The sequence below is a fragment of the Pteropus alecto genome, unplaced genomic scaffold (genome assembly GCF_000325575.1).
Source record: "Pteropus alecto unplaced genomic scaffold, ASM32557v1 scaffold22, whole genome shotgun sequence".
Taxonomy (NCBI): domain Eukaryota; kingdom Metazoa; phylum Chordata; class Mammalia; order Chiroptera; family Pteropodidae; genus Pteropus; species Pteropus alecto.
In genome coordinates, this window is record NW_006434839.1 from 18,499,312 (window position 1) to 18,571,400 (window position 72,089).

The following is a 72,089-nucleotide window of genomic DNA, read 5'->3' on the forward strand; positions in this document are numbered from 1 at the left end:
TCCATGCCTAGAAAATATAGTAGGAACACAGTATTTGTAGAATCAATTAATGCTATACAATAAAAAATTGCTTGTCTCTCCCATTGACTGTCTTGTGCATATGAATTTTAATTACTGAAAAAAAATCTACTTACTATTTTTATGCTTCCAAAATTATCTTGAAAGAGGCAGCTAACCCAATTGCGTCCCAGACAGAATTAAGAATTAAGGATCCCAACAGAATTTTTTCAAGTTATTGAAAGTACCACCATACATATTACTACAAAAAATAAGCAAGAATTTAAAAATCTGATAACATTAAATTTAAAACAAGTTCCCAAGAAAATATAGCATCACCATGTATAATGCTAAAATGAACTGTATTAGCTAATCATCACTACTGTCTGAGTCGAAGCTTAAAGGTTTAAAAAAAAAAAAACCCCAGGAACTAGAAACTGCCTAAATTTGAATAATATTTATTTGTCATATCCAACTGGTTTCTTGCTCTCTGTTTTACCACTATCCTGTCATCAGTGAACCAAGCAGAACACCACAGTCATTAACAAAGTGGGTAGGTAGCTTTCTGACCTGATCCAGGAAGTCACTCTGGGGGAATTCCCAAATCTCTTCAGAGGAACCCAAATTACCGATTTCTAATCCGGCCAGGAATGAAGTTTGTGATTAATCTGTAAATAAATCAAGGTTTCTTCTGAGTCTGGTTTACTAGTCAGAAGATGAAATCTGGGTTGGAAAGGAGTGTTTCAGAGACAGTGCTACAGTGAATTAAACACACAGGAAAACAAGTATCTTTTTAAGAGAGAGAGTGCTTTTGTGGGCATCGTACTTTCTGTGTTAAACCTGAGCTCCGGAGCTAGAGAGCCAATAAGTGAATTCTGACCATCCCACCTAGCAGCTGTATTATCTTGAGTGGTTTACATAACCTTTCTGTACTTCAGTTTTCTCATTTGTAAAATGGAGATAATAATTTTAGCACTTACCTCAAAAAGTAATAGTGAATATGATGTGACTTAATGGATATAAGGGCTTAGAAAAGTATCAGGGCACAGGGAAGCACCACATAAATATTAGCTAATAATGACTAAGAGCATGGACTGTAGTGCTGTTTCCTGCCTTTGAATTCTAGCCCTGCCAGGTAGGTGGCCTTGGGCAGGTAACTTTATCTTTCTGTGTCTCCATTTCTCCTTCTGTAAAATTGAGAGAGAATTTACCTCAATAGGGTTGTGTGAGTATTAAATGACTTAATATAGGTATAGGCCTTAGAATAGTAACTAGTATATAGGAAGTACTGTAAGATAAATTTACTATCATTGTTATTGTTATTATTATCATCTTAGGCTATAATTCAGTGCAAGATTTTTGAGACGTTAATCTCTTTATGTCTCCTCTTACTCTAATCACTATTTCTCAGGCCCAAAGGGGTTGCTTTCTTACCTTTGCTGGTTTCCTCATCTTATCCCTCCCCCTTGGCAATATCATCACTTTAATAGGTCCACTATTACCTCATAGGAAAATGATTGCTAAAGTTGAACCAACAGCCCAGGTCTCTCTGGGGAGCTCCAGACCTTATCTGGACATAGATGTTCCTCAGGCATTTCAGAAATCTCTGTGCAGAACAAAACATCTCTCCATTCCCTCAAAACATTTTTCTTTTCTTGTGTTCTTGTCACATGAGCTTTGACTCCTCTCTCTCCCTCACCCTTCATACAGAGTCACCAAATCCTACTGATTCTAGTTTACAATAAATTTTGAATACACCCTCTCCTCTCCATTTTCCCTGCCACTTCTCCAGTTCACAATTACATTTGCCTTTTACTAGGTCTTACCACCTCCTGAAATTGCCTTCTAAAATCAATACTGCACATTAGTCAGCATAAAAAGGAATAAAGTACAGATATATGTTGGAACATGGATCTTGAAAACTTACTGACATACACTGTGCACGGAGCTGAATAGTGTCCCCACGAAATTGTTTTCCACTCAGACTCTGTGAATGTGACCTTGTTTGAAAATAAAGTATTTGCAGACGTAATCAAGTTAAGATGAGGTCATACTGAATTAGGGTCAGCCCTAAATACAGAGGCAAAGATTCAAGTGATGCATCTATGAGCCAAGGAATGCCAAGGATTGCTAGCAACCACTAAAAGTTAGGAAGAGGCAAGGAAGGATCCTCTCCTACAATTTTCAGAGAGAGCATGGAGCTATTGACACCTTTATTTCAGACTTCTATCCTCCAGAATGCTGAGAGAATAAATTTCTATGGTTATAAGCCATCAGTTTGTGGCAATTTGTTATGCTAGTCTTAGAAAACTAATATAGATGGTATGAGTATATCACATTTTGTTTATCCATTCATCAATTAATGGACTTGTTGATTCTTCTTTTTGGCTAGTAGACTTAATGCTGTTATGAATATTTGTCTGTAATCCATTCTGAGTTATTTTTTGAAAAGACATGAGGGTTAAATAGGTTCCTTTTTTTAACGTATTTGATCCTTCCACCATTGAATTGCTCTTGCATCTTTGTCAGCAATCATTTGGCCTTACTCGTGTGGGTCTATTTCTAGGTTCTCTGTTCTGTTCCATTGATCTATGTATCTACCCCTTCTCCAATACAACCCAATTCTGATTACTATAGCTACACAATAAGTCTTAAAATCAAACAGATTTTCTCCTACTTGATTCTTCTTTCTCAGAATCATTTTAGCTATTAGGTCCCTTTGTCTTTCCACATAAATTTTAGAATAATCTTATCTATTGTCATAGTCTGTTCAAGCTGCTAGAATAGCATACAATAGACTGGGTGGTTTGTAAATAACAGGAATTTATTTCTCACAGTTTTGGAGGCTGGGAAGTCCATGATTGAGGTGCTGGTGATTCAGCGTCTGGTAAGAGTTCACTTCCCAGTTCATAGGGCATCTTCTTGTTGTGTCCTAACATGGTGGAAAGGGTAAGGGAGCTCTCTGGGGTCCTTTTCATAAGGGCACTAATCCCGTTCATAAGGGCTCTGCCCTCATGACTTAATCTGCTCCCAAAGGCTCCACCTCCAAATACCATCATTTTTGCAATTCTATTTCAACATAAGAATTTGGGCGGGGGCGGGGGGGAGAGTGGCGTTGGTGGGACACAAATATTCAGACTGTATTTACAAAAATATCTTGGCAGGTAAATCCCAAAGTTTTAAAAATCAATTATGTATGGATAATTCCCATATTTATGTCCCCAGGATCATCCTTTCTCCTGAGCTTCGTACTTGAATATCCAACTAACCACTTGACAGCTACACTTGAGTATTCTGTTTCGAATATGTTAATTTGGAGAGTCTCACTTTATCTTCAAGTTTGTCCTCTAGTATTTTCCCACCTTATTAAAAGGCATCACTACTTAGCCAGATGCTCAAACCAAAATCATTCTTCAAAAGAGTTTGAGTGTTTATACACACACACACACACACACAGAGAGAGAGAGAGAGAGGGAGAGAGAGAGAGAGTCAGAGACAGAGAGAGACAGAGAGAGACAGAGAGAGAGAGAACATATCTTTCACCACTTTGAAAACATTTCAATGTTCAGTTGCTCTTAAAGTAAAATCCTTACTTCAGGTTTGCAAGGTCCTCTCCTCACATACCTATTCCTTCATGAAGCTCCAGTCTCAGGCCTCCTTTCTGGTCCAAGCAGGGCAAGGACAAAGGTGGAGTAAGTAAAGTACACATGATGCAAAATGTAAGAACTTATAGAACCCTAAGAGTGAGTGCCTCTTAAATTTTGCTCCCAAAGGCCTCACCTGCCCCACTCTAGCCCGAGGCCTGGCTCCATGCTTTTTCCTGCCTTAGTTCCTTGGTACTAGCCATCTCCTCTACCAGGAAAGCTCTGCTCTCCCACTTTTTAATGGCTGGCTGCTTCTTGTTATTTTTGACTCTACTCATATCTAACTAACCTATCTAACATAATAATAATAGTAGCTAAGATCTATTTACATCTTACATTGAGACCGGTCCTATTCCAAGCCCATTACTTTATTCAGTCCTTGCAACAACCCTTTATGTTGGGTCCTATGATTATCTCCATTTTACAGATAAGGGAACTGATGCAAAAGAACCTAAGTGAATTGCCCGAGGGCACACAACTACTGGTAGTAGTGATTTGGCCTGGAAACAGCTTAAATGGTTTGATCCCAGAATCTGAGCACTTGTTTATTTCCTTTGGGTCATCAGTAATCTACAGTAGTTTTACTTGTTTACTTGCTTATTGACTTTCTTTATTAAAATGTGAGCTCCACAAGGCAGCTTCGTTTGTCTTTGATGTTGTCTCTCCAAACCTAGTTGTGCCTTGCTATGCTCAATGATCTGTAACATTTACTGAATGAATGCATTTAGAAAACCAGGCATGGTCCTAAAATAACCCAACTACTTAAAAATACTTATCTGTGAAAGTCTCTGAAGTAAATAACTTCAAAATCTTACATCAAAGATTCCTTAAGAAAAAAATATATTGCAAAACTTTCAAAGAATGATACATGGCTACATTCCTTTCAAATCATCTTGTTGTATATAAATGTGTGCTTTCCCTTAATGGATCTACTTTTCTGTGGTGGCAAAAATCATCACTAGAAGTTAGATGCAGAAAAGAGATTTTAGGCCCCTTTCACCTGGAGTTGTTTGTAGTATTTATTTGCTCTCTGAAAATTTAAATCATTTCTTCTTCCCAGTTCTTTTGACAAACAATCTCTCTTTTCTTGGCTGAATTTTTGCTTTAGTGCCTCTACACTACTTAGGTAGGCAAATGTTTTGATCATCTGAAGTTTCTGAGTCTACAATGAAATTTGAGATGACATGAAATTTAAAGGAAAAATTCTCCTTGCTTCTCTGGGCTCTCATTTGACCAATGGCTTCTTGAATGTATGGGTAATGTTCCTTGGGGATGTATTCTGACCCATAGCAGTCCTTCTCCTGTGGGACACATGTTTGACAGTGGATATGGCAGGGGGCGGCTGAACGGTTTGAGAGTGAAAGCATAGTCTTACATGGCATAAAATCCCCATTCTGTTCCTGCTACAGGGAGCAGTCCTCAAAAGCAAGAACTTCATCAAACGAATACCCTTAAAATTTCCGGAAAAAACTTGGAAGCACCGGTTAGGACCTTAACTAAACCCTGTCAGCCCCACCGACGCCGCCAGATACATGGATTTTCAACTCCCCAGTCCATAGGTTTAGAAGGAGGGATGAGAGGTGCTGTGCGAGGCCATGCGCCTGCGCCTAAGGGCCCAAGGCTCCAGCTCGCACGTCGCTTCTGCTCGCACGTCGCTTCTTCCCGCGCACCCCTCCCCTCAGTGCGCAGGCGCAGAGGGCGGGCGGGCGCACGGGCGCGCGGAGCCGTGCGGGTAGTGAGCAGCGGGAGGGCATGGCGGCGGGCATGGCGGCCGGCACGCTCCGCGGCCTGGCTGTAGCCGGTGGAGGCGAGAGTAGCGAGAGCGAGGACGACGGCTGGGAGATTGGGTATCTCGATCGGGCAGCCCAGGTAGCAGAGGCGCCCTTGTCTTCACCGCGCCTGGATCGGCCTTCCATGGCCCTCTGAGGCCGGGCCTCGTGAAACCTCTTACTTCTTCGCCTGTTTCCCTAATTTGATTTTCCAGTGGATAAACAGTCTTTTGGACTTCAAACCAACCCGTAAAGTTTTCCTCCTGTTTCCGTAATGTGCTTTCCATCAACTGTGCTTCCTTAGGTTGTCGATGTTGCTCTTCACTTGGGTTTGGACCTGTATTACCTGGTCCCTTTAAACATAATTTTAGACATGAATTCTCTGTAAACTTTTTATGTCGCCCCCATTAGAAAAACAAAACAAACAAACAAAAAACCTAAAACCAAAAGTTATTTCCTGTTGCAGTGGAAATTAAAATATGTATAACAAGATTTTTTTTTTTAACTTTCTTTGTTTAGAAATTAAAAGGACCGTTACCCACTGAAGACAAGAATGAAACGTTTAAGAAGGCGTTGACCACAGGAGATATTTCACTGGTCGAGGAGCTCCTAAATTCTGGTGAGAGATGAGATAGTTTCAACCCAACGCAGTTGTCTAAGCTCACCACTGTTTCTTATTTTTAAAGGATTGAGTTGCTCTTCTAATGGTATCACAGTGAATGTTAATATATTGTGTCTTACATATCTTTCTTGACTCCGAGTTCTCTTTGCCTTTTCTTCTTCTATTCACAAATTTAGTATGTCACCCTGTTATATTCCATTGGTTCTTCCACTTCTTCAAGAGGCTTACTCAGACTAACCCTCCCCCATTCATAATTCTTACTTTCTTCAACATTTCCTTGATATTTTGTTATATCTTTTTCAAGAATTGATTCTAGTTATGTACATTTTAGTTATGTTCTTTCCTCGTGCTGCTTGTGTGTGCATGTATAAAAAGAGGCCTGAGGTAGAAATCAGAATATCTGGGTATCTGTTCCAGCTTTATTGCCTATTCAGTGTGCTTTCTTGGGAAAGTCATTTAAGTTTCCAGAGCGTCAATTTCTTTAGGCAAAACATAATTCTGGCCTGGGTCCCACAACCTTTTTTTCTGTGGATCAAATTATATATTATATATTTTTTAATTACCTTGACCGAGAAATGTGAGTTGTTGATAATAATGATTGAAATTATCCAAAAGAGTAACAGGCATTTACGATCTACTTGTAGATACAAAACATTCACACATGAAATAGTTAAATGAGATTGTATATAGAAAAATGTTTTTTTCTGCTAAACTAGAGATGCTTCATAGTTTAGTGGAAAATAAATCATTTTAGAAACAGTACAGTTCTGGGTTTGATTACTAGCCCTGTCACTTGATGGCTCTGTAATCTTGACCAATTTACCAAACCTTCCAGAGCTTCAATCCCCGCCCCCACTCCTCTTTAAATCAACATGCATTATATCAAAGGGATTTTTTTTTTGGAGAGGAAAAATTAAAGTGAGAGAATACATTAATAAAGGTCTTCGAACGTGTAGGCATTTTGTAAATATTAGCTGCTACAACAAAAGAAGAATCCGTGTGACTTTGTGGACAGTGGAACTTGAGTTTGTAATTGAAGAATGAAATTGGATAAGATTTGAATAATCGAAAGAGGCCTATTGCTGAATTTAAACACATGCAGAAGTGTGCATAGTGTTGGATGTGATGGAATAGGAAGAAATTTGTTTTTGAAAAGAGAACTTGCCTTAGGAGCAGTGGGACAAAGTGCAACAATGTGATGGGGGCTCCTGAAGGATTAGGACTTGAAAAGAGCCTACTGGTAAAGCAGAAGTTTAGTCAACCTTTTAAAATTGTTTAATTACAAAAATTTTAAAAGTTCATTTAAAAAAGACTAATAAATATATAGATATAAGTAGAAAGATACCTTTGTCCCCACTTTCACCCCCATTACCCCTGATGTCTTTTTTTCACAGGTAACTCCTGTTTTAGTGTTTTTGGTTTCCTTCCAGATGTCATTATTTAACACTTTTAAAAATATTTTTAATTTTTTGTTTCTCAAAATCATTATTGTGTTTGACACATATTTCTCTACCAGTTTAAAAGTTTAATAAATAACGAAAGCTCCCTTTGAGTCAGTCACTTTTGACAGTTCAAAGATGTCTCAGTTTTTGTTACTCTGTTATGTGTTAATATTTTTAGTTCTCTTTAAAGTATTAAATACAAATTGTTGTCTTTCAGATATTCTGAAAGGTATGGAGATGTCTCTCTCTTCCCCTGGAGAGTACCACTCTCCTGTAGTTGGTATTTATCTTTCCTATGCATATCTTTAGACTTTTACTCTCTATATACCCCAAAACAATATAGTGTTATTTTGAATTTTTTTGAGTTACATAAATATATTGTGTCAGTTCTCTTAAACTTACTGTTTTTACACTATGCCTAGATGTTTTTTTGAGTATGAGAGGTGATTTTTAAGAATTTTTATACTAACATGTCACATTTGCTTATCTTTTTCTTGACATTGTTTCCTTTTTACCTGTACTGTCATGGTTTGAACAGTAATGTCAGTAAGGAAACAATAATGAGAAAAAAGTCTTTTCTCTGATCTTATTCATATGCTTTCAGTTGCAGCAGCTTAAAGCGGAAAATTTGTTACACAGGTTGAGCCAGCAGTGTATCTATGTACTAAGATGATTTTATGTTGTTTTCTCTCAGTAATTATCATGCACCTTTATATCAATTAAAATTAGACAGTTAGGAATTGACATACATAATCTTTCAGCAGCTTAATGTCCCTGCAGAAAAAAGTGTGTTCTCCCCCAACCCAAGTTTGTGTTGCTTCAGTGATATGACCTTTATCTTTGTGAATTGGAACCCTTTATAGACTATAAAACACTGAATTAAAAGGAGTTAAAGGCAGGCCTATCTTAAGTGATTTTCACATACAGGTTCTCCTTCTTGGAAACAAAAGCCGTCTATTTTCTTAACATTAGCAATTATTAGGTCGAAGAGAGAGATTACCATTTAAATCTTGATCTCTTTATAGAAAAGGCTTTATATGAATTTAATAGGTTGTGTTCACTGCCTCATTTTATCCTTGCTCTCGTGTCACATCTATGCTCTTCCACAGCCCTCGATCCAAACCTAGATCAATTCAACCGTTTTTCTTTTTTATATGACCAAAGCTGTCGATGCTGTTGGAGAAAATTAGATGACTCCAAGGATTTGTACCATTAATGATTTGAGGATTTTAAGGTCAGCTGGTTCTCATCTGTCCTTAACTGTTAGCCCTTCCTGTCCCATTCTGAACAGTGGCTTTAAAACTATCCTCCTCAGGTCTGATATCTCATCTATGCCTCTCCTTATTTTACTACACTGCTTGCCATTCTTTTGTCTTAGGCAGAACCTGATGGTCCTTTTTGACTTGTTCTTTTCTTCCACTTTTCCTCCTCAAAGTACTTTTAAATTCTGATGATTCTGCCTTTGAAATGTTTTTATGTTCTATCCTTTTTCTCTCCACTGCCCTTGCTCTGATTTTTGCATAGGCTTCTAATCTCATAACTGGTCTCCCAGTCTCCTGTCCCACTCTCAACGGTGGTACCTTTGTTGTCTTTATAATACAAGTATAATGATATTGATGCCTGAATCACAAAGTACACTCTACATTTCTTAACACTGCTTTTATAATCTAACCCTAATCTATCTTTTTAGCCTTATGTTTGACCAGTCACCGATGGATAAGATTTGCATTGGGAAGGAAGTTAAGGGACTCTTAAGAATATATATACTGTTTGCCACCATAGAAATATATAATATTCTAATTAAACAGACATTTTATCTCTGTAATACCTTTTCCAACTCCCCTAGAGAGAAAACAGTAGCATGTAAAACCCGTTACAGAAATTTTATATATGAAAAACATTTATCAGATCAGGTCTCTTGGAACATAGTGCCTGCAGTAAAAATGAAGTCAGTTAATTTTCTTAAGTCTCGATGTAACAATTTGCTACTTTTCTGAAGCCATTATTACCAAGAAATTTTTTCCTGTTTTAAAGAACATGGTGATATCACAGTGCCCAGTACTTTTAAGTATATTAAGGTGACAATGATCTTTCTTTTTTATGTTTTGGTAGTGGAGACTTTTAAAAGCTTGTTTTTATTTTGACAGGCATTAGTGTAGATTCCAGCTTTCGGTATGGATGGACTCCCCTTATGTATGCTGCTAGCGTTTCCAATGTAGAACTGGTTCGGGTCCTTTTGGACAGAGGTGCTAATGCAAGCTTTGATAAAGGTAAGATGTTTTAAATATTTAACATATTGGAAAATTTACTTTGTATATTTCTCTGTTTAGAAGCCTAATTATATTCTGTTTAAAGTCAGTGGTATATACTTTCCATGCTATGTTTTCATATATTCACTTTAAAATCTTTGTCCTTGAAAGAAATGAGTAAGGATAAGATGTTTGATAATGTAACTGATTATGTTTACCGTGATTTTCTTGATTCCCAAGCAGCTATTATGCAAAGTGAAATAAAGCAGTTTTAAAAAATTCTTCCTATAGTTATATTAAGTAAATAACAGACAAAATCAAATTAGAAACCATAGAAATTTTGAAAAGCTCTTTCTAAAGAGGTAGATTCCATTCATATTATCTTTGTAACTGGTTGTGTTATTATGTATCTTAAGCTTCTATACTAGAGGATTTGGGTTATTTTTATAAAGGAAATATGCATTGAAAGAAAACATCAAAAAACTGACAGTTTTGTGGAAAATTATTTGAAAATCAGTCTTTGGAATTTAAAACTTAACTCTGAACTATATTACTTAAATTTGTTTCAAATATACTTTGTTAAATTTATATTTTTCTGTTATTAAATAATTTCTACTTAGTAGTGCTTTGAGTGCTTTTGAAAAATAAAGTATATGTGCACATCCAGCTTTATTATATTGAATTACTGATTACTTTTAACATGTTTCCAACAGGCAATTAAATTTATTTCATAATTCAGGTATAGATTTTATTTTAGAATTAATTTTCACATTAAGTTTATGCCTATATTAGATGTTTGTAAAACTATTTGTTTTTTCTCATTTAAATTCTCATGTTATCGACAGTTTTATGTTTAATCAGCTGCTGTTACAAATATTTTTGTTATGTCATTTTAAAATACCACCCAATGAAAGCTAAATTTAGTAATGAATTTTTTGAAAGTATATAAAATATTCTCAAACAACTAAGTTTCCTTTCTCTGCTTCTTGTAATCAGGGGACTATCTTAGAGTTAAAACATTTTATATTTTTCATAGACTGTTTACATAAATTCTTCTGTGCATCTAACAACAGCCTCATTGGGCAAAGAGGGCAGATATTAGCTTTCTATCTACAAATTAGGTCTCCTGAGATATTAAGATAGCACTGTAATCACAGTTTATTAGTGGCAAAACTGAGTCTAGACTCTGTATCTTGTCAGTATTGAACCACTAATGTAAACCATGGCTGCCTCTACCTATTTTGAATTTCCCAGTTCTTATTTAAGAAGTGTTTTTGTTTTTAATTTACCCTAATCTTTGCTAATGCTGTAGGAGCCAAGGGAAGAAGAGATTTTTAGTAAACTGGGTGAGCTCAGATAGGTAAGTAGAAAAGGACTGAAAAAAAAACCAATAGATGTAGCAGTTAAGTCATTTTCAGTAGGGTAGTTTGGGCATAAGCCAGGTTTCAGTGAATCGTCAAATGAATAAGGGGTAAAGAAGTGAAATCAAAGTATATCAATCATTGTTTTTCAGTCATGAGTTCAGCAAGGCAAATTTTAATCAACCAAAAAAGTGTTCAACTCTGGGCAGTATCTCTACACAGTGTCCATGCTCTTAACTATTTTCCTATTCTCTTGAAGAAATAAGAATAGGGAAAGGATATTAATAAACGAATTATAGATATAATTTGAAGATTAAGGCAGTTCATCTCTAATCTCATTTTTTGATGAAGGAAGACATTGTTATCTAGTAAGAGCAAGAGATTAGGGAATAGAATTTTAAGTGTACAGTAAATATGTAGAATCTTTTGAATGGTAAAAGGAGTCAGTTAGATGCACTTATTGATGTGGCAGGGGTTGGTTCTCATTTTTCTATTCACTCTAGATAAGCAAACTATTTTGATAACCGCATGTTCTGCTCGTGGCTCAGAAGAACAGATATTGAAGTGTGTAGAGCTACTGCTATCAAGAAATGCTGATCCAAATGTTGGTTGTAGGTAAGAGCTGTTTAGTAATGATGGATACTTTTATTTGATTATCAGACTGTTAAAATTTTGATAGCATGATTTTGAAAAATCATAAACAATGTGTATTTATTTACATGGCCATGTACTTGAAGGTCGTCCTAAGTTATGGTCCCAATTGTATATGATTATCAAAGCAGGGGCATACGATGAAGATCGTCTTTCAACTTCTGATTTTTAGAACAGTGGCTAAGAATTTGAAATGAAAAGGAAAGGAGGACAGTAAACTGTATCATTTCCTATAAAAAATATACTCAAAAGAATATGATTAAGCTATAATGGTAAAGCATCTTAAATTAGTGTTCTTAGTAAATAGTAAAAAAAAAAAAAAGTAAAAGTAAAATTTTTTTTTACTATTTCTACAAGGTGTTATAGATAACCAAGCCTTTACTCTCCCAATTGCTTACTGTCTTGTGAAAACACTGGAGAAATCAAGCAAGCCTGTGTCATAGGTTCTTGAATATTCTGCCTCACTAAACAATTTTACACAAATACTAAGATGTATATCCTAAGTAATATATCAAAATGTTTTCATTTTCCAAAGACTTTTCTGGTTAATTACATTATATCATATATGTAACAGTGCCTAGATGCATAGAAAATAAGTAGTAAATGTATCTTGCATCTTTTGAAATGTCAGTAATTTTTTTTCAATGAATCAGACTGCTTAAAATTTCTATCATTGACTTCCTTCTTTGGCTCCATTTTCCTGTTAAATCTCTTTCTGTTTCATTTATTCTTAAAATAGGAAGTAACCCATCCAACAGAAATATTCTAGCATGAATAGAATAATTATTCATAATTCATTAATTCAGATAATAATGATTTGGTGCCTACTGGATAGAAATAACTATGCTTGACTCTGTTTTTTTTTTCTGATTTAGTTTAGTTTATGTAACACCTGGAGAGCAGCTTTGGAAGGTACCGAACAGCTTTACATAATTCCCAGATCTTTCCTGAGATGGAAAAATTTTGATTTAGTACTGTGGTTCTGAAGCATGATCTGTTGTGTCTTCCAGTGAACATTTGGCAATGTCTGGAGACATTTTTGATTGTGACACCTGGGAGAAGCCACTAGCGTTCAGTGGGTAGAGGCTGGGCATGCTGCTCAACATCCTGTAGTACCTAGAACAGTCTCTCAAAACAGAATTACCCATCCCAGAATATCAGTCAGTAGTGTCAAGGTTGAGAAATTTTATGTGAGAAAAGTCAAGGCTTACTGAGTAGGTAATCAGTATTTAACAAAGAAAATTTATTGCAGGAAAAGAACTTTCTACAAATTTTTAGCAGATCAAATTCATAGGAACTTTTATTCTGCCATATATACTTTTGATTTGATTGTACCTTGGAATTGGGAGGTCCAGGACACCTAGCTGAAGTAAACTTCGATGGGTGCTATAATTTTCATTAGTATCTTTAGAAGTGGTTTATGATAAGATGTGCCCCTCTGGGTTCAATGGAAAGTTGGTTTTTGCTGGTGCTCTTCAAAAAAATTTTTTTTTACTATTTCTACAAGGTGTTATAGATAACCAAGCCTTTACTCTCCCAATTGCTTACTGTCTTGTAAAAACACTGGAGAAATCAAGCAAGCCTGTCATAGGTTCTAGAATATTCTGCCTCATTAAGAACTAGAAGGCATCGTAGATCCATAGGATAGATCTGAAAGAAACATCCCATTTGAACTAAAATGACAAGGTTAACATCTCAAACCAAAACTGTAAGGTAACCACACAATTTTAAGACAAATCCCTAAAGAAGCTGTTGAATTTGAAAGATCACAAAATTGCTCTGTGCTGAGCTAAAATAAATAAGAGAATTTTACAGCATAGTTGAAGGGCAATTTGCATCTAATTAACACGTAAGAAATACCTGAAAAACTGTTCAACTGCTTTTATGTTAATGCTCAAAGCATAAAGCTGTAAAATGATCGAATTGTGTTTTTTTGTAGAAAATGAGGATATTGGTAGACCTAAAAAGAGAAAAGGTCATGATGAATAGTACTTTCAGGCTGCAAATTTTATAAAATGGATGGCATTAGTGTGCATTTGGGGATAGCATGCTGGCAATGTAAAAGAAAAAATTTCAAGACACATGGAGTGTGTAATGAGATTGGACAGAATTTTATAGATAATTCATTAGCAGTGACAAAAAATTGTAACCTGTTAAAAGATTGGAAGTTTTAGTTTCTTTTACAAAGTGTCAGAAGATGCCAGGGATACATGAGAAAGCTGCTATTCAGATGTAAAGGAGAAAGCCGTATTTAGATGAATTTATTTTTAAGCTGTTGACATAGTCTCCTGCTGAGAAAAATTACCTCTCAAGAAAAAGAGCACAGGGAAAGACTTGGCCATAAAACTTATAAATGGCTAGTTTTTTGAAAGCTAGATGGTTGTATACTTGTCAGTTGCAAAGACAGTTGACCTGTAACTTTTTTTTTTAACTAAAATAATACCAGTAGTCTTATTTCAAGAAGTTAAAGTAATAGAAAAATCTTAGAGATCAACCTCTAAGGTAGAGACTGAAATCTCAGTTCCAATATATCAAATAATATGGAAGCTCTTCTATATTTTATGGACATAATTCAAAAGACATAGTCTTATTTTATATATAAAATGGAAAAAAGAAAAGGAGGGTTTTACTTTTATCAGAAGCAAGATTATTGTAGATTTTATAATGGAAGTGAATCACTTAAATGTACTACTTGGTTTTGTTTGCACTAAAAGTGAATAGGAGAATAAAAATTCAGAGGAAACTTGAATTTTATATACTTAGAGATTTGCTGAATGGTACTGAGGAAATTGTAGTTTAAATTTTTTTGTGTATAATTTACATACAGTGAAATATTCAGATATTCAGTTTACAGTTAGATAAGTTTTGACAGGTGCATACTTTTGTGTAACTTGTACCCAAGACAGAATATTTCCATCTTCCTGGAATGTTCCCTCATGCCCCTTCGCAGTGTTTTGGATCATATTTCTACTACTATAAATTAGCTTTTGCTATTTTAAAATGTTACATAAATAGAATTATATAATATTTTGTGTTGTCTCACTTCTTTTACTGAGGACAGTGTTTTAAAGATCTTATCCATGTTGTGTGTGTATCAGCAGTTTGTTACTTATATTGGTACTGTTCCATTGTATGTATATTACATAATACATTTAAGAGATACGAGGAAGTCTTATGGCCTCACAAAAAGAGCTGACCCACTAAAGCAGAAAGTTGATTGCCTTGGGAATTAAAAGATAAAACAGAATAATATGTGAAAGGCTATAAGATTGTTAGATTATTTCAGTATGCAAAATTGAAAGTACGTTAAAGCTCTATGCTAAGTCCGTGTGAGTGCTGACAACATAGTGCATGGTTCTCTGTCCCTAGCAGCTCCTGATATTAGGGCCAAGCACCTGTAGTCACTTCCTTGGCTTGGCTTCTTCAGTGATTTCATCTCCTTTCTTACACCTTCCCTAGATTCCTTATGTCTTTTCCTCCAAAGTTTTAATAGAACTATTACGTTCTGCTCATTCCTTTCTCTCCCTCTCCAAACCTCTTTTTTTTTTTCCTGTGTGCATGAAATGTTTTTATTGTAAAACAAATATGTAACATAAATTTGCCATTTTAACCATTATTAAGTGTACAATTTAGTGTATTCATGGACTGCCAACTTTTGTCCCAGGCGTCTGAGGCCTGCAGTCTTTGAGCAATGCCCACTTTTCTAGCTTGAGTTCCTAGTTAGGCTAAATAGAGATGAGCGCCTTGTGTCCTTCAGATAGCTATCACTATACGCTTCTTTGTTTTTATCTACTGAATTGTTTTTTGGGAAATCACATTTGGTGTTTATTGTTTGTTTTGCTTCATCAAGCCTTTTGTGTATGTGCGTTGAACATCAGTTTGCTCTTATATTATTTTCAGCTTTTAATTCTTTTGTCATTCTAGTTCATTATTATGATGAACATTTAATTATATTCAAATTTATTAGATGAAGATTATTTAAAAGAGCAACTCTCATCTGCTTTGAAGTTTTATGTTGCTCCTAAATTTTGTATGTCAGTAGACTTTCAAATCTGCTAATACCATTTGATCCCTAGGTGTCAGTGTTTTTTTGTAAAATTTTCTTAGTTTTTTCCAACATTTCTTTTTCATCTTGAAATGGCTTTTGGAAAAAAAATCAATTTAATGTGGCATCATTAACGTGGTATCCTGTATTGTCTCTCTCTGCCATGTCAAGCATCATTATGACAAGCATCTTCTAAATTTTGGATTAGTGCCTCAGTTCTGGAGGAGTCTCATTATTTTCTCTTCAAATATTATCTCTGTCCTTTCCTCTCTTTCTGGGTCTCTGATCCTTCTCACTATATTTTCAATGTTTTTCTTCTTTATTTTACATTTCTTTGTTTCACTGTTCCACATTCTGGGTAATAGTTTCTAATCTGCCTTTTAAGTCATTGAATCTCACTTTACTCACTTCTGATTTATTGTTAAACTCATCAGTTGAGTTCATAATTTCTGTTACTTTTTTCTAAAAATTCTGTTTGATTCTTTTTTAAATTGGCAGTGTTACTATTTATAGATCTTGTTCCCTGAAAATATTTTCAAGCTCTAAATTAAAACTTCTTTAATATGGTAAACATAAGTCTAGATATAACAGTTACAATATCTGAAATCTTCATGGTAAACATAAGTCTAGATATAACAGTTACAATATCTGAAATCTTCATGAGTTTGTTTCTGTTAACAGTAGTTTCTCATGTTTCTCATTCATGACTACGTGCTAGTTATTAAATTTTAAAATTTGTGGGAGTAGTCTACGGCCATGCCACCCTGAACGTGCCCGATCTCGTCTGATCTTGGAAACTAAGCAGGGTTGGGCCTGGTTAGTACTTGGATGGGAGACCACCTAGAAATACCAGGTGTTGTAAGTGTTTAAAAAAAAATGTAGGTATAATGTGAGGCCTAGGTTGATCCATCAGAAAGGATTTTGTGTATTTCTAAAAGGTGCCTAGTTCTCAACATAATCTAAGTTCGGAAATCAAAATTCCCCTGACCATCCTGGTGATACAAACCTAAAGAGCTAGTTTATTTCTGGTTCATCCTTACCCTGATGGTGTAGCCCTTAGAGTCCCAACTTAATGTGTTTTGAATATGGTTTAGTAAACTCTCCACTTTGTATAGGCCCAGAACTTTGAATTTTGTTCCTCTCAATGTTCAGTGCCATGAGAGCCACAGCTCCTTTTTCCCACTGATTTCCTCAGGACTGGCACATACCCTCAAGGCAAAAGCTACTGAGAATGCTGAGTTTTTTTAGCCGTTTGAGTTTTTGCATCTAGATTTTGGTACATTAGTTCCCCAAAATCTTAAGAGTTCTTCAGTTTTTAAGAAATAAGAAAAAAAATTTTTCATCTAGCTGTTTTAGATGCCTTCACAGTTTTAATGCAAATTATCTAGCTTGCCATTACTGGAAGTAGAAATCAGCATCGTCTAATTTTTTAAATTGTTTTTTACTTATATATATTGTTAGCTTTTAATTTTTTGTATTCCATGCAGCCTTTTTTCCATCTTATTGAAAAGAACATTGATTTAATATTAATGATCAGCTTTCTATATTAGTACATATAGATCTATCTTGTTCTTTTATTATTTTTTCTTAATTTTAAAAATTCTCTTTAACTTCCTGTGGGACTAATGATAAAAAACTGACAACTTGAAAGCCATTTTGAAATGAACACAAATCACATCTTTGTTTCTCTTGCTACTGGCAGTACTTAGCACAGTGTACTCTGTCTAGCAAATGCGGGAATTTCATACTGATTTATTTATTTAGGCCTTAGAATTTGTTTCCGGGGTGAGGTTTTTTATTTTGTTTTTAAATGAAACATTTATTGAATGTTTCCTGTGTACTGGTCACTGTGTTGTTAATTGCTCTTAAATGTGTTATCTAATAAAATCCTTACAACTCAGAAGTAGATGCTGTTATTTGTCCAGAACAGAAAATTGGCACTAATGTATTTAAGCCTTTGAATGTAGCAGAAGTTTGATAAGAGAATTTACAATAATTTAACCCAAATAGGATCTACCATTGGAATGTATTTATATTCCCCATCTTGTCTATATTTAGAATTATTCAACATAATCTGTTTAAACAGCATGTCTTTTCTAATTATTGCAAAACATGTTTGTGTTAAATCACCTTTTTATCTTTTTTTCCTCTTTAATATTTTGATTTCAAAAGTCCAGATTGCAAAGGGTAGTAGGTGAACAGAAAAATATTATCACTTTAATTCATCTTAATCATAATTAGCCTTGAAAACAAGACTTAATTGGAACTTAATTGGAACTTATCAGTCCTTTATTTCCTTTTGTATAATAATGCAGTAACAAATGATATTATAAATTGTTGAAGTCTAAAAGGTTGATATTAGATTATTAGATACATGATAGAATTTGAAACTCTCTTCAACCTAGCCTTAAATTTGGAGTTGACATTTTTATTGTTAGATTAATAACAAGCCTTTAAAAAGTACATATAATAAACATTTCTGTTTTTAGAGTTTTTTCCCCCAGTTTGCTGAAACATTTTCTTTCTATTTAGAAGACGGTTTTTCTGGCAGAAGAGTTTGTTATGTTCAGATTGCTCAGTCATGAGATAAAGATTTCGTAAAATGTTTCAGCATTTTAATTTCAATAGATGTTTTATTACCATTGATAAAACAGCACACATTAACTAATGTCCAAGCTTTTGACGTTAATCATTGTGTAATTGTTAACTTGTTGAATGTTATTGCCTGTTTTAATAAATAGAAAATACTCTGGGAAAAATGTGGCTTTCTTTCTCAGAATATAAATTTAGTTGTAAATGTCACTGAGGCATTTTGGTAGCTTAAAGTGTAATTTTGAATTACAGTGTTAACTTATTTTTTAGTTATAAGGAAATAAGTAACATCATTGCTGAAGTCACAAAAATATTTTCAGGAAGAGTTTTTTTAAGTAGCTAATTAAGAAAACATTACTAGAAATTATTATTTTGTGATTGTTTTCTTACTGTATTTTTTAAATAAATTGCTTGTCCATAGTCAATGCCTGTCTTTATCTATACATAGGAGCTGATCTTGGTAGCAGTTTTACATGTATGCAGATAATTCCAAATATCTTAGTGTTACCTTGCATATTTTGGACATAGCATTAATATTGCTATTCATATACCCGGAAATCTACTTGGTCCTTTTGAAAGCACAGAATAGAGAGGATACAGATGAAAAAAGCTAGTTGATGAAAGCCTGTAACACCAGTCTCTCAAAACACATGCAAGAAACCATGACTTAAAATTAAAAAAAAAAACAAAAAACAAAAAATCTACAGTCTGTATTCTGCCTTGACTTTGGTAAGTTCTATGCTGACTAAAGCTTCCACGAGAAAGAGACCCGTGCCATTTCTTCTATTTAATTGTGATCACATGGTCATATCTAACTTCAAGGGAGTGAGGAGGCGTAATCTTACTGTGTTCACAGAATGAGAATCAGCAACATTGGGTGGACATCCCTGATGATTTGCCACCTAAATGTATTTTCTTCATGGCCACGATTATTATATTTTCTTTTTACTGTATGCTTAAGGCAATAATTAATTTTGAATTTTGAACATAAATTTATACCAAGAAAAATTGGTATTTATATCAAACTTTTTCATTCACTTTTATGAATACTTTGTCCCTAATTTGTTCTTTCTTTGTAATGTCTCTTAGATTGACTGCAGTTTTGATGCTTATAATCCCACTTTAAGGGCTATTTCTATAGCCTCCTGATTGATATTTTAGACTGCAGTATGCATTTTAGTCAGCCCTGTATGCTGTTGCCTGTAGAATACACTTCTTTTTGTCTATTAGGAGAAATCCAAAACTCTCCAGAATTTGATCCCACCTTATTAACTAATCTCTTTTATTTCATTTATACAATTTCAGCACTGTTGCTCAGATACATGGTCATTCCTGCCTCTGTGTTTATGCTTTTGCTTTTCTTTGGTTTGGATTATCCTTTCTTTCCCTCAGTGTGTATTCAAATTATGCTTTTCAGGGCCAGATTAATACTCTGTTAAGCTTTCCCATGCAGTTACAGCCCATAAGAATGCTGTTGGTTTATAAGCTATTTGGGGTGGGGAATGAGGTTAGTTAGAACATTTTTAGCCATCTCATGTGTCGTTCTCTCATTGGTTTCATGTATGGAAGTCTTCATTTCACTCTGAGCTACTTGACTACGGTAGTAACATACATATTTTTTTATTCCTTCGTAATTCTTTTATATGATATTTATCAAGTTCTTATTAAATTTAATAGATTTGAAGTAGAATGATCATTTGTCTTTTATTTGCAAAACTTAAACATATAGTTTGTGAAGTAATTAATATCATAATCCATTTATGCCACAAAGTTTGAAGCATTACTTGGAGCCAAAAGATCTAGGTCCAAATACTATCTTGAGAACTTGTCCAAGTTAATAAAGCTATTAACTCTTTTTATAATCTGTGAAACTCAGTGTCCTTAGTGATTGATAGATGTGATACCTAGCTAGCCAGTAGGGTGGCTCTGAGAATTAAAACAAGATAAGGAATGTGAATGTACTTAACATGCTGCCATTTCATAGATTCTTATCAAATGTTACATTTAGTTAGTAATATTGTCTGTGCTGTGTTATGAGAGCCACAATTTCTGATTGATTTATGCAGCTAAACTAATAAGTATACTATTTTTCTTTAAACATTTATTTTAATAAAGTACACATAAATGCATATGTATTCTTATCTGTTGTTTTGACTGAACTTTAAAAATGATTATTTAACTATTTCAATATGCAAAAATATCCGGATTATCATTGCAGTCGGTCATGAGTAAATGAGAGTTGGGGAGGTAGAAAGAATGAATATAAACTACCCTTTCTAGTAGCTTAGCAAGAGAGAAGACTTATAGAAGACTCATTGTGTAAATGGGAGTGTCACATACATTATTGACTTAAACAGTTAGTTTTTCAAGTCTGTTCTAACTGCTGAAAGAATGAATTTTTTTTAAGTGAGACTGGAGTTTGCCTAACACTCCTTAAAAAGATTACTCAGGTAGTGAATATAATGGTTTCAATCCATCTTCAGAAGTCTCTCTTTGGACTTTGGTATCAACTAGGTTTATGTCATCTATATTTTCACACACACACACACAAACACACACACACATACACAAAATTGAAATAAAAACCAAACATATTTCATGTATTCTGACATTTTTTTCACATATTAGTATCTCTGAAATTATTGTACCTCCTAAAATTGATGGTGTCTTAGATCTAGTGAAATAGATTTGTTACTTACCTATTTTAGTAGTTTTGTCTTAATTTATACTTTTTATATTTAGGGATGTCTGGTAGTACTAGAAGTCCTGGGAGAAATGAGTAGTGTAAAAATAACATTTTAAGCTTTCTCTCATGATTTTATAGCTTTCAAAAATTTAATTTTTTCTTACATAAACATACTGTATTTTAGATTTTTCCCACCAGAATAGGTTGTTACTTTTTGTATATTAATGGTCTTGTGCTAAAGAATTTTAGAAGGATGATTGCTGATACAAATGAAGTATAAGAATGAAAAATTAATGTATCACTATACTACCTTACATACACATATAGATGATATTTTCCTAACAAGAAGCAGAGTGCTACAATTATATTTCCTTTTGGAAATTTTTCCCACATTCTAGTGTTATGGCAACAACCTCATGAATACCTATACAGTGGTCCCCCCTTATCCGTGGTTTCAATTTTCTCGGTTTCAGCTACCCAAGGTCAACCATGTATTGTCAGAAGGTAGCTGAACACTACATCACAATGCCTGTGCCATTCACTTCACTTTATCTGATCACGTAGGCATTGTATCATCTCACATCATTATAAGAATTAGGGTGAGTACAATACAATAAGATTTTGAGAGAGACCACATTCATGTAACTTTTATTATGGTATATTGTTTGTAATTGTTCTATTTTATAATTGTTGTTAATCTCTTACTATGCCTAATTTACAAATTAAACTATCGTAGATATATATGCCTAGGAAAAAAACGTGTATATAGGGTTCGATACTATTCGTGGTTTCAGGCATCCACTGGGGGTCTTAGAACATACCCTCCGCAGATACGGGAGGGCTGCTGTACAGAGAAGTGAATCCATTTTTGCTGGGAAAATTTAATATCTTCTATTGATATGTCTTTGTGGAACTGTGCAATAATTAGAATCTTTGTTTAGTTAAGAATTTACTGAATCTTAGTCTTGTCAAGATATTAGTTTTTAATATCCACTGGCACTTATTAAAGTCAATAAAGACAGTAAAAGTTAAGAAAAACCACACAAAACTTCTGCATATCAAAGCTATAATTCATATAGTCTAAGAAAAGCCACGTTTTGCCTAATTCTAATTTTGCTTTAAATGTGCTTTAAATAAAATAATAGTATGGTTAAAGGCCGCTTTGTATCTGTCCCAGTCATATTCCCTTTGCTTCTTTCTTTCCTAGAAGCAACCAGTCTTAAATTTGTATGTATTTTTTCTACCTAAGTTTGTGATTTTACACACACACACACACTCACACGCACACGCACACGCACACATACATGAAATCATCCACTCATCTGTCAACATTATGTAATATCATTTGGCATGTTTTTTAATTCTACTTTTTATCAAGATCTGATTTACAAACTGAAATGCACAGATCTTAAGTGTACAGTTTGAAATATGAGAAATAAATACACGCATGTAGCTCACATCCCTTTCAAAGTAGAGAACAGGTTTTTATTACTCTGGGAAGTTCCTTAGGTCCCTTCCAAGACAATCTCCTGAATCTTAGAGGCAACAACTCTTTTTTTTTTTCTTTTTTCTATTCTGGATTACTGTTCTGTTTAGTACTTCATACGTTATATACTTTTAATGTCTGAATTCTTTCACTCAGCATAGTGTTTTTAAGGTACATTCATGGTTTTGTATCAGTAGTTCATTTCTTTTTATTGCTGATAAATATTCCAGTGTTTGAATATGTCAGGGTTTTTTTTTTGTTTTTTTTTTTTTAATTCTCCTAGTTTTCTTTTTGTTTCTGCCTTCTAGCTTAATTCCAGTGTGGTATGAGAACTTGTTCTATATATTTCAGATCTTTGAAATATGATGAGACATTCTTTATGGCCTAGACATATGGTCGGTTTTCGTAAATGTTCCATGTACACAAGAAAATAATTTGGCAACAGTTGGATATAATGGTCTGTGTGTATTAATTAAGCCATATTTATTCTGTTCATATCTTCTAAATGACTGCTGATTTTTTTGCTTTGCTTGTCCTGTCAGTTACTGTGATTTGTGTTTTGGTCAACTTTTGCTTATATTTTAGGGCCACTATATGCCTGATGCAATGACTTTTTATTCCTATGAAATGTGAGTCTCTGTATTTTTAATAATAATTCTTCATTATAATACATTTGTCTAATATTAGAATGACTATATCAGCATTCCTTTATTTTTTTGATTCTATGGTAATCTTTTTTCATCCTTTTGCTTTCAGTCTTTTATATGTGCTTTTATTTAAAGTACGCAACATACAGCTCTTCTTTTTTAATCCAGATTGATTAACAATAGTTTTAATTGGACTGTTCAGTCCATTTGTACTTAGGGTGCATACTGATATATCTAGTTCATTTAGTTAGTGCTCTTTTTCCAAGATTATTTTTGTACTAGTCTTTTTATTCCATTTCCTGTCTTGCCAGTTATTCATTCTATTATTCTTTGAGTGATTAGAGATTATAACATGTATTCGTTGCTTATTAGAGTCTATTATAAATTAGTTCTTTTATCAATTCCTGGACAGTGGCAAGAATCTTAGAATATTTTAACTCCATTTGCCTGTCTCATCCTTGCCTTTGTCCTATTGTCATATTTTTCAAATCTATACATATTTTAAACATCGCAGTACATTATTGTCATTTTATTATTGCTATCAATTATGTTGTTATATAAGCTTTTATTTAGATTTACTCACATATTCATCTTTTTTGGTGTTCTTCAGTCCATCTTATATTTGCATGTTTCAATTAGGGATTGTTTTTCTTTTGAAACCTTTCTTTAGTTATTTGCTGTTGACAAAGTCTGTTTTTGTCTGAAAATCTTTTTATTTCACTTTAAGTCTGAAAGTTATTTTTATTGAGTATAAACTTCTAGGTTAGAAGTTACTTCCTTTTAGTATTTTTAAGCTATCATTTTATTGTTTCTTGGCCTCCATTGTTTCTCTTGCAAAGCCAGCTGTGAAGTCTTATTGTTGATCCTTTGAAGATGTTGTATTTTATCTTGTAGTTGTTTTTAAGATTTTCTATTTGTCTCTTGTTCTGGACAACTTTGCTATAATATCCCTAGGTATAATTTTCTCAGAATTTGTTCAGCTTTGGGTTCATAGAACTTCTCAAATTGGTTGTTTGATATTTTATGACTGTGGGAAATTTTTCAACTAGTTCGTCTTCAGATACTACTTTTGTCTCATTGTCTTGCTTCTCTCTAAGTGGGATTTAGACCATTACACCCCTATCACATGTATCTCTTCACACTCTTCTTTATTTTCTGTCCTTTTTCCCCTCTGTATTTCACCTGGGTCTTTTCTTCTGGCCTATCTTCCAGGTTACTAATCTTATTCTTTTGTAGCTAATCTGGTATTAAACCCATCTATTAACATCTTAATTTTAGTAATCCTGTTTTTCATTTCTAGAGTTTCTGATTGCCTTTCCCCCCCCACCCCCCCGCAAACTCTGTTCTCTAAATTTTGAAGTGTATTTCTGATAACATATATAGATCTGTTTTTATTTTCTCTTTCTCTTTTCTTTTGGTCACTTGATTTTGTCTCCTAGAATGCCTAGTAATTTTTATGGAATGATAAACATTTGTATAGGTTTGTTTGCTTCCAGAAGATACTTAATTTTCTTCTGAGTAGCAGTTAGAAACTTGATCTAATTAGGGATTATAACGGTTCAGGTGGTGTTTCAGGATTAGTATATTTTCCCAATAGGCCTTCAGTGGTCTCAACTCAAACTTGAAGTGTTTACCTGAGCCATTCTCTCTTTGAAGGTTGTCAGACAAACTAAAAAAGAAATAAATAATAAAGATTTTTCAAGATTCTTGGAGCCTGCAAACTTTGAACACAGCTAAGAAAAAAATAAATAAATAAATAACACAAATATTCCAAAGAAGAAAGAAAAGTTAAAAGTTCTTATAATAAAAGTACATTCTTGAGAACAGTCAGTCCTTCATTCTTAGCTGTAGGATTGTCCAGGACGGTTAGCAGTCAGATGTCAGGCAGTCATGATGATGGATGCCAGGTGGTATAGAGGATGGCCTCCAGGAGGTTTGGTCATGTCTGGTGGTCTGGATAATGGATGTCAGGTGGTTATCAGATGGCCTGAATATGTGATCTTCAGTGGGCAATTTAGAGGGTTATCTGGAGGTCCAGATGAATATCCAGGCATTGATGCAGGACTGGAAAATTCAAAAAAGTTTTAAGTTCTCAGGCTAGTTAGAGTAAGAGTGGAGACTTTCCTCATGCTTCAACCTTTATAATGTTAATTTTAGCAACTTGCTTAAAGTGACTGCATTTCACATATTCAAAAACTCTTTCCTTGGGGTCATGAATGCCAAAATTTGTCTCCTCATCTTTATGGAAGTACTATAAGCCCCTCTTAGTTTCTCTGCCTCTTAACACCTGGTTTGTAGCCTCCCTCCTCACAAGTATTTTGTATATCTTAGGAATCTGCAAATGCCTTGAAGCTAAAAGCCCAACAGAAGATTACCTCTCTGCCTTTCCTTTATTCCAGACTCTTAATTCCTGGAGTTCTTGGTTGGTAATCCTAACTTCCAGTTTTAGTGTCTCTAGCCCCATAAGAAGGTGTAGGGTACAGGCCACAGCTTTCTGCTTATACTACCCAGGAATTGGCAAATGTCTTAAGGGAACAAATGGCAGAGAATGTAGGACTCAGTTCAACAAATGTTTCTTTTCTCTCCAGGATCTTGGCTTCTCATGTTCTGGCTGCCTTGGTTTTTCTGCAGTGCCTTCAAACATATTTTATGTTTTATCAGCTTCGTTAGTACGAGAGTTGATCTACTAAAACTACTCTGATAGCTGGAAATGGACGACCAATTTACAACATTTTATCATTGTCAAAATCTCCTCTTTCATACTTTGCATTATTCTCCCATCTAAAAGCTGTTTTAAGGAGACTAAAAACAGTGGATAATACTGTACAGTAAACTGTACAGTAAAAATGTGACATGAAAACAAACCAACCACTTTACCCTTAGTACAGAGAAATGATAAATACATCATTATGAAGATATATTATTTTTCCATGTCAAATTGGGAGTTTTGTTTCTGCTTTTCTTATGCCATCTAGTGGAGGTTTTATTGAAACGAAATAACAGGAAGTGAGATGAATGATAGGCTGCGTATCATCTAAAAATAATTTTAATTATGGTAACAGTATACATAAGCTTTATGTTTTTTAACTAACTCTTGAGCATTAACAATTTTGAGGAAATTTGGTAGACGAAGAATGAAACAATATCACTAGTAAATTCAATTCAGCTGGGTTTTATTAAACAATATCTGCTAAGTACTGGAAGATACAAGGTAAAAGACCAAGTCTGCCTCAAGACTTTAGACATTTAAAACAGTAAGATTAGAGGTAGTAGTAGTTGTCTCTAGGAATAGTAATTAGGAGAATTTAACGGAAATGAATACGACAAATGTAAGAAGCTTCCTACAGGTTTATTTTTTGAACTGAGGTTTGAAGAGTGAATAGAATTTAGCCAACTTATGATGGTAGAGGAGACTGTTCAATGTAGGTGCATGTTCAGGTGGAGAAGGATGAGAGAGCATGTTTCATTTAGGCAATTATAAGTTATATAACCAGATCATATGATATTGGAGTAGAAAATGAGTGAGAATTCAGCAATGGCTAGATAATAACCTGTGTAATTTATGCTAAAAAATATTAATTTCATCCTGAAAGTTATTGAACAGTTTTAAGAATGGACATATTAGTATTTTATAAAGGTTATTCTAACAGCAGGATGAGGATGAATTGGAGCTAAGAGGTCCAGACAAGAGGCTGTTGTTCTAGCCAAAGCGATGAAATATGAATTCAAAATTTAAAACATCAAGTAATTTTGCCTGAATTTGAAGAGCATAAATTCCATTGTACCACAAGACAGTTTTCAAATTTTATTTAATTTTATTTAAAGTTCTGATCATAAAAGATTCCTGTTAAAAATTTTTTTAAATTGTGTAAGTTAGAAAGTAAAAAGTCTCCTGTTTTCTCTTCTTTACTTCTTATAGCAGGTTGTTATATATTTTTGCAGAACTTCTTCCATGTGTTAGCCTTTTTCTTTTGTGTTAAGTGGGTTTATATACTACATACTCTGTTACAATTGGCTTTTTTAACTAAACAGTGTTTCATGGACACTTACTTGTCAATATGTATAGATATAGTTCTCTCTTTATAATTGCTTCATAATCCACTGTATTGATGTGATATCATTATTTACGCTCAAATTTTATTGAAGAACATTTGGATTGATTTTAGGTTTTTAAAAGTATTACAAAAAATGCTACGGTGACTATCTGGCAACATAAGTAGGTTTTCTATAGAACATATTCTGTAAGTAGAGTTGCTAACACAAATAAATGTAATTTAGAATTGTGATAGGTGTTGCCAAAGTGTGTCTTCTGAAAAAGTTGAATTGCTTTTTACTACCTGCAGCAGTGTTTGAGAGAACTCACACAGTGATATCACTGGACATTTTTGATGTTCTGAATTTTCCATTCTGATTTGTAAATTATGATACCTCATTTTAGTTTCTGTGCTTTTCAATAATACTTAATTGATTAGTCTTTCACATTTTTGTTAGTAATTTATATTTATTTCTCTATTAATTGACTGTGACCTTTGCCATTTTTGTATTTGGTTGTCCGCTTGTTTCTTACTGATTTATAAGACCTTTTCAGATATTGGAACTTCTAGCTTTTTATTGTTTTATGTTTTGAAGATGCTGTTTCTAGTTTGTTTTTGTTTATGCTGTTTTTGTTGTTCAATTTTTATGTTGTGATTTTTATCTTTTTAAAAAAATTGTCAGAAAGCTTACTTCCCAAAAAAGTCTTGGGCTCAGAGTTTAACAGGTTACTTCTTTAAAACTTCCAAAAAATAGATTACATCATTATAATTTAAATAGATCCAGAGCATAATGAATGAGCAGAGCATAATGAATAATCAGCAAAATGAATGTTATCAGCAAATTAAATGAATAATATCCAGCAATTCAAATGAGATTCATGTTAACAATGAAAAATGATTCAACATTAGGAAAATAAATTTTATAAATAGGTCAAGAGATTTTTTTTAAGTGGATTATTATTATAATAGATGCTGGAAGGGTGTTTTATAAAAGTTAAAATCAAAATCCAATTACCGTAACCTTAGTAAAATATGATTAAATGAATAGTTCTTTAATTTCATAAAAATATATCTGAAACCAAAACAAGTCATATGCTTAATGGAGAAAAACTAGCAGCATTTGCAAGACAAGGATGCTTTATTATATGCTCTTTTTTTGGTCTTAAAATTGTTTTGAGATCTGTAAGGCAAACAGTTAATGCAAGAAAAGAAAACAAAAGATACAAATAAAGATTAAAAATAGCTAATAATGACAGAGCATTTACTTTGAGCCTAGGGCTATTCTGATTGTTGAATATAGTTACTTCATTACCAGATTATGATAATACCACAAATAGATGCCACTAATGTAGAAACTATTATTATGACCATATGAAGTTCTTGAAACTGGGCAATAAGAGTTTAAGAAACTTGCTCAAGATTACAAGCCGGTAAATGCTGAAAATGAGATTTGAACTTAAACAGACTGACTTGACTTGTACTTAGAAGTATACTACTTATACTCTCAACTAGGAGTTTATAAGTCTCTAAAGTTTGATTGGTACAGAGCTATGCTCATTTGTTTACATATTGTTTCAGGCTGCTTTTGTGCTACAGCAGCAGTGTTGAGTGGTTATGACATAGCCCTATATGTTCCGTAAGCCTAAAAGATTTACTTTACAGAAAAAAACTTTACAGAAAAAATTTCCCACCCTTAAACCATTGAACTGTGTTTCCTTCGATAAAATTATTAAGCCTTTTTTATTAGGAAAAGGAGGACAAAATTATATGTACATGGCTGGGTAAGCCCAAGATAATCAACTCAGAAATTTAGAAATAGTAATCATAAAGTGAAGTAGATTTTTTTAATATTAATGCAAAATTCAGTTGGTTTCCAGTTTACAAATAATAACAAGCTTGAGAATACAATGAAATTATATATCCCAGTCTCAAGCAAAAATATAAATATCTAAAAATAACAAGAAATGTGACGGACTCAGATGAAGAGAAGTTTAAAACTACAGTGAGTTAATAAAAGGAGATTGAATAGTCATGTTAAGTTCTTGGCTAGAATGACTCAGCATTAAAAAGAATTTTATATAAATTAGTTTATGAAATTAAACATTGTATTCAGAGTAACAAAGGGATTGTTTTAACTTGATGAAATGATTCTAAAAATTATGAGAGAAAAACATGGAAATAAGGTCAGGAATTTTCTGAAAAATAGGTTTATAACTTCAAGATACTCAACTGAATACACTAAAGTCTTGCCCTTCCACAGCATATTTCAGACATCCATAAAGTTTTTAAAAAGTTCTACTTGACACAAAGGCAGTTATCTCTGATAGAAATGAAGTAACTCCCTAAAGAAAAGAAACACTCTCTGGCAATCCCTAAGAACTGCATTATCGGTAGGCCAGGCCATGGTTGGTGGCTTCAGTTTTCACCATCAGAGGGGTCTGTACAGGCTAGAAGATGGGTGCACAACCACAAATTGCCAAAATCTGGAGAATGTAAGCATCATAAAAGAAGAACAACAAATTCAAAAAGTAACTTAGAGTAGAGAAAGTGGAAAAAAATGAAAGAATCTAAAAAGGACTTATTCCTGTGAGCAATAAAAGAGAGATTTGCCTGCACAAAGTAACAAACAGGAATTATGAAACAAGTACAGTGAATTATTAAAAAATAACCTTATTTAATATTAAAAATAAGTATATGTGAAGAGTAGCAGATGAGACTCACCTGAAGAGCTGATTAGTGGACTATAAGATAGATATGAGGAAATCATATCTATCTTATACATCAAAAAGGGTTACAAAGGAAAAAGTAAAACATGGAGAATCATACCAAAAGTTCTAACATCTGTCTAATATTAGAGTTCCAGAAAGAATTCTGCCACAAAAAAATGCATGAACTTAGAAGAGGACACTGAGACTTCTGGTGAAGATGGTAGAGTTGGTAAACGCTGTACTCACCTCCTCCCACAACCAAATCAAAATTACAACTAAATTGTAGAACAATCACCCTTGGGAACCACAAGAACTAGCTGAACATAAGTTTTATAACAGAGGATAATGAAGAAGAAGCCATGTTGAAACTGAGTGAAGGAGTGGAGCCACTAAACAGGCTGGTCCCACATCCACATGTGGTATTTAAGAATTGGGAGGGATATCTCTGCTGTAGATGTCCCCACTGAGGAGTGAGGGGTCCCAGCTTCACACCAGGCTTCCTAGCCCAGAGCACCAGTGTCAGGAAGAGGAGCCCTCACAATAAATGGTTGTGAAAATCAGCAGGGACTCAGTCCAGGTGAGACAGATAACTTCTATAGACACAGGCATCCTCTTAAAGGGCCCTTGCACAGACTCACTCACTCATAAACACTTGTCCTAAGCTCCAGAGAAGGGACAACACCAGGGACATATGGGGAAGAACTGGATTGTTTGACTTCAGGGCCAGGACTAGGGGGCAGCTCTCCCCAGGAATAAAGTGCCTGCAGGCACAGTTGTTCCTTTGTTTAGCCCTTCTCCCAGCACAGCCTGGAGGCATAGGTGGACATTAAATCTCAGTCTCTATTAGCCTGGCCAACACAGCTCTTGTTCCATCCTGGTGATCCTCTGAGACCACACCCAACCAATTCATGCCTCTGGCTTGAACCTCTTTTAGAGGCTAATCCACACAAGCTGCCTTTCAGGCTCTATGCTGTAGACTTTCCTAAAATCTGTGAAAGATCCACAAACTCAAGCAAGCAGCGTCTGGCCTCAGCATGCTATATACCTCTTGTTAAGTGTCCCCAAGCTCAGCACTAGTGGCAGCTGTCCTTGGTTCATAGCAAAGTCACTCCTGGGTGCCTCCAAGCCCAGCAAAAGTAGCTGCTAATCACAGATTACTTTGTAGCCCCTACTAGGTAGCTCCAAGCCAGAAACAAGCAGTGTCCAACCTTGGCCTGCACTTTAGCCCCTCCCAAGAAGCCCTATAACCATTATACCTAATGGCTGGCTTCAGACCACACCAGATCATCACCTAATTAGCACTACAAATGACATACCCAAAGAGTGTACTGGGCAGGCACCAGAGCCCTGCTAAAGTGAATCCTCTTAATGGAGTCAGCCCCAACACAACAGCTCCATACACTATAGTCTTGGCCAGTTCTCATAGTCAGTCAGCCTGAGGGTCAGTCCCACCCAGTGGCGTGCTAACGGCAATCAAGGCCCAACTACAGCAGGAAAACACAGCACACACAAGGGTCACCCCTGGAGTACCCACCTTAGATGATGAGGGAGACAGCAACACTGAGCTCCACAGAACACCTGCTACATAAGGCCGCTCTATCAAGACTGAGATGTAGTGGATCTACCTAATACATAGAAACAAACACAGGAGGTAGCCAAAATGAGACGAAACATATCCCAAATGAAAGAACAGGACAAAACTCCAGAAGAAGAACGAAACATAATAGAAGCAAGTGATCTACCAGATGCAGAATTCAAAACACTAGTTATAAGGATGCTCAGTGAACTTCGGGAAAGAACAAATCATTTCAGTGAGACTTTCAACAAAGAGATAAAAAACATAAAAAGAACCAGTCAGAAATGAAGACTATAATAACTGAAATGAAGAATACATTAGAGGGAATCAGCAGCAGGTTAGATGAAGCAGAATATTGAATCAACGATCTAGAAGATATGGTAGCAGGAAACACCCAATTAGACCAGCAACAAGAAAAGAATTTAAGGGGCCTCTGAGACAACATCAAGCATACTAACATTCGCATTATAGGGTACCATAAGGAGAAGAGAGCAAAGAATTGAAAACTTATTTGAAGAAATAATGAAGGAAAACTTTCCTAATCTGGTGAAGGAAACAGACATAAAACCCAGGAAGCACAGAGCCACAAGTAAGATTAACCCAGAGACCCACACCAAGACATATCATAATTAAAGTGCCAAAAATTAAAGATGAGAGAATCTTAAAAACAGCAAGTGAAAAGCAATTAGTTACCTACAAGGGAGCTCTGAGAAGACTGTCAGCTGATTTTTCAACTGAAACTTTGCAGGACGGAAGGGATTGGCATGAAATATTAAAAGTGATGGAAAACAAGGACCTACAACCAAGATTACCCTACCCCAGAAGGCTATCATTTAGAATCCGAGGAGAGCTAAAGAGCTTCCCAGACAAGAGAAAGCTGAAAGTGTTCACCACCACCAAACCAGTTTTACAAAAAATGTTAAAGGAACTTCTTTAAGGAAAAGAGGAGAAAAAATTTTTAATGTAAGAAAATATCACAAAGAAAAATAATTCTCACTGTAAAGTATTTACATAATAAACGCAGTAGGTCAACCAACAGTAAAGTTAGTATGAAAGTTAAAAGGTAGATGTAGAAAGGTCATGTGTAATCACAACAGTAAATTAAGGGACACACACACAGATGAAAAATAATGACAAAAACAAACATGAAGGGGGTGAGTAAAAGTTGTGACTTTAGAATGTGTTCAAACCTAATTGACCATCAGCTTAAATAGACTGCTATAAACATTGCTTGGTATATATGAAGCACATGATAACATGATAACAAAGCAAAAATCTATAAGAGATATACAAGAAGTAAAGAGAAACACTACAGAAATTCATCAACATGCAAAAGAAGAGAGCAGGAGAATAAGGAGCAGAGTAATCACGAAACAATCAGAAAACAATTGATAAAGTGGCAATAATTACATAGCAAACTACATACCTAAATGCTCCAACCAAAAATGAATGGATAAAGAAGAGGTGGTACATATACACAATGGAATATCACTCAGCCATAAAAAAGAATGAAATCTGGAGAAGATATTCACTAACGATACATCTGATAAGGGATTAATATCCAAAATATAGAAAGAACTCATACAACTCAACAACAACAAAAAATTCAATTGAAAACTGCGCAGAAGACCTGAACAGATACTTCTCTAAAGAGGAAATACAGATGACCAATAGACATATGAAAAGATGCTCAAGGTTGCTAATCATCAGAGAAATGCAAATTAAAACCACAATGAGATATCACCTCACACCTGTCAGAATGGTTGTCATCAGTAAATCAAAGAACAAGTGTTGGTGAGGATGCAGAGAAAAGGGAATCCTCATACATTGTTGGTGAGATTGCAAATTGGTACAGCTGCTGTGGAAAACAGAATGGAGGTTTCGCAAAAAATTAAAAATGGCTATACCTTTTGACCCAGTAATTGCACTTCTGGGTATTTATCCAAAGAAAACCAAGACAATAATCCATAAGGATCTATGCACCCCAATATTCATGGCAGCACAATTTACAATAGCCAAGATATGGAAGCAACCTAAATGCCCGTCAACAGATGATTGGATAACAAGTTATGGTTCATATATACAATGGAATATTACTCAGACATTAAAAAAAAAATGAAATCCTACCATTTGCAGCGATGTGAATGGACCTAGAAATTATTATGCTGAGTGAAATAAGTCAGAGAAAGATAAATACCAAATGATTTCACTTATATGCAGAATCTAAGGGAAAAAAAGAAACTAATCAAAAACAGACTCACAAATATAGTGGACAATTTGGTGATGGACGGGGTGTCGTTGAGAGGCTAGGAGAATGGGGTGAAGGGTTAAAGAAGTACAAATTAGTAGCTGATAGATGGTTGCAGGGATGGGGAGCACAGCATAGGGAATGTTGTTGGCATTAACATAATGGCTAGATGGAAAACCAGAAGAGAGAAGGAGCAGTTAGGGGGGTCGTTTTATAAACTATATAGATGTCTAACGAATTTACTGTATACTCGAAACTAATTTTAAAAAATTATTTAAAAAAGTTAAAAAAATGAAATCTTACCACTTATAACATGGATCTATCTAGAGGGTATAATACTAAGTGAAATAAGTTAGGCATTTAAAAAAAACGAAATCCTACCATTTGCAGCGATGTGAATGGACCTAGAATGGATTCACTTATATATGGAATCTATAAAACCAAATAAATGAACAATCAAAACTCATAGATACAGAAGACAAACTGATGTCAGATAGGAGGAGGATTGGATGCCCAGTGAAAAAAAGAAAAAAAATTAAGAGTTCAAATTGGAAGTTACAGAATAGCCATGTTGGTGTAAAGTACAGCTTAGGGAATATAGTCAATAAAATTTTAAGAACTATATATGGTGTCAGGTGGGCGTCTTATTTGGGGGATTGCTTTGTAAGTTACATAAATACCTAACCACTATACTATACACCTGAAACTAGTATAATATTGAATGTTCAATGTAATTGGAAAAAAATTTTTTAAAGAGTTCCAGAAGGAGAAAATAGAAGATAAATAGACTAGATTTGAAACATAATGGCCAAGAATGTTCCCAAACTGAACACACAAATTATTATTTTTTTACCATCTGAAGTGTTTTATAGTTCTTATTTTATTTATTCAGTTAGATTTTAAAAAAAATTTAGTTTCAAGTATACAATACATTGGTTAGACATCTATATAGTTCATAAAACGATCTCCCTAATTGACTCCTCCCTCCCCTGACCCTCCACCTTGCCAACATATTAATACTAACTGCATTCCCTCTGCTGTGCTCCGCATCCCCGTGACCATCCATCAGCTACTAATTTGTACTTCTTTAGCCATCAACTCATTCTCCCAGCTCTCCAAACCCCCCTCCCCTCTGTCTGACACCAAATTGCCCACTATATTTGTGAGTCTGTTTTTGATTAGTTTGTTCTTTTTATTCCTTAGATTGCACATATGAGTGAAATCATAGTGTTTATTTTTCTCCGTCTGACTTAAACACCTTCTAGGTCCATCAAAGCAATATTTTTTTCCATCCCCTTCGTTTTCATATGTAGGGGTCATGTTTTCTTATCCTTTCAGGAACTCTTTTAGTTGGAGCACTTTGTTCTTTTCCATTTAAGATACTTATTGATAGGAATGTAGTTGTTACCATTCTTTATTCCTGTTTTTGATACACGTTTTTTCTTCTTAAAGAAGTCCCTCCAATGTATCCTGTAATACTGGCTCGGTGGTGATAAATTCCTTTAGTTTCTTTTTGTCTGGGAAGCTCTTTATCTGTCCTTCAACTCTAAATGATAGCTTTGCTGGATAAAGTATTCTTGGTTGACTATCCCAGGTCTTCATCCTGTCAAATATTTTTTGCCAAGCCCTTGTGTCCTGCATAGTTCCTTTTGAGAAATCAGTTGCCAGTCTTATGGGTGTTCCTTATCTGGTTTTCTCTTGCTGCTTTTAATATTCTTTCTTTGTATTTAATCTTTGTCATTTATGATGTGTCTTGGTGTGGGCCTCATTGGATCCCTGATTTTTGGAATTCTCTGAGTTTCCTGGAGTTTTATGTCCATTTCCTTCACCAATTCAGGGAAATTTCCATCATCATTTCTTCAAACAACTGTTCAGCATCTTGATTTTCTTCAGTTACGCCAATGAGACTAATATTTGAGGCCTTAATAGTGTTCTATATGCTCCTTAAATTATTTTTATAGTCTTGGCATCTTTTTTCTTGCCATTCTGATTGAGTGTCCTGATTGGACAGTGGCTTCCCTGTCCTCAAGATAGGACATTGGATCTTCTTCTTATTCACTTTTGTTTATTCTTTTGTTTATTCCATTGAATATACTTCTCATCTCAGATAATGTGTTCTCCATTTCAGACTGGTCCCTTTTTATAATTTCCATTTCCATTTTTATGTTTTTTTATCTCTTTGTTGAAGTTCTCACTGAGTTTATCTACACTTCCCAAAAGATCATTGAGCATCTTTATAACCAGTGTTTTGAACTCTGCATCTGTTAAATTACTTGACTCCATTATATCTGGATCTCTGTTCTGTTCTCTCATATGGTTTCTACTTCTTTGTCCCATTTGGCTTCTTTTCTGTGCCTCTTTCTATGTACTAAGCAAAGCTCCTAAGTCTCCGGGGTTTTATTAGTGTGGATTTGTGAAGTAGGTGTCCAGTGGCACAGTCCTGAGAGGGGTTCAGCTGCAGGCCAAATTTAGCCTAAGCCTCTACCCCTCCGGGGCCACCCGTTAAGATTCAGCAAGCAATCCACAGATGCTGTGCTTATAGTTGCCTCAAAAGGCCACATCAGAAACCGAGGCTGCCGCCAGTGTGTCTCAGCAAGGAGCATCTGACTCACTGAGGATATACCTGGATATGGCTAAGGTAGAGCTGCAAGTTGGGGAAGGCAGGTTTTCCAGAAATCCTCTGGGCTGAGCGACCTCTGTTATCCAGTTTGATGACATCACAGCTATGGCAGTGCTGTGTCTATGCACTGGTAGGTGGGAGGGCTCAAAAGGGAAAGATAGATACCGCCGGCACTTCTGTACAGAGTGTGTCTCCCCTCGGCTCTCACTCTGACAATGTTTCCCTGTAAGTCCCTGGTGCTGCCTCCCACCGCCCGCCCCCTGCACGCAGCCAAACCAGTACTGATTCTCAGAATGAGCAGAACCGGCACTGTTGCTCAGAACAAGCAGGTCCATCACCGCAAAAATCCACTAGCGAGCGCGGCCTCTTTAAGAGGCATCTGCTCCTGCCGCAGCCTCGGTCTCACTCAGCCACTCGAGACTGGGCAGCCCTGCATCCTCGCCCCGTCCTACCTTCTGCCATTGCAGGGTTGTATGGCTTATTCCTCTAGATCCCAGGCAATTTTTCCTTGCTGCTGCTCCTTGTTTCTGTCGCAGCTTTGATTTGGTAGCCAGAGGGATGAACAGAGCCTCTACCATCTACACCTTTTTTTTCCCACCTAACACAAATTCTTATAATTTTGAGATCTACTAGGTGAAAAACAAGGTTTACACATGTACACAAATGTAAATAAAAATTAATATAGAGAAATACATCATAATGAACCTCAGAATGTCAAGAATAAAGGGGAAAATCCTAAAAGTTAACCTATACAAAAAATAATTATCAAGACAATTCCTGTCAAAAATGACCATCTGACATTAGACTTCTTATTAACAACTGTATGATCTGAGAAATAAACTTTGAACATATGATTTTATATTTAGTCATTCTATCATTGAAGAGTGAAGGGAAAATAAAGATATTTTCACATATACGAGAACTTAAAGTTATCTTCAGCATGGGCCCTAGTGATATTGTGAGTGAGATTGTACTGTGTATAGAATTTTAGTGAAAAGGGAAGGGCACTAAGGACAGAAGCCTCTGAAATACATACTTTTAAATGCTAGGAAAATAGAGTCCAGTAACTGTTGACCTTTGCCAAAGCAGTTGTACTAGAAGAAGCAGGCAGAATAAAATTTCAGTGATTTAAAGAGAGAATGGAATTAAAGAATTTTTTACATTAAATCTCAGGAAATAAATAAGATGGAAATTCATATTGGAAGTAAAGTGATAGTAGCCCAAATAATTACCATGTCACTTGAGTAGACCAGTTATGAAATTTTATAAATTCCCTGAAGAGATCATAAGACTATCATGAATTGAGAAGAGTTTTTAAGATCAAAGAGTTCATTTAGATTTCATTAATTTATAACAGGCAGGAAACTACAGAGGTTACAGCTTTCTATAGATGCAAACCCACTAGAAGAATTGTTCTGTTCCCTCTCAAAACTGTCTTGCAACATTATTGATGATATCAGTAACTTTAATAACTGTTTAGAAGCTGAGTAATATACCTTCTAGGTGCTCTAGACCCTGTTACAGTTTACTATTTCATTCAGGAAATTCAGCTTGGAAATTAGAAACCAGTGCAGCATTTCTGTAACACATTTTTCAGTAATGCTCTGAAGCTTCTTAGTAAGCAAACTATACAAATCTAGTTTTCTTATCTAGGAGAAAATAAGCATCTGTAAGAAGCCATTTATGTCCATGTGAATTTACATACAGAAAACTATATCCATGCTGGGTTCTGGGATTCCAAAAGAAATTGGTATTTAGAAGAATCTCAATTTCAGCACAATTTCAGAACAAATTTCAATACAAGTTCAGAAAATGTCACCTAAAATTTTCAGTAATAAGGTTCAATCAAATGGAACACTCACATTTTAATGTCACTTTTGGATACTCTGCCAAAGAATGTCACCTCCTGGAAATTATACTTCAGCCAGCTTTATTTAGGTTCCTAAATTTCCCATATTGTGGAGTGAGTTTATGAAATTTGTCCTGTATTTCATTATCAAATACAAAATTTAGAGAAAGAGAACTTTAGATTTCTCTATATCAGGATAGATTGCAAAAAAGAATAATTCGTAAGAAAATCTTTTGGAAGATAGATACTCAGACAAATCTTTAATCACATACCAACAGTAATCCTTCACCAAAAATTTATTTTTCTAAACATAAATTTTTTATCCCTAAAGTAAGACTGTCTACTTCAGAAGGTTGTCATGAGCAATGAATGAGATAATTACCTAGCACAGTACAATGTTCTTGCTCCTCCAAATTAACAGACATTCAATGCTAGAGTTACAAAATTCTGATGATTTTATGTTCTAAATTGGTGTTTACATTTATGTTGTTTTTTATATGAGTTGAACTAATATGAACTAAGACTTTCACAAATTATAAAAAAATGGTTCTGCCCTTTTCATTTTTTTATTTCAATGCAATTATAGTTTATTGTGAGTTTGGGAAGTTGAAATAATAATGGTAAATAATGTTATATGTATTCCATAAGAAATACCCCAGACAATACCAGCCTTTAGATAGGAAAGAATGCAACTAAATACTGCATAAGATATTATACAGTGCTTAATTAATTTTAATAAATTTCCAATAGCAGTAGGCATGTTAAAATCTTGAAAAGTCATTTTAAGATTTTTCTTAGTTATAACTCAAATCACTGTTACTCTGTATAAATAACAAGGTTAAAGTAACCTAGGACTAAATAAATGTATAATTACATAAGAAAGACTTGCTGAGTTGTGGTAAGCTTGTTTAAATCACTCTAATTCCATTTCAGTGGGATGGTTTTCTACTCAGGATGGAAAAAATGTTATTCCGAGTTATTAGAAATGCACAAGTGAAATGAGAGATTGTGCCAGTATTACTGAATCATATATTCAGAAAAATATTTTAAGCTGAAAATAGTTTATGACATGAAAACAGGATTTTGGCAGTCTTATAACTTGTCACATCTTCATAAACCTCATTGATATATGCTAGCATTACAACAGAACTCATAAAACTTCCAGTATATGCAAAACATGTTCATGTTCAACCATCTTTGGTCTATGTTTGTTTTGTGGTGGCTCTAAATGGGCAGTGACTTGGTTTTGTATATTACAATACCTCCAGCCCTTAGAATAGTATATGTCATGTGTAAGTGCTTAGTAAACATGTTATGAAGGAATGAAAGATAACACATTAGGCACTTCTTATGTATTAAATTATTTAATCCTTGTAACTTCTTGAAGTATATACTGTTATTATCTCCAGGTTATAGGTGGAGAAATTGAAGCATAGACATTAATTTGCTCAGAGTCACAGCTAGTAAGTAGTAGATCTAAAATTTTAAATTATTCTCATTTAAAATATTCTGATTCCAGAACTCGTACTTTTAACCACTGTACTGTATGTATCTCCTCTTATAATCAAGATCTGAAGACCTGTTTTTTAGGCTAGAGATGTCTGAATCCAAGTCATTAGTGGACTGATGACTGCAAGTTGGGTACATACAAATATGTCATTGTGTATGTGTATATATGCTAATACTGGGTGTGGTTTTAATAAATAGCAGTAGATTTCCCTGTTTTCTGGTATATAAAAATACAGTTGATATTTTTATGTTGATCTTATGTCCTACAACCTTGTTAAATTCATTATTAGTTCTGATACTTCTTTTGTGAGTTCCATTGGGCTTTCTACAGAAAGATCATGTTATCTGTGAATAAAGACAATTAATTTTCTTTTTCAGTCTAGTTATCTTTTTTCTTATTTTATTGCACAAGTTAAACTTCTAGTACAATGTTGAATAGAAGTGATGAGAGCAGACATCTTTGTTTTGTTCCAGATCTTAGGGGAAAAGCATTCACTCTTTCACCATTAAATATGACATTAGCTGTAAATTTTTCATAGATGCCCTTACCAAGTTGAAGAATGTCTCTTCTATTCTTAGATTACTGAGAGTTTTTATTAGAAATGGATGTTGGATTTTGTAAAATGCTTATTCTGCATTTATTAAGATAATCATGGGTTTTTTTAGTTCAAATATCAAACTAACCTTGCATTCCTAGGATAACTACTTGGTTATGATATATTATTATTTTTATGTATTTTTGGATTCTGTTTGCCAAAATTTGTTCAGAATTTTTACATCTATGTTTGGTGTAATGTCTCTCTGCTTTTTGTTATTAGAGTATTTCTTACCTCAGAATTAATTGGGAAGTATTCTGTCCTTTCAGTTACTAGAAGACTTTGTGTAGAATTGTGTTTTGTTTTGTTTTGTTTTGTTTCCATTAACTGTTTGGAAGGATTAACCAAGGAAGCCATCTGGGTCTCTTGTTTTCTTTGTGGGAGGTTTTTAATTACAAATTCAATTGTTATTTTTCAATTGTTATTTCTTTTGAGTGTGCTTTGGTAGTTTGACTCTGGGGAAATTTGTTTATTTAATCTAAGTTGTCTAATTTATTGGCATAAAGTTTTTCATAGTATTTCCTTATACTTTTAAAACCTGGAGAATCTGTATTGACGTCACCTCTCTTACTCCCGATAATTTGTGTCCTCTTTCTTTTTGTCATGATGAGTTTGGCTATAGGCTTGTCACTTTTATCGATTTTCTCTAAATAAGGATTTGAATAAGATGGAGTGCACAATATGAAGATTTAGGAAAAGATCGAGGGGACAGCACTTGCACAGTCCCTGAAAGGGAAATAACTTGGCACTTTCACAGAGAATAAATTATAAGTGGCCAAGAGTAGAAGCATGGAGGACAATTAATATCGATTATAGACTGCTTATAATAGCTAACAAGGTAGTGACAAGTGGTTAGATTCAGAATATATGAAGTTAGAGCCAATAGGACCTACTGATGACTTGTGTATGGAGTGATGGAGAAGAATCAGGAACGATGCTTAGTTTTAGGCCTGAGAATGTGATTAATGGTAGCTTTGTGGTTAATGGAGCAGATTTGAGCTGTTGTGGGCAAGGAGGCATCAAGAAGTCTGATTTAGATTTAGTGAAGGATTTGAAGGATATTTGACTCAAATGATTTTTTTTCTGCGGTATATATTTTCTGTTAAGTTATCTAGGAAATTCACTCTTCATCTTATAGATTGTCAGATGAAGCCACTCAGTAGGAGATATTCAAGGTGGAAGAGGCAATGCTTAACAACTGTCTTAACATATTATTTCCCATAAAACATCGAAGTTGTAATATCCTAGGAAATAAAAGAAACAGATAAATTGTGAATCTTTCTGTGCTGCATACATTGGTTGGAAGTGATTATATTTGGGATATACCTTATGTTAACAAACCTTATAGAGAAATGGTCTATTTATAGGTAGTGTATGTCATGTAAGCAACTAAAATGAACTTCTTTAATGAAATCAAAATAGAATTCTGAATTTATTTTTCTTTTGTGAAGTTTTTTATATTTAAATCAGATATTTAAGGTGACTCAGGAAGAATCCCAGACCTCCTTTAAAACAGACCATGATACTACATTTAGCCCATGTAAAACTGACAGAATCTTTCTGGTGTCCTTTGTACTTGGTCCAGAAGCTGACTAACTTTCAGGAGTAGAGGGATTGAATCTTTAATTTTGGAAAATGATACACTAAAGGGAAATCACTATACTCTCCCAGAAAATAATCTGAGAGTCTGACTAATCTCTTTCTTGATTAGAGTAAGCCTTCCAGTCAGGGTAAAATTCTTTCAGTCCTAAACTAAAGTAGAATCATAATAGAATACATAACAAATAAGAGGAAGTTTTAAATTTATATTTTTATTTCGGCAATAGCTAAATAAAACATAATAAGCATTTAGTATGAGCAGTCCTGAGAGGGCAGACACCTAATTTGTGTCATTCATCACTATATTCCCAGTGTATGCATAATGCAAATACTTTGATATTTTTCTACTTGAATATGTAAATTAATGAAACCTTATTTTAGAAAGTGGGTTGTTTAGTGACTTTTTTTTCTGAAACACATTTCTTCACTAGAGGGTGCTGTGTAAGCATGCAGTACTAAAGCATGCAGTACTTCAATGTCATGTTCTTATTTGCTGAGAGATTGGAGTTTTAAATCACCTGATTTATTAAAAGTTTCCATTTCTTTTTTTGTTTTCAAACAATACTGATGGTATTGTGTACCTTAAAATTCATGAACTTGAATAACTGTTAATGACATCATTAACACAAATGTTTCTTTTCCTCCTCTTTTTTTAGGAGACTTATGACTCCAATTATGTATGCTGCACGAGATGGTCACCCTCAGGTTGTTGCTGTCCTTGTTGCTCATGGAGCAGAAGTTAATACCCAAGACGAGAATGGTTATACAGTGAGAATCGATTATACAATGTTCCTTTTTATTTTTAAGTGTCGATATCTCTTTATTAGTAGTAAGCAACAAAATTTTTTAAGAAGTAAAAATCACAGAAGGGCTGGGATATAATTGTAATTTGGTGAAGAAAAGCAACAGCTGAAGTAGAAAAAGGAATTATCTGACTCTCTCAGTCCTCACCCTTGACATAGAAGCTATAACACACAACAAAGCCTAGGTTCTAGAATACACGTAGTTTTTTTTATAGAAAGCAGTTCAGTGATTGGCAGGTAAATCTTTTTATTATGTAACATCACTCAAGTACATAAAACATTTGCTTAGATAAAATCGGTGAGTATTGGAAGTTCTCTTTGCAATTATAATTTTGAAAATATGTTTACATTATATTGTGAAATGAAGAGATTGCATCATTTCATTAATTAACCACGTTCACATTTTTAGTGTGTCATAAATACTGTTCTCTGTCTCATATATAGTCCCTCTCTTTAAACAATCTTTTCCCCCCACTTTTACAGGCTTTAACATGGGCAGCACGTCAGGGACATAAAAATGTAGTTTTGAAGTTGCTTGAACTCGGAGCTAATAAAATGCTACAAACCAAAGATGGAAAGACACCAAGTGAGATTGCAAAAAGAAATAAACATCTAGAGGTATTGTTCTATATATTAAACTAATTTTTCTATGGCTTATTATGTTATTTGTTGAACTTTTGTATTATTTTGTTAGAATTCGCAACTGTACTAATAGTGTATCTGGCTATTATTAAATGCTTAAGTATGTAATTTTCCATCAGGTAATGAAAACTTCATTTTACTGGAGTATTCATCCTTTACTAAATAAGAGGTATTTATAATATGATAATTTAAAAGCTATATAAAAGGATAATAAAGTCGTATTCTGGCCTTAGAAATAAAAATATAACAATTTACTTAAACATTTCAAACTGGTCCATATTTTTTTTAAATTAATTAGTGTATTAAGAAAGCTAGTAAAACTTTAAAATTTGAACATGTAATTAAAATATTGTTTTTAATAAATGCATATAGGACAATTTAAAAATTAAATCCTTTAAGGTACATTTACTCGTATACATGTGACAAGGTGTATAATATATAATAAAATGATAACATATTTAGGTATATAGTCTACTGTTATTCAGTTGGTAAAGTCAATTCAATGCCATACGTTAAATTATTTTATTGATATAAACTTTCATTCTGATTATTAAAACTCTGGGCCCAAGGTCTTTAATTTCTAAGCAAGAGTCAATTACAGTATAACTGTAAAGCTAAGTTATATCTTACAAGAGGTTCTAAAACTGAGTTTCTAAATTTGAAAGCATGTGATAAGGGTCCATCATATGCACTTTTACTGCAAGTAAAATAACTTTATTTTTTAAGCAATCTGATAAACATGCCTATCATTTTCTAACTCAGGTCTACATTTCCAAAAGTATTCAAGAGTAAATAAATGCTAATCACTAAAGCCCTGTGAAACATCAAGAAGAAATTTATAGATGTTTTTCTAGGCTTTGAAAATTTAAAGACTTTTAATTAATTTACTGCATTATTAAATTTAGGGTACATGACACTTAATTTGATATATTAAGAAATTTATGAACATCAAAGATTAATTTGAGTCATAAATTGTTTCTTAAAGTGAGATTTGATTTTGTATTTTGGCTGATTGTGTGATATAACTGTGACTTAGTAAAAAGTTAGATTTTAAAACTAAAAACTTTCACTATATCTCTTTAAGATGTATAGTTGGAATTTGTATACATTTGGTTATGTTTATTATGTCCTTCCTACTTAACAGTGTATCTAAGTACTGCCTTAGTACTTAATCTGAGTCATTTACCAAAATGGAATTTTTACTTTTGTTTTATATCTTAGAGAAATTTTTTATTAATTACTATCTTTTTAAAATTTTTACTATTTTGAATTAGATGTACTTTTTTTTCTTTTCTGATTATTACTTTACATCAAGGAAATATTTACTTGATTTTTAAAAAGTTCTTCTCAGGGTGGTAAGTTGTGAATGTTTTGACCCTTTCACGTTGGTAAAATTTCTAGATAAAATAATATGTTTAGTTTCTTCTGACTGTAAGTGATAGTATTTAATAATGTTAACTGTATTTGAATGGCTTAACTTTTTTCAGATCTTCAACTTTCTTTCTTTGACTTTAAATCCATTGGAAGGAAAGCTTCAACAGCTAACTAAAGAAGAGACTATTTGTAAACTATTGACAGCAGATTCTGATAAAGAAAAAGATCACATATTTAGGTAACATAAAATGCTTTTGTTCAACAGGGTACATATAAATGAGTAAAAATTGTGCATGTTTTTATTACTTCTAGTATATGTGATGACATTTAAAATATGTGATATTTTAAACTTTTATAAGCATTTTTAAATATCACTTAGAAATGTATGGATTTTAAGTGCTTTGTTCTCCAGAATTTGAAAAAATAATTTATATGTGTCCTAACAGTAATGAGAATAATTTTTTACTTTAAATAAGATATCCACAATACAATTTATTTCCAAAGGTTTTGAAATTATATTTTTGTTAATGTTCAAATGATGCTAGATCTTGCTTCCTAATTCTTAACAGACTTCTCATTTTATAAGCTAAAATTTTCCCTGAACACCTTTGTTCAGTTAAGACCACAAAATTATTGTCGATTTACCCAGATTTAAAATTATTAAATTTTTACTTCCTGTAATTAAAGAGATTTTCATGTACAGAGATCTCACGAGGAACATACATCTTGGCAGATATTTTCATTCTTAGAAAAGATGAACCTCATTTTACTATTGTCATTTTCTGTTTCCTTATATCTTTGCTCAATAAATATTCCTTGATGTAACATAGATCTAGTGTGTAAATATGAAAATATATTCTATATAGATTCATTTTTACTCATTCTCTCTGCGTTATAAATATGTATTTATTGTTTGTGCATTTATAGTCTTTTTCTGAAATTTACATTGCTATAAATATATATATATATAGTTCATATACAGCATTTGGAGATCTGGAGATATTTTTACATGGTCTTGGACTCGAACATATGACAGATTTATTAAAGGTAAGATATTACATAAGCTACAATGAAGTATGTATATTTATTTGTTGGAAAACATAACATTAAATATGCATAAGCATGCTTATGAAGGGATCTCAAATGTATTTCCATAATTCATAGTACATCCCATTTTGAATTTAATAAGCATTTCAAAAATTTATTATTCTAGAAATTTACATAAATTAGAATTTAGCTGGATTAAACAGCTTTCACCCACTGCCTAAACTTCACAGAACTCCTGCTGGTACATCTAAGCCTTTACGTTTTTTTACAGTTGCTATATAGAATGTTAGATGCATAATTTTTAAACCAAACAAACCTGGTATCAGATTCTTGCTTTAATGGTTACTAACTGAAATATGTTACTTAAATCTGTCTTTTTTTTCATAAGGATAATACCTAGTGTAGGATTGTTATAAAGATTAAATCCATATGCCAAGTACTGTTGTAAGTACTTCAGGTATGCATCCTGGGATTTGAGTAGATGACAATTATCACCTGATTAGCTGATACTGAAGCATTAAAGCACTATTTAAGATAGGCTTTCTTTAGGAATATGTGCATTCTGTTTAGGTAGTTCAGAATTGGACTTCATTGTACAGCCTTGCAACTCGTTATTTGAGAAATGCTGAGTAAAACTAAATGTTATCGATAGTTTAATGCGATATATTTAGAAATTTAAAATATTCATAAAACATAATTTATGTCAAATTTTTTATAAGAGCTATTTTTCTTATGTAAGAAATGTAAGTTGTAATCATTTTCTTTGAATCCGGGAAACTAGCTATGTTTATACTTTTTTAATTGTACATATTATGACACTCATTATATCTACTCAGTCGTACAGTTCTGTACCCTCTTATCCTATCCCTTCTAGAAAGCTGAAAGTTGTTTAGGAGAGTAGCATATAACTGACTAATTTATATACACGTGGCTGCTTCTCCTCCTACTGTTTTATTTTTATTGAAAGGTGGTGTTTTTTTTTTCCTTTTCTATAGGAAAGGGATATAACTTTAAGACATCTTTTGACCATGAGGAAAGATGAGTTTACAAAGGTAGCGTCAATTTCAAAAAAACTGGAGACATTATTTATCTTTCATATTTCTAAAATTGTGAAACCTTTTATTGTCTGTTTTAAAAATCCTAGGGCTGTAGACTGTGAATGACCTTTCGCTGGATTATGAATTAGATAAGATTACAGATAACCATAACGAAAATCTTCTGTTACAGTACTAAGCTGCTTTTTAAGAACATTTAAAGTCTTGAGTAGTTTTTTTTAAAAAACTACTAGCCATGACATCTCAACTAAAACTCATGCTTCATTTCTAAATGTAAATTTAGATTTGTAAAACAGTAGAAAACATGTTACTTAGGAATAAGAGGGTTGTGTGTATGTGTGTGGGTATGAATGTGTCATCCAATTACTGCCTTTTGCTGGCTTCTCAAAATGATCAAGACCTGTTATTTTATCATCTAGTACTATTAAGGAGCAATTTGAAAATACTTTGGGAAATATGAGAGATACTTTAATAAGTGGGCTACCCAAAAAGTTGTCATCTTCCTGAACATACTGGAACACATTGGCATGAACACATTGGAAATTCTAAATCTTCAGTATCACTGAAAATCAAAATAAACATACTACTTAGCTAAATCCAGGGTGTAAAATTTAGTTAATACTAAGGGCAGTTCTCACTTAATCACTGATAAAAATTTTAAGTAATATTTTGAAATAAAAATTGTTTTATTGTGATTGTTTAGAAAGACTGTATTTAAAATGTAGTAATATGTTTTTAGAATCCATTACAGTTGTTATGTATTACAAAAAATTGACTGTAGTTACTATATTTCTAAATATTTTAATGATGTAACCTTTTCAAAGTTATAAGCAAATCATGTTTTCAGTATGTTTGTTATTTTTCAATATGTATCTTCTTTCAAGATGTAAACTGATCACATAAGAATCTCCTTTAGTAATTTCGAATATTAACTTATTCAAGTATGACTACTTTATTGAACCTTAAAATTATTTCTGTTCAGAATGGAATCACCAATAGAGATCAGCAGAAAATTCTGGCTGCGCTTAAAGAACTAGAGGTAGAAGAAATAAAATTTGGAGAATTACCCGAAGTGGCAAAGTTGGAAATCAGGTAAAATTAACTTATTGGTTTACATTACTGTAGTTTAGAACCAACTGTTCTTTTATAGTTTAATTTTTATAATGTCTTAGTCATTTTACTTGATACCATAATTTATCTAGGGAAACGAATAGTTCATTTTGCAACATACTGTGTTCTAAAATGGGAGGTGCTTTATAAAGTCAATTTTGAAAAAGTCATTTTAGCAGAACAATGCACCTTCTTGTTAACTCACATAAACTCATTTTTTGTTTTATTTTTTATTGCATTTTGTTAAATGAACTATAAAAGAGATGCCATGCTTTTCGTAGTATAGCTTTTACTCTCTTTAAATCATTTTAAGTGTCAAATGGAAAATTCAAAGTAGTAATAGTTTCACTTAGGGAAAAAAAGAGTTTCATGTAGCTTGTCTCTATTTTCAGCCTTATTCTGTAAGAAATTATGTTACCTATAAAGTTAATTTTTAATATTATAAACTTAACAAACAGTGATTATTAGTAATATTAGTAACCTAAAATTTATTTTGAAAATAACACTTGATTTTATTAATATATTATGGAGCATTAAAGGATTTTAACTTTTTAATTGAAATAATTATAGATTAACAGGAAATTTACAAGGATGTATACGGGGAGGGCCCATGCACCCTTCACCCAGTCTCATTCAGTTTTAATACCTTGCATCACTAAAGTACAATATCAAAACCAGAAAACTGATATTGATACAATCCACATAGCTTATTCGTATTTCACCAATTATACATGCACTCATTTGCATATGTGTGTATAGCGCTATGCAATTTTATCACATATGTAGCTTCATGTAATTGCTGTCATAATCAGTACACCTAACATACCATTATCACAAGGCTCCCTCATACTGCCCCTTTATAGCCACACCCATCTCTTCTCTCATCCCTAACCCCTAGCAACTAATAATTTGTTATCCATTTTTAAATGATCTTATTTCATGAATGTTACATAAATGGAATCATACAGTATGTATCCTTTTTTGATTGGCCTTTTTCAGTCAGTCTAATTTCTTTGAGTTTCATCCAAGTTATATTCTATAAAATATAATACTTATAAATGCAGTAGTATCACCACTAGTTAGCTTGCCTAAAACTAACATTGCAACTATGATAAACGTTAATTAAACATATGAATGATAGATTTCTACACCATTTTAGAATTTAGAGAAGTCTTCCAGGGAATAATATAGGTGATCCAGATTTCTTTAAAAAAAAAAACTTTATTGCAGAGTTAAATATTTGCCTTTCTCTTAATATATCTCCTTATAACAAGATCTATATTCAAAATAATGCCTCATCAATGTTTCAAAATGACATTATAGCTCTTAAATATTTGAAGACATTGTAAGGATTTCAGTTGTGAGGACTTAAAATCAGCTCACCTTGAATCACTTTGTTCATTTCTTTACTTCTTTAATTTATTGTTTCTATGAAGGAATATTCTAAGTTCTACATGACTTAATTGCAAATTAAATTTTTTAATATAACTTATTTATATGATGGCAGAGTTGCCTGTATGAATTTACTTTGTAGGATTTAATAAACTTAAAGAATGTGGAGAATCCTGAATGGTTCACTTATTAAAACTGGTGAATTTTTTAAAAATAAAACTGGCAGACATACATTTCAGGAATTTGACCTAGTTATTAAATCACAGACTTTGTTTACATGGTGTTAAGGAAAAGGTTTTACTTCCCATTCGTTCAAAGTCATTCTTTAAAAAAGAAATTAGTCATTGAGTCATAAGAAAACTAACAGCAAGAAAAGTTGAACTGATTGATTATAATCTTCTGGTAATGTGACTTCAACAATTTAGCTACTGATTTATTTTAAGATACTTTTCTTCTCTGTGTTAAATTTTCTAAAATAGTCTCTTTTATAGGAACACATGCCACAGTACATTTACTTTTTTCTGCACTTAGCTTTAGTGTGTTTGCAGAATTATAGAATGCAATTTACAAGTATTAATAACCATTCTGTTACTACTTTGAAATATTCCAAGCAGCAACAGTTTTCATTCATGTCTTGACATTTTTAAGTTTCTGTCCAGACCCTTTCTCTGAGCCTACCTGACATCTAATTGAATGTATCAAAGGTATCTCAGCATTATGTCCATTAAGGAAACTGTTTGTCCTCCAAAAAGAAAAATCTGTATAGACACAAAATTTTATGTGAAAATATATTGTTCACATCTATTATAAGCATTCTAAAATTGGAAAGTAAATATATAAGAGGAATTGTTGAATTTAGTTGCATCAATATAATTATTCTGTCACTTAACATATTTTGAGAGTTAAGGTTATGGAGAAATACTCATAATAAGTATAAAAGGCACAATATAAAATGGAGTGTGAGGTGTAATGCAATTTGTATATATGCATACAAAATACTGGAAGAAAATGTGTACTATAAGAAAATATTCTGAAAGAAAATAGTTATTTGGATAATAGAGTATTGGTAATTTTAATTTTTTTAGATATTCGACAATGAGCACATAGTATGTTTATTTGGAGTACCTTTATTTAAAGTATAAATTTTAGCCTGTTTTAGTCAGTGTACACTGTTATGCCGCAATAACAAATAATCTAAATGACTTCTAAATCTAAATCTAATAACAAAGTTTTTTTTTTAACACAGTTTATTTCTTGATCATCTATATCATAGGTCAGCTGCCAGTGGCTTTCCTCCTTGTTATTATTCTGAGAACATGCTGGAGAAACAGCTCCACCCACGACATGTTGCTATTGTGGCAGAGAGAAAAAGAGAGATGGCAGAACCAGTCAATGGTTCTGTCCAAAAGTTAAACGGTCACATTTTATTTGACAGAGCGAGTCACATAAGGCCAGGCCTTATGTCACTGAGACATGAAGTATAATCCTCTGGCAGAGAGAGGCGTGGTAGTATTTGGCTCAGTAGAAAATGCATGGTAACTTAATCAAATAAAATAGTCTACAATACCTATGTCATATTTGCTTATTTTAAATTCTCGGAATAGGTACACAATTATCAGGGCTGCTGTGTGAAGGTTTATAGGGTGACTGCTGTACATTCGTAGGGCTATACGTAGTGTATGATGAATGGCATAATATAAAGTTATTTTTTACAATTTGCCTGTTCATATTCAATGACTCTGAACATTATACATCACAAGAATGGTATATATTTTTCTTTCAGTCATTAAGACTGAAATGTTGTTCATAATATTACTTGCTTATTTGAACTGAGTTGTTAACTTACCAGTCTTACTTTCTTCAGAATAAGAGCTTATAAGTTTATATTTCACATGTATGTGTGAAGTGCCTATCTAAAATTATATACCTGCTCTCAGTTGATACTTTGAATGACATTTCTTAATTTCTTTAATGGATCTTAACTTCCTTGAGCTCATTAAATAAAAAATACACAGGGCACTAATTATTTGAGTAATTATTCTTTTCACTGATAACAAATAAAATCAGAGTATTTGAAGAGCACTAAGTGTACCTTGTATAAATGTTACATGGAAACAAAATATAAGTAATGACTGCTGTTGTCTTGACAGAAATATGTTCAGGTTCTTCTGTTCTTTATAAAGATCAGAAAGAAAATGGAATGAAAAAGAATTATATTGTTTTGAAAATGCCTTTGCTAAAATATCTAATTTTTTTAATTTCAGTTTGCTTTTATAAAGCAACCATCAGACACTCAGACACTTTTCATTATGGGTGTCTTAATTATATATTTAGGTTCATAAAATTTAAATTGTTTTATATAAACTTTATTTTTCAACCTAATCGCTAAGAAAAAATACTTGCTTTAAATTAAAATATTATATAAGTCCTAGCAATGTGTCTTAAAGGACAGTTTGCTATTAAGTGTCATTGGAGGTTGACCTTGGTTGCTTTTTATAACCTTTCCTTCTAGAAAGAGCATGAAAGAAACTTTATAAAATATATAATCAAAACTTGTACCTTGTAAAAATTTTCATTTGGACTCAGAAGTATCTTTTGGTTCCATAGTAGTTGTTTTTGTTTGCATTTTTATTCTATACTACTAACTGACTTTCCAGAAAGGTCATTTCATATACTTGTTGACTCTTAATGAGCTTAATTTTTGTCATTCCACTAGAGGGTAATATCTTATGTTACTGTAATCTCATGTTCATTATCCATTTAAATTTTTTCTCTGAATTACCTCTTCATATTTGGTCCACTTTTGTATTAGGTTGTATAAGTTTCTGTGTAGCTTTCATTGTAAATTAGCTTCTGTCACTGAAACTAATCTAGTCACCAGTGTCTCTTCATTGCCAGAATCAGTGGATTTATCTTAATTATTTAATGTGCTTAACCTTTTCCTCGCTCTTGAATCCCCTTCATTGCCTTTCATAACAGACTTTAACTCCTGATTTTCTTCTTCTCAGGCTACTTTTCCTTTGATTTAGCTTTTTTGCTCTACCCCTGTCAACGCTCCCTTTTTCACAATATGTATCTTATTTCTTTGTGGTCTTCTCCATGACCCTGTTTTGATTTCTATCAATGACCAAATTACAGATGCTTCTAATACTACTGTGGTTTGTGCCTACATTCACAATTGAAGGAAAGACTGAATTTCTGTTAGAGGTTAGTGAAAATAAAGATGTAATTTTTTCCCATCTAAGTTCACTAGCTCCCTGAATTCTTTCTAGTTTCATGAATCTGTGGACTCCAGGGTAAGTACTCCTACAAGACTGACATCTACTGCTGCTTACCAGTCGTTGGCCGCCTACATGTCTCATATCACTGCCATCATCATTATGATTAAGTTTGTTTGAATGCCATCTTTGTGCTAGATGGTTTTCATACATTATCTCCTTCAATCTTCCTGGCAGTCCTATTATCTCAATTCTAGATATATGGAAACATTTGGCTGAAGATTAGGTTTGCCCAAGATCATAAATGGAAGCTGAATTCAGACTCAAGTCTTCCTGATTCTAGAGTCTATAGCTCTTAACTATTATACCATAGAGTTTTGTCTTCACTCCATTTTCTTCCCTACCACCCACTCCCAGATTCACTTTCCTGCTTGGTGACAGCACTTTTCACTGAAACCAAAAAAACTTAGAATCATTTTAGACTCTTCCTTTTCTTTTACATGTGTTTTTCACTTTATTCTCCTGAATGTTTCTTGAACCACCATTCCATCCAGTCAGACTGCCCTGCCAGATCCTTAGTTTAAGCTTTCCTTCATCATCTCTTAGATGGATGTTTCCATTAGTCTCCTCTAATTATTCTCTCTACTTCCACTTTTGTGTTCTTTTAATATACACCACACTCCCCAGATAAGCCTTCTCATACAAAAATCTGATTTTCTACTTTACTATTTAAAATTCTTTAGTACTACAGTATCAAAAAGATAAAAATTTTAATTCTATAGTATGTCACAGAAATTCTTAAATGGTTATATCCTGCCTCTTTTCTTACTACTTTCCCATAATTGTGCATTAGTTATATCTTGGTGACCTCCTGTTCCCATACTTTTTTTTTTTTCCTGTTCCCATACTTTTGCACCCCCTATTCTCTCCATCTAGATTTCTTTCTCTTCCTTACTACCTGACGAACTTATTCTCAAGCTCCAGACTCAGTTCAGGTTATCACCTCTGTGAAGCATTACCAATTCCCTATTCCCATTATACTGAGTTCATTATCTCTGAGTTTCAGATGTCTCAACTGTAAAATTATATTAACATCTACCTTATAGAAGTTGTTAGGAGGAATTAAAAGAAAAATAAATGTAATTAATGCAGTGCCTGCACATAGTAGATACTCAAAATTGGTACTTTTATATTCTTCATATGTCCCTGTGAATGACAATGTTGTAATTATATTTCTATGTACAGAGGCAGTTGTACATCTGCCTCTCATCTTGAACTTTGAGATCCTCAAGATTGGAGATTTGATTTCTTTGTATACCCAATGTCTATTTCAGTTGCTAATACATATTAGCTATTCTATACTTTTTAGAGATCTAATGTTATGACTACACACCGAGTAACTAGCCCAGTAGAATAAAGTAAATTGCTCATATTAATGATTCCTGTTTGTTTCCTCTCTTTAGCGGTGATGAGTTCCTCAACTTTCTTCTGAAATTAAATAAACAATGTGGCCATTTAATAACAGCTGTACAGAATATCATTACAGAGTTGCCTGTAAATTCTCACAAGGTATTCTACAAAAGTTATTAAGTGAAAAGTATCAATGCTGAAGAACATTCCAGATAAGTCAATGATAATTCAGTAAGCAGTTGTGATCTGGTAAAATTATATCTTCTAAAATATTATATAAGACCTAAATAAGTCACTACATTTAATATTACTCTTTTATATACTAATTGAAAAACCTTGTCTTCTAGCGCTCAAGAAAAGGAAAATAAGTCAGACTAAAAATTAAACTGATCTATGTATTGAACTTACCATTTGTTCTTAAGGGAATTTAATTGTTTAAAATATAAAGTGACAGAAGACCCAAGTGAAAGTTGAAACAAAACAGTGTGTTGAGTGTTATTAAAAACCATATCAATATAAGGTTTTTTTAATGAAGGAAATTTTAAATACAGTAAGTGTAAGTGACCTGTAAAAGCAAACATTTTGTAGAGTTTTTCATATGATTTGGTTTTAACTGTTTGTCTATAGTGAAAAAAATTTAATATACTTGTTTTCCTGTGATTTTTATATAACACTAACATGAGAATAATGTCATTCCTAAAATTTTATGAATTTATTTATTTTTTCACCATAAATATTATTATTAGTCTCCCTAAAGTTATATATATCACATATATTTAGTAAATGCATTCAGGAAACTGATTTGACTATTTATATAAAATTAGTGACTTCTTTTTTTGGTGTTAGAATTTATCCTGAACAAAAAATACTCTTCAGTTAAATAATTTAACATTTGCAAATGTTATATAATTTTTGTGAATATAAAGTTGTGAAAATTGTTTCCTATTCTTTAAAATGTAACTTTTGAAAATATTAACAGATAGTACTCGAATGGGCTTCTCCTCGGAATTTTACTTCAGTTTGTGAAGAACTGGTTAGTAATGTTGAACATTTGAGTGAAGAGGTCTGCAAACTAAAAGACTTAATTCAGAAGGTATATATATTTAATACAAAAAAGGGGGAAATAGTTTGTAGCATAGTATATTAGACAATGAGGTAATTCTGACAAAAGCAGCTTAAGCTCCCTCTAGACAATTGGAAAGAGGACAAATGCATACTAAAAGAACAATGACATATCATTTTCTTCTTTTAAATTAGCAGGAAGAAATGTATTTACTCGACCCATTTCTGGTTAAAGTTCGCCAAACTGACAGTCTCATGTGAGACTGGAGTCACAACCCTTTTCAGAAACAGTTCGGCAAGATGTGCCAAGAACCATAAAAATATTTGTATCTTTCATTAGTATTTTAATGATTCTAAAATTGTCTGTACAGCAGAAAAATTAAATAAATTATGGTACACTTACTTATTATAATGCTGTGCAGCCATTTGAAAAAAAATAATGAAAATCAAATACGAACTTGTTAAAGATATGAAGTTATATTTGTAAGTTTTACTTATGTGTAAATGTGCAGATAAAAAATTACCAAAACTAAAGTTTATTAGCTCTGTTACTGAAGTAGGATTGTGGATGAACTATTCCCTTTATTTTTTAGATTATGTTTTATTCTTTAAGTTTTCTTAAAAGTATGGGCTTTTTGGGTTCTTGTTTCTATACTCATATAGAAGTATATATCTGGATTTAAAGACAGGTGATTTTTCCTTTAAGAAAATTTGCTGTTACAAAATCTAAACTGCTGAAATAGGGAAGTCTTTTGAAGATAGATAATAAAGGAAAGCGCTTTCACTTGACTAAAGAACTCACTTCTGAGTTCTCCAAGTCTATCTAATAAGTTTGATTATCTGTTAAAATTTTAATACATGATGTGAACATTAGATTATACATTACATTTTTATAGCATCAACCCATAAGTCATTTAATATTTTTATTATATTTCATCAAAAAAGTTTTCTTCAAAATTTTATTTTGAAGGTCAAAATAAAGGTCATTTGTCTTTCTAGCTATTAACATATGTTCAATCAAAAAGAGTCTTTTGAAAAACTGAGCAGAAAATTGTGAAGCAAATTCTACAAAAAAGTAGGAGAATAAAGACATTTTAAATAGGGCAAATGAGCAATATATTTCAAAATTCTTATAGAAGATGACTTCATTACAGAGAAGGAGACATCTTAGAAGTTGTATTATCTCTGACATTTATTCATTCAACAAACAAGAGTGTCTGCTGTATGTCAGGCAAATTGCTACACAGGCTAGGAAGAGCCTGAACTTGCTGACAGCATGGAAATTATAGCACCATCCATCTTCACTTACCTCCATCATCTAGAAGAATTGAAGGAAAATTATATTGATTTTACTTAGTATGATGTTTTTCATGGGAATCCAAGGAAAACTTGCAAGGATTTTTGTAAAGATACTTCCTGAAAAGCATCAACTTTTAATGTGTAGTATAGGAAATTCCCTAAGACATCTTTGCCTCATATTGGAAATTATTTGGTTTCTTAAGACAAACTAAAAATATTTTGGAAGGGGGTGGAGAATTGAGATAAAATTAGACCAGATTTTTCTTAAAAGAGTGAATTTAAGAAACACCGCTTCAGGGGTGACTTTGACTCTGAAACATAAATAATTCAGTCAGCTACCATAGTTTTTATTTCAAATGTATACTGCAAGCAGAAATTTCAGCTTTCTTTATCTAAATGGGAGGTCTTTTTTCCTGTGATCTTCTTTACCTTGAATCTACACATTATGTAAAGGCTAGCTTTGAAAATGCATTTATTGATTTATAATAATGGTAGATGCAGTTCTTTGGAAAGGAAAATCTTAATTTGGAGCAAGCTAGTACACTGGTTTTCTGGATTAGTCTTAAACAAGTGGTAATCGCCATAGATTTGATTTAAATAACTATGAATTTGGAAGTATTCTTAATATGCCTGTTTAGTTTATGATATTTTAGAGTTTACCAATTACTGAGGGTTCTTTTTATAAAGAACCGTATGAATTATCATAGATAAGTGTATGGAGGTAACGGAGAGAAGGGTGGGAGAGGTCAAGGCTAGACTTTAGCACCACATCACTCTCTTTCAAACCAACACACTGACAGGTTCCTGTCAGAAAGGGTCATTCTTAAGTAATTGGTTAATAAAAGGAATGACTGTGTCAGGATTCAGTAAATGGAGCATCAGTGTCAAAAAGGAATCTGTTGCTGAATGAAGCCATTTGGAAGTATAGACCAAGAATACAGTATTAATGAGATTGTCATTGAAGTCCATTTCTGCTATGAATTTAAAATGAATTTTGCAGGCTTTTTAAATTATTTACACTGTAGATTTTAGAAGTAGTTATTCTTTCTAATGTTGAAAGTACTTGTCACCATTCCAGCACAGGATGCTTCTAGTAAATATCACTCTATAAGTATGCCTGCTTGTTTTTATCTTTCAAAGATCTCTTGGTTTCTGTTCATGCTCCCTCTTCTTCCCTCCCCCAACAACTGCCTCCTCTCTTCCCCTCCTCTCCCTTCTCCTTCCCCCACACACAATTGGGGGACCTTCTTTAGCAAGAAAGTTCTCTGTATGGGAATTGCAAAACTGAGTCATATACTTTTATTGCTGAGAAGTACTAAAAGAACCACTTAAGTTTTTGTTGACATTTATTCCTGCATTTGTACTTAAATGAAGGGTTAAACTTCTAGCATTAGCATCAAATCTTCCAGTTTTTGTTAACTTTCATGTGTTATAGGTACGCTATAACAATGGTTAACTTTTTTGTAAGAAATCAATTGATATTTAATGCAGAAGGAAAAAATAATTGCCATTTCTTATAGGTAGAAATAGAAACTAACATTAAAAGAACTTTATTTCATGACATAAAAACATGATATCAAAAGGTAATAGTCTACAAGAGTATTTTTATGAAACTAATGATTTAATATAATATGTTCTTATGAAAAAAAAAAAGACTGTCTTTCAAGATATATGTGTTCACTTTAAATTTTCCATGGGAATCTTGCACTGGCTACATCTAAATCATGTGTTTTAACATAGATATATTATATTTTTAAAAATTAAATATATTTTTATTTTTAGTACACCGTACATTAACTCTTTTCTTTTTCCCATACTAACTAACAGTTGCAAAATGAAAGAGAAAATGATCCAACTCACATACCATTAATAGAAGAAGTATCTACATGGAATAGTAGAATTTTGAAGAGGACAGCTTTCACAGTATGCGGATTTGGGTTTCTTCTTTTCATTTGCAAGCTAACTTTCCAGAGAAAATAATCTTAGTATTTGTTTTGAGTAATGTATGTATATCTATTTCAGATTACCTAAAAATGTTGCTTTTAACCATTTATGGCACAATATAACTACATCCTTTGCCAGTACACCATAGAAAAATTATGATAGCATAGAGCAGAAAGTTTTTTTTTAGAAAGTGGTGTCAGTTTGAGTTAAAATATAATTTGTTACATTTTTATGTTAATTTTGATCAAGCAGTAACTTCTAAGTGATTCTTAAGTTTGATCCTATGACTAAATCACATTCAAAATAAAAGTTTTATCTAATATTCTTTGGCATTTAAAAAGTGTGTTCATTTCTCAATCTTTGCAAAACCTGTAGTGTTCATAAATCAATAGCATTTTTTTAGTTCTTATTTTTCTCTTCCCTTATTATGGAATAAGGAATTTCTATATAATTTTTTTAGTTATTTAACATTATTAGGAAATTATTAATTTTGAAAGTAGTCCAGAGAATGTAAAGGATAAAGATAAAATGTAAAATTTTTGTATTATGGATTAAAAACCTAGGAAAATATTTTAAATTTAAAGTAAAAAAGAAGAAAATTCATAGAATAGTGTGGAGAGAACAAAAGGGTCAGATCCAATTTAGCAGAGACTATAGTAGTTAAATCTTGCTTGATTTAGTACCATATTTAGAACAGATGCCATTGATCTGCGTCTGTACTAGAAAGTAAACATCAAACAAAGGAAAAAACTGGAGAGGAAGAACAGTATAAGGAACTAGAATTAGTAGCAATTTCTGTTCTTGGTTATACCAAAGCAGCAAGACTCAAATTATTATTATTTTTGGAGAATATGACATTTTAACCTAAGTGCCATAGCAAGACATATATTTTTCTGATATCCCTCATTTAAATGAGTTCAAGACTTAGAACTAAACTAGAATATAGATAGGAGAATAGTTACTTCTTTTAACACAGATCATGTTTCACTACTAGCACAATGCTTAGGTAAATAGAAGGTGTTTAATAAATGTTAGTTTTATTTTAAAAAAGAAACTAGGAAAATGACAGACATACTACCTTATTATCTACTTAAAATAGTCTTTTACCTCAGTTCATCTTAAAGATGATCACATTTCTTCTATTGACCGAATGGGTCACTGTTTTCTTCAGATAGCCAAACCAAACTATATGCATCTCTCAAATATTAGGATAAACTATTAAAATGTAAATTAATAAAATATTCGCTTTCTGAAAGGATTTATCACAATCCCTTAAAATATTGATCTATCCTAATATACTTTAAATATAATTAGCTATTTAAAGGAAAGAAATACTGTTAATTCTATTGCATCTGCTTATTCTGAAAAATTTTTATTCCCTTGACACATGGTATAATTTTCAGATTACAGACTGAAAATAAGTAGGGCAACATTTATTGTGATTAAATTGTCTCTTCGTGGGTGAAGTATCAACAGAATAAATACAATTTTCCAAGTGGTTTGATATTGATTATTTTATCTAGCATAGGTTTCTTCCTACTCTGATTATTTGACTTGATTACAATGCTTTACAAGGCAGCTGTCACTCCTGGAATATTAATTCTTTCACAAGATAGCTTAGTACAAATCATTTTTCTTCTCTTCTTAAAACATGTTTTATAGAGACTTCTCTAAAACCACAGATAGAAATGTAAACCAAGTTTTAATTCTATGTACTCAAAAGTAGTAAAACTTTTGTTGTTAATTGGTATTTACTTTTTAATTAGTTGTGGTCAGAAGTGTTCCTATATCTTTGGAATGAACTTTGGAACTCAAATAATCAATTATAAGCATCTGTTGGGATGTAAGTATCTTTCAAAGATAAGCATGCTTACTTGCTACTATCTTTTTTTGAGTGTATAGAGAATTTAATTGTAGGAATTTTTTTTATAACTTTACAGTAATCTCATTAGGAGGAGTTAACCAGAAGAATTTCTAAGTTTAGTTGAGAGAATAATTGCTAAAAGAAATTATAATCACAAGGCAGAAAGACAACCCAAAGTAGCCAGGAGGGTCAACTGAATATTTGAACACCCAGTGGAGAGAGAACTAGAGAAAAATCCTTACGGTGATCATGAAGAGGAGGCATCAAACTTGTCAGCACCAAGCTGATCAAGAAGGAAAGGTTTCGGTGGTGAGACACCCAGTTGGAAGAATGCACGAGGGGCTAACATGAGAATGAAATGGCAAGTACCAACTTTATTGTGGGGAGCGTGCTTCTGCTTCTGCTCCCTTTTTTGTGCTCCCTTTCTGCTCCCCAGGGGACTGCATGGCTCCACAGAGCACAAGAGTGGCATTCAGCCACACATGCTTGATAAAATAAGCTGAATTATGTTTACACATTTTAGACACAGGCGCCCTACTACACTAATGTAACATTCTAAATTTGGGATCCTATTCCTAGGCCTGAGCCTGGATCATAGCCAGACTTGGGGACCAGCTAGGCCTGGGACCCACAAAACTACCTCGATAGGTTCTCACACATGATGAGCTTCCTACGTGCTTTTTAGGCAGGCACCCACATGTATAGAAACTAGGATGCAGGTATTTAAATGCTACTGGATGTAAGGGGGCAATTGAAGGAGCAGTTCTTAATAGATTCTGATAAAGTGGCTGGGTTTCTATTCACTCTCTTGAAGGGTCTTAAAAAAGACCAATTTATTCTTAAGTGGTATGGTTAGTGCTATCTGACACTTATATTTCCATGGTACATTCATGAACCTTTTCACTAGACAACTATGTATGCTTCTCTGTCCTCAAACTTAAAAGACCTCCTCCACCTCTCTTAAATGATGGCTTTGCTTCTTACTGCCCTTGAAAACAGAATTAGTTGAAGAACTTCCACCATGGGTTTCCTTTAGAAAGTCAGCAAACCTTTTAATGGCCAGGTAATGAATATTTTAGGCTTTGTGTCCATATGGTCTATGTCAGGGGTTCCGAACTGGTCTGTGGTCAGTGAGGAGCTGGGCCGCACAGCAGGTGAGTGGCAGGCTCGTGGGAGCACCAATCCCTGGTGCCAAAAAGGTTGGGGACCGCTGGCTGTGTCACAATTTCTTAACACTTGTAGCACAAAAGCAGTTGTAGACAGTACATTAATAAATGTGGCTGTGATACAATAAAATTTATTTATAAAAAACGATTACCCAGATTTAGCCCACCAAACTAGTTTGCCAAGCCTAGTGTAAAGTCATACAGATAAAACTATGAGTTATTTTTATGTAATAATCGCTGTCTTTTGATTGAATAGTTTAATCCACCCATACTCAATGTTGTTAATGCTATGTTACTGGTATGTTGGTATATTATTGGTATAATGGACAGAAATATCTGTCATTTTTTGTTTTTTATGTTTCATAGAAAAATCTTATTTTTTCATTATTTTTTAAGTTATTTTCTTTAGGGCTTACCATATTTATCTCAACTTATACGAGTCTGCTGCAGATTTAGACTAACTTAATTCCAGTGAGATATAGAAACTTTACTCTTATATAGCTGTTTTGTCTTCCATCTTTTGTACTATTATTTTTATGCATATTATATCTATATGTTACAAATCCAATAATACAGTGTTATATAATTTTGTCTATTTAAGAAACTGAGAAAGGAAAAGTGATCAAGTTTATACTTGTGGAGTGTTGTATTTACATTCTTATGTACTATTTCTAATTGTCTTCATTTGTTCCTGTGGGTTCAAGTTACCATCTGGTGTAACCTCCACTATCCAATACATCTCTGCTCTCACCTACCTTCTTCATGCTGTTATTTTCAAATATAATAATACATTTCTATCAGTCATAAGCCCAACAATAAAATTATATGCATATTCCTTTATATAATTGCTTTTTAAATCAATAAAAAAAAAGATGCATATATATTGTCTTTGATAGTTACATAATTACCTTTACCACTGCTTTTTTTTGTTTTGTGTGACTTTAGATTTCTATCTGGGTTTACTTTCTGTCTAAAGAACTTTATTTAATATTTCTTGTAAGGTAGGTCCACTAGCAATTCTCTATATTTTTGCTTATCTGGAAATCATTTTTTGCCTTCATTTTTGAAAACAAGTTTTGCTAAATATAAGATTTTAGGTTCACTGTTTGTTTTTTTTCTTTCAGTACTTTGAATTTGCTATCCTACTGCTTTCCAGTCTACATATTTTTTTTTATGAGAAGTCAGCTATCAACTTCATTGGTTTCCCTTATACATGACAGGGCATTTTGCTGCTTTCAAACTTTCTTTGTTTTTGACTTTCAGTGTTCTTTCTATGATACATCTGAGTGTGGATACCTGATTTTATTCTACTTGGAGTTAATTGAGCTTGAATGTATAGATTAAGGTTTTTCATCAAATATGGGAAGTTTTCAGTCTATATGTATATACAGTGCGTTCACCACCCATAGTTAGATTTCTTTTTGTCACCACATATTTGACCCCTTTTACCCCACCTACCTCCACCTCCCCCACACCCTCTGGTATCCACTATTCTTTCATGTTCATGAGTCTTTGCTTGTCCTGTTTGTTGCTTTTAGGTTTATATCTCACATATAAGTGATATTTGGTTTTCAACTTTTTCTGTCTTATTTCTCTTAGCATGGTTATTTTAAGGTCCATTATTTCTTTAAAAATTTTTTTTTGTTTTTTTTTCCTCTATATTTAAGTTCAATGATTCTTCTGCCAGTTGAAATCTACTGTTGAGCTACTGTAATGAATTCTTTTCAGTTACCATATTTTTCAACTCCAGAATTTCCATTTTTTATGATTTCTATATTCTCTATGATGAGACATTTTCTTCATACTTTTCTTCTTTAAGGATGGTTTACTTTAGGTCTTGGAACATATTTATAATGGCTTCCATGAAGTCTTTATTAAATATGACACCTGGTGCCTCTCACAGTTTCTGTTGCCTATTCTTGTGTGTGGGTCACACTTTCCTGTTTCGTTGCATGTCTCATAAGTTTTTGCTAAAACCTGGATATTTTAGATAACATAGCAATTCGGGAAAGTGATTCCTCTCTCCCTGCCTCCAAGGAATATTTTTTGTTGTTGTTTGCTGAATGACTTGGCTGTACTATTTTAGTAAAGCGTGTTTCCCCTGAAGTGTGAAGCCCCTGATGTCGCTCCTCAGAGGATGCAGTCTTGGGAAAGCACACAATCACCCTGGATGATAATGATTTTAACAGAACTCGTCCCTTTCCCTGATCTCAGATAGGTTGTCTGTCTCATCTGGTATTACACCCAACCCTTTGGTTCCACTAATTACTGGTTTATTACTCTATTGTTTTTGACATTGTTTTGGCATGAATTGCTCAGCAGTGTGATAGAATTAAATTTGGCAAAAGTAGTTTTTGAAGCCCCCTTTTGAGTTTTACTCTGACCAGGGGAGGGCCCTTCTTGGCTTTCTCCTTCCCTGATTTCCTCAGGTATACTAGCTGACTTACAGTTTACTGCACCTAATTAAGAGGAGCTATTGTCTCTAAGTGTGCCCTTTGTCATGATTTTCTCCACATTCTTTTTCAAATAAAATCAGTTCCTTTGGGGATAACTTTCATGCTCTCCTATCTGTGAGCTCCTCCCCCTGGGCAAAATCTCTGAGCCACTACGTGTGCTGGGTGGAGTAGTAGCCTCTGCTCTTCTGGGTTCGCTTCTCCCAGCTGTGCCCTTTGAGTGAGCTGGGATGATGGATATGGACAATAAAAGGGCCACATACTAAACCTGACAAGCTCAGGGGAGGCCAGCATGGTGGGCCCTAAAACTCAGAGACCAAAAGCAGTCACATAGGATGATCTGAACATAAAAATTTCTAACTAAAAGCAGATCATGGCAAGTAGTCACATCCTAGGTCTGTAGCTTTCTTGACAAAAGTCAATCTTTACCTTAAGTAAGCCTGTTTATTTTCATTTTGCATTTAAGATAACATACCCTTGGAATATCAGTGTAATCCCTTTTTTCCAGACCTCTTGGGGCACAGCCTATTGCACCAGAGCAGAGAACACAGAATCCTTCATGGTTAGCTTATCCCTGACATACTACCTCTGTGCTGTAAATGTTAATTATTAACTCTACTGTACCTACAAATGTAAAAGCAGTATGTGTCCCTCCATTTTACTTTTTCTCCAATCCCTGAGATGTCCCTGCTTTGCTTTCTCCCACCCCCTTAATCTACCACCAATGAACCTTCCTTATGTCTCCTCCTGTAATTCTAATTTATAAAACAAGCTGCAAAACTGCCATTCTTTGGAACATTTTCTTAATCCATTGAGATTTTACTCCTCTGCAATTGTCGGTTGGCTCAAATTCACTAAAATTCTCTACACGTTTGGACATTTCTTACGTCAACATAGAGGTCAGGGTCCCAGCATGCTGGCTTGCCATTGCTGGGGTAGTCTTTATCCTATGGGGCTCAGTGCAGAAATGGAGCCCTCCGCCCTCAGCCATAGCCACCAGAATTTAGCCATGTGAGCTTGGAGTTGGAGGGGATATGAAATGCTGGCAGCTTGCCCTTCAGATGAGATATGATAACCCCTGTTTGGAAGCTGAGGGGGGAGGGATCCCCATCTTCTTGGCCACATTACACCCAGAGTGGAGCTTCTGCCAAGCTGAGGTGGGGGTGGGGGGAGGAACAGGGCCATGGCTCAGTGTTAGTAGGTTTTCTTGAAAAACTGTTTCTTCATTAGTTCTGAGCCCTTAAGACTCTTTCCAGAGACTTTAAATAAAGTTATTTTTATAGCTTTCTCTAGCTTTGTTTGTTTTCTCTGGGGAATACATCTATGGAGCTTTTCACACTTCCATCTTGGCAGTGAAACTCCTTAACCAGTATTTCTAGGGTATCTGCTATATGCTTAGTATAGTGCTTGGCCCAGAACAGTGTGCAAGATTTTTTTTTTTTAAGCCAAAAACATTAGGTAAATATTTTTCATGTAAGCTTTACCTAGCTCTAGATTAATATCAGAGGATGCTGAAAATGCTAAGATTACCTAAGGTCTATGGAAAGCAAAAGACAAAGACCATGTAGATTTGACCAGGATATATTAGGACTAGACGAATGATGGGTAAATCAAGGCTACACTCCCAGTATTGAAAGCTTTCCTGTGGAAGGTATTTCAGCTAATACTTAATTTTAATTAATTGTTTATTAAATAGATATTTAAAAGTCTAAAAAGATGTCATTGAAAAATGAAGCCAGCTATAGTTTTAAACACCCAGAATCAAAATTGAGTGTTTTTTTTAGTGGGATATTTTTATAGTACCAATCTTTCTTTGATCTTAACACTATGTGAAAATCTTTTAGAAGACTAATAACTATGATAACTTCTGTTTTGCATTCCAAGTCACTCTGTTACTACTTAATAATCAGTTGTAGCTCTGTGGGGGTGGAAGTAGGGTGGGGATTTTCCTTTTGGCACATCCACTAGTGAGTAATACATTTATTTCAAGTGCCAATAAAAATGTTATACTGGACTTATGTGACACATTTGTTAGTTATTAGAAACACTAATTCTCAACCATTTGAGCAATGCTCTATTATATTTCTCTACCTGTACATTCAGATTATCTTATCAGTATTCTAAACAAAATGAACAAGTGTTTAATACTGCATAACACTTTTGGAGGGAGAATAAATAAGGACATTTTTGGGAGTGGCACCGTCTCTGGACTTATCTCAATACGACGGTATTATTCACCTTCTCAACTGATCTTTCACAATTGTTTTATGAACTTTTTTCCTGGAAACTTTATGACACTTTGTTTTTTTTTCCTTTTGAAGTCTATGTCTACTGTTATATGCCTCCTCTTTCCTGTCAACCCCTAACCTGCCCTTTATCTCTCCAATGACAGTGAGACAGAGCTGAAGGTAGCCTAGGTTCTAGCCTTATTGTCAATAGCTTGAACATTCTTTGGGTTTGGTTTCCTTATCTGAAAAACAGATTATCTCTAAGACTAAATTAGAATAATGCCATCCTCCAAAATAGATCTAATGTGGAATTCTAAAATTAGAACAAAACCTTGGGAGCTTTATGTATACTAGTTGAATCCCTTGTTAAGTGGTTTCACTTTTGATCTCATTAAGAGATCTGATATGAGACATTCTTAATGTTCAGTTATTGCCAATATTTTATAGTATTTTGGGGAAACTTATTAGTAATGACACTTCATTAAACAATTATTGATTGCATAGTATGCTTAAGTGACTATACCCAATTTCTGATCAAGAAGACTAAGTAGGTAAACTCTGTGCTTGCCTCCGCTAACAATTACATCAAAATTACAACTAAACTACAGAACATTCATCATTGAGAATTGCTTGAAGTCTAGCTGAACAAAAGTCCTGCAACAGAGGATATATAAAAGAAGCCACCATGAGACTGGTGGTGGCGGGGGAGCAGAGACTCTGCACAGGCTGGTCTCATCCCCATGTGTGGTGGTGAGGAATCAGAAGGAATATCTGGGCTGTGGAATTTCCCCCTGAAGAGCAAGGGGTCCCAGGCCCACACCAGGCTCCCCAGCCCAGAGTTCCAGTGCCAGGAAGAGAAGCCCCACGATTTCTGATTATGAAATCTAGAGGAGATTATGGCTGAGTGAGACGAGGGCTGCAGGAGTCACAGGCATCAATCTTAACGGGTCCCCACACAGAGTTACACAATGATGGATTCAATGGCTCTGAGTTTCTGTGTTGAGGCGGCAGCTGGAAAGGCACCAGGGACATACGGGGAAGAACTAAATTGCCTGGCTTCTGGGAGAGTGATAAAGTGGCAGCTTTCTCTGAGATAAAAGTGCTGACAGAGTCCATTGTTTCTTTGTTGAGCTCTATCCCTCCCTTCATGCAGATGTAGGTAGCTGCCATGTCTGAGTCTCCATCAACTTGGCTAACACTGGTCACCCTGCTATGGTGATTTCCTGAGACCTCGCCCCACCCAACTTGTAGACCCACCCAAGCCAATTCTCGTGGTTTTTCCATACAAATAGCCAGTCTTGGCTCATGCTCTGGACCTTCCTAAAATCTCTCAAAAGTTCACAAATGTGATACAAGCAGCAGCTGGCCTCAGTTCACTGTTTGGTCTCTCAAGGCACCTCTAAGCCTAGCACAGGTTACAGTCATCTTAGGATTGCTTGGTGGCTCATGCCAGATGAGCTGAAGTTGGTCTTTGGTTGGGCCCCTCCCAGGGGGACTTGGGGCCACTACATCCAGTATCTAGATCACTGGAGCATCACCAGGGCTGTATCCAAGGACAGCATATCCATAGGGCAGACTGGAAGGGCATCGAGCCCTGCTAAAGCAAATTCTGCTCTGTAGGGTCAGCCCCTGCACAACAGCTCCTCCACTGTAGTCACAGCCAGTCCTCACAACCAGTCAGCCTGAGGGTCAATTCCTCCCACTGACATGAAAACAGCAACCAAGGCTCAGCTACAACAAGAAGACACACACAACGCAAGGGACACACCTGCATTACCCAGCTCAGGTGACCAGGGAGACTGCACCACTGGGCCCCACAGAAAACCTATTACATAAGTCCAGTCTACTAAGACTGAGAGACATAGCAGCCCTACCTAATATGTAGAAAATAGCACAAGGAGGCAGACAAAATGAGAAGACAAATGTCCCAAATGAAAGAACAGACCAAAGAGCAAAACAAAATTGAGACAAGCAATCTACTAGATGCAGAGTTCAAAACACTGGTTATAAGGATGCTCAGTGAATAGGGGAAGAGTAGATGAACTCAGTGAGAACTTCAACAAAGAGACAGAAAACATTAAAATGGAGATAGAAAACATAAAAAAGAACTAGTCAGAAATGAATACAATATCTGAGATGAAAAGTATATTAGAGGAAATCAATAGATTAGATGAAGTAGAGGATCAAATCAGCAATTTACAAGATAAAATAGCAGAAAACACCCAAATAGAACAGCAAAAAAGAAAAAAGAATCCAAAATAATGAGGATAGTTTAAGGTGCCTCCATGACAACATCAAGCATACCAACATTTGCATCATAGTGATATCAGAAGGAGAAGAGAGAGAGCAAGGAATTGAAAACCTATTTGAAGAAATAATGATGGAAAACTTCCCTAACCTGGTGAAGTAAATAGATATACAACCCCAGGAAGCTCAGCGAGTCCCAAACAAGATGAACCAAAAGAGGCCCACATCAAGACATATCGAAATTAAAATGCCATAGATTAAAGACAAAGAGAAAATTATAAAAGCAGCAAGAGAAAGGCAGTTACTTACAAGGGAGCTCCCATAAGACTGTCAGCTGATTTCTCATCAGAAACTTTGCAGATCAGAACGGATTAATATGAAATATTTAAAGTGATGAAAAGAAAGGACCTACAACTAAGATTATCTAGCAAAGCTATCATTTAGATATATCATTTAGATATCATATTTAGAGATCATATGCAATAAAATACTACTCTTCCATAAAAAAGCTTGACATCTTGCCATCTGCAAAAACATGGATGAACCTAGAGGGTATTGTGCTGAGTGAAGTAAGACAGAGAAAGATAAATGCTATATGATTTTACTTACATGTGAAATCTAAAGAACAAAACAAACAAATTCATAGATACAGAGAACATTTTGAAAGTAGATGGAAGGGGGTTTGGGTAAAAAGGAGAAAGGGATTAAGAAACACTAACTGGTAGTTACAAAATAGTCATGGAGATATAACATATAGCATAAAGAATATACTCAATAATATTATAATAACTATGTATGGTGTCAGATGGGTACTAGATTTATTGGGATGATCACTTCATAAATTATATAAATGTCTAATCATGATGTTGCACACCTGAAACTTGTATGCCAACTGTAATTAAATTTTTTTTAATTATTAAAAGAAGAGACTTTACCCATATATTACATATTTTATACAAGATCAGAAAACCTAAATATTTTTGCTGCTATTAAGAGAGAGAATGGGATTCCTTTTTTTTAAGGATGTAAATTGTTTTTTTTTTTAAAGAAATTACTTTGTAATACTTTCATAGGAAAGGGTGTGGTTGAGCATTTTTTAAAATTTCCACAGTTGAGAGTGTGGTTATAGATTCACTTATCTTTCCTTGTGGGAGTAGAACTCAACTTCAACCAATGTCCTCCTACAGAAAAAATCAAACAAACAAACAAAAACTAGCTACGAAGGAAAAATCAACCAAGTTCCTAATGTGGGAAATCTTTTAGAAGAGATTTAGACCAAATTTAAAGCAATCTTGTAGTAAATATGTATTGAAGTTTTATTAGTGTTAAACCAATTTTTGTAGTTGCATATATACAATTTCCCGTTTCCAATGTCCAGAATTAAAATAAGACACCTAGAACTCAGCAGTGATGCTGTAAAGATGCAGTTAGTGGAGTATTAAAATGAACTGTCATGTTTGTTAGTGGCAATATTACTACAATATTACTGTAATCAGTAACACTCATGGTTTAGCTGTGGCTTACCAAGATTGAATTTAAAATGTGGGAATGAAAGATTAGAGTTACTATGCAAAATCCTTAAATCAGTTTCTAGATAAAATAGAAATAACATCGTAGAATGAAATTAAAATTTTGGATTTTGTTCTTAGTAAGGTTTTGTATCCTGAAGTGGATGCTGTGATGTGGCTCCCAGATCCACCTTAGGAATAAAGGACTTCTTCCCCCAGCTTTTGGAAGTGCAGCAAACAGACAGCCCTCTTTGTGGGTTTTCTCTGCTAAAGAAAGCTGCCTTCTTAAAAGCATGTCCTATTCACGGGAATGACTAATCAACATAGGGACTGACAGACTCCAGTTTCAGGGGCCCTCCTACCAACTCAGGTTACTCTGAACTATCCTGCTTCAGAGCTCCCTCTAGGGCTGGCCGAAACCCTCACTGAGGCTATCACAGCCCGTCTTCTCCCCCTGCCCAGTCCTGCACCCTTCCCTCCTTGCACAGGCGTTGCTCTCCAGAGCACTCCCTAACAAATGTCTTGTGCGCTTATCTCCACCTCAGGATTTGCTTCCCAGGAAAGCTAATTTTTTCACTGACCAGCAGTGCCTTGCAAAAGTCATGAAATATACAATTATTAATACTTATTTTCTCTCTTAGTCTCCTAATCTGAAAAATGAAAATCATCCTAAGCTTGGCTCATAGTTAGAGTGTTAAATGTAATGACATAGAAATTGTTGTAGAGTTTTATAATTAATGCAGACTTGTGGCCTGACAGACCCCAGTTCAATTTTAGCTCTGCCCCTTATTAGTTGTGCAACTTTCGACCTAAGTACTCCAAGTCTCTGCCTCCTCATCTATATTATGAGAATAACAATGATAATCATACTAAAAATAATTATCTTTAGTTGGACATTTACTATATACCAGTCATTTAGCTAGTTCAACTAAACCTATATTTTAATAAACCAATTTAATTAAACCTATGAGGTTGTTACAAAGATTAAATGAGCTGAGGCATATAATTGGTTTTCTACAATGCCTGGTATATGGTATACATTGAATAAATGGTAGCCAGTACAATTTCTATTGTTATTTATTCATAAAGCATTTATTACGGTGCCTTGCACCAAGAATGATACTCTGCATAATAAAAAATACTCAGATTTTTCTAATTTCTAGAACCATATTTTAGTTTAAGAAAATTTTTTCTATCACGTAGTGACATAATTAAAAATACCTAAATTCTCTAAACTGATACATGTATTCACAATCCACAAGATAAGAGTTAATAGGCCTGCCACTGATAAATATCTGCTGAGATTTCCCTTATTTTCTCTCTCCCTTATTTTTAACAAATGTATTAAACTCAAATGCAAAGATGAGCAATCAGTTACAGGTTAGAAGCAGAAACTTGCTTTTTAAAAGGCAAACTTATTAAACCCTCTCGTGATAGTGGAGAGAGCTAGAGTTTGCATTCTTATTGTGACTCAGTCTTGGTCAGACTGTCTGCTTGATACCTACCCTCATACCCTCACCTCAAGCAAGTCACAAGAGTGGATGTAATCTCCCTAAAATGTTTTACACAACATGTAGGGCACCAGAGTTTATCCACCTGAGAGGTACACATGTTCTCAGCTTTTTATTCATTAAACTCATGTGATTTTAAAAATATTTACCCACTTCATGTCTACTTGAAAACTAATATTAAAGGCATGGATGGAAAGTCTGGGCTAAGTGAATTGCTAAATAACCTGAAGTAATTCAATTGTAATTTAGCAATGCACAGTGAAAGAATCCTGCTTGTATATACCCTGGAGTAGCTGTACCAGCTCTGGATGGTCTAACTGCATTGTGAGACAAATAAACCCCTATTTCTTTTAAACTCCTGTAGTTGTCTTCTGTTCATGGTGCCAAAGGCATTTCCAACCAATACAGAATTATACTTACGTTGTCTCATTCTACAATTTGCTCTTTCCACCAACACTGTTTTCAGATGCATCCACATTAAAAAGTAAAGATGTAATTAATTCCTTTTAACTGCTCTATAATATTCTATCATTTGTCCATCCCACATTTTACCTACCTGTTCTGCCACTGGTAAAATTTCGAATTATTTCTGACATACTCTTCTCAATAACATTGCATTGTACATACTTGTACATGTGTCTTCATGTACGTATGACAAAGTTTCTTTAAGTATATTTGTCAGTGGAATAGCTAGTTGTAAAGTACAAATATTTTCAATTTCATTAACCATTGAGATTGCTGGATATTTGTGTTTGCCCCCTAAATCCTCTCTCCACCCAATCCCTGCCTGGGAAGCTAAGTCTATGAACTACATCGAAGGACCCTT

At 33.8% G+C, this 72,089-nt stretch overlaps 1 protein-coding gene and 1 pseudogene across 2 annotated transcripts; both read left to right on the plus strand.

Annotated features, from left to right (window-relative positions):
- The first annotated feature begins 5,393 nt into the window (after window positions 1–5,393).
- On the plus strand, window positions 5,394–58,698 carry ASZ1 (ankyrin repeat, SAM and basic leucine zipper domain containing 1). Of its 2 annotated transcripts, XM_006910579.1 has the most exons (13): window positions 5,394–5,510; window positions 5,930–6,029; window positions 9,622–9,744; window positions 11,588–11,699; window positions 42,587–42,698; window positions 43,217–43,351; window positions 44,863–44,987; window positions 45,721–45,796; window positions 46,792–46,848; window positions 47,834–47,943; window positions 54,035–54,140; window positions 54,961–55,074; window positions 58,170–58,698. In XM_006910579.1, the coding sequence occupies exons 1-13, from the start codon at window positions 5,394–5,396 to the stop codon at window positions 58,320–58,322; spliced, it is 1,440 nt and encodes a 479-aa protein (XP_006910641.1). In that variant the 3' UTR covers window positions 58,323–58,698. The 2 variants fall into 2 exon arrangements, with proteins under 2 accessions (XP_006910641.1, XP_015443800.1); XM_015588314.1 differs by lacking the exon at window positions 42,587–42,698 and having other exon boundaries at window positions 5,399–5,510.
- On the plus strand, window positions 16,527–16,645 carry LOC112478857 (annotated as a pseudogene).
- Window positions 58,699–72,089: the final 13,391 nt, after the last annotated feature.

What these genes read in the sequence shown, in the direction of transcription:
- ASZ1 (XM_006910579.1), top strand. Translation starts at nt 5,394, where the DNA reads ATGGCGGCGGGCATGGCGGCCGGCACGCTCCGCGGCCTGGCTGTAGCC. An exon ending in GAAAAAGATCACATATTTAG is followed by an intron (nt 44,988 to 45,720) that starts GTAACATAAAAT and finishes ATATATATATAG; the next exon opens with TTCATATACAGCATTTGGAG. An exon ending in TGCCTGTAAATTCTCACAAG is followed by an intron (nt 54,141 to 54,960) that starts GTATTCTACAAA and finishes AAATATTAACAG; the next exon opens with ATAGTACTCGAATGGGCTTC.